This window comes from Nyctereutes procyonoides, unplaced genomic scaffold, assembly GCF_905146905.1.
Source record: "Nyctereutes procyonoides isolate TBG_1078 unplaced genomic scaffold, NYPRO_anot_genome, whole genome shotgun sequence".
Classification (NCBI taxonomy): Eukaryota; Metazoa; Chordata; class Mammalia; order Carnivora; family Canidae; genus Nyctereutes; species Nyctereutes procyonoides.
The window spans coordinates 71,613,398-71,685,486 of NW_026575051.1; positions in this window are offsets into that span (position 1 = coordinate 71,613,398).

A 72,089-nucleotide genomic window follows, 5' to 3' on the forward strand; every position below is an offset into this window, starting at 1 on the left:
GATCAGCATTAATTAAAAAACACAAGCATCTCAATGAAGCCCATACGCACTTCACAGAGGTCTTTAATCTCCTTCTAAACGATACACCCCTTAGTTATTTTATCAGGACACATGCTTCCTCAAAGGGCCACAGTCATCCAACAAACAGTTTTGTGAGAATACAAGAAAAACAAAGTTGTTTACAACAGAACGAAATTACTATAGTATGTGTCGTATTTATGATTTGCGCTTCTAGGAATATTTTTAAAACTATTTGAGGAAAAAATTTAAAAAAATAAATAAAACTATTTTGGAGATCCACATGTTCAATGTTCACACTTGAAGTATTCACCTTTCTCAGAAGTCATCCTTTAGAGCAATGCTATGACGCTTCTCGTCAAAAAGGAGTTGAGCCAAAAGGAATTCATGTGACAGCATATAACCCATGCGTTTTGCCCCCCTGTCCACCTTATTTGTTGAGTTTCTCCCATTTTACCAAGAGCTTATTCATCCAGCACTGGCAGAGAAATCACAGTGAAAAATCACAGATTTTTGACCGTGAGGTTCAAAATGCCTCAGTCCAGGCTTTAATCGGAAGGACTTGAATGAGATACTATCCAGCAGAAGCAACAAGACAGCCCCCTCCTCCAGTTCCCCCACTGCCCAAGCTGGGAGATGAGGGCGGGCTGCTGGGAGCCATCGGCCTCCCCCCGCCACAGGAGCGCGGGCCTGGCCAAACAGGGGTCTCAGGGCCAGTGGGGAGCTCCGTAGGGCACATGCTGCAGGTGGCCCCAGGCCGGAGCACGGCCCCTGGGCAAAGCCCTAAGGAGACAGAGCAAGATGAGAGGCTTGGATCCCCCGGTGCAGCCACAGGGGGCGGGGGGCACATGGGCCAGATGTGCCCGCTCAGCCCCAATGCGGCCCTCTGTGGTGCCTGTGCAGAGAGGGTGGAATTCTAATTGCCGGAGTTAAATTCGAGATGACTAAGACAAATCCCAAAATGTCGGGATTGCCTCAGGACATCACAGATCAAGGGTTCTTCCATTAAAGGGGAGGAAAACGCCCAGGAGTATCAAGTGCGGGCGCAGGAAACCCCAAAATTTGTGATTTTGCTCATGAACCTGGGCTGTGGACATTGTAGCCCAGCACGTACGTATGTAGGAGGAAGAACAAACATCATGCATTGGAAACCCACGATGTTTTAACTGTTTCACTATTTTGAGGTGCACTTGCTCTCTGTATGTCTACCTGTATATGTGCAGTATGACGTGTTGTCTATATGTATTGATCTATTTGTTGCTCCTGACAACATGGCAAGGTAATTAAAGAAGAGAATATTTAACTGTGCCCTAGCGTACAATGTAGGGCTAACAAGTGATTTCCCAAAGGTCGATCTGTTAATCAGTGGGGTGAGACAGACCTAGAACCTTGATCTTTGACCACAGGTCTGGTTCTCTTAATACTTTACCAAAATATCACCTGCATTTGAAAGCTTAAAAAAAATTCCCTGCACAAAATTGTAAAATAAATGGAGACATATGCCATCCCTAGAGGTGAATTATGCTTCTGACCAACTCCAGGGGGAGATGTCCTGGACACAGCTGTTCCAGGGCAGGCCGGATCTGATTAATCACTGCCCAACTAGGCGTTGAGATCCACTCATTCATGGACGGGCACAAGAGCAGATGTAGTATTTTACTCCTCTGGGTTTCCAAGGACAAAGAAGCTCACAGGAGAATTGATCAAACAAACCCGCAATGAATTATTCATTTTAAATAATACATTGTACACACATTAATAGAAAAGAATTAGCAAATATATGTCGCAACAATACTAAACATCGTCTCTAGAAACCCTACATTAGGCATGTAATTAAGTCACAGATTTGTTAAGATCGTCTAAAATTATGGTTATTCCCAAGCTCAGCAATTTTTCAAGCGCCGCAACCGTTTTTCAAGGTCAATGACTCCATGTGTCCAATTGTCAGAGTCGAATCAAGCTCTGCCAAGGTACGATCCACTCCATCGCCCCAAAGACCATCTCTGCCTTTCCAAACAGGAAAAATAAAAAGTATTTTCTCCTGGGAGTTGGTAAGGAACCACACTCCATAAAAACCACCACCAAAAAGAAGCAAATCTTCATGATCATAAAAGGCATCCAGAAGGCCTCCTCAGGAAGAAGCTCACTTGGTCACATTTGAAAATCCGATTTGAGGAGTTGGGGAGTCCCTACAGGCGTGGAAATGGCCATATTCAAACAAACTTCAAGAGCCAGAATATCACATTCTGGAGGTTAAGCTTCTCTTCCTGGCGTGGCATTGGCTAGCGCTGCCCATGTTCGACTCCATGATGCTATTTATGCTTCCATGGAAGACCAAGCCCCTGCTCCTGTAGGTGCTACCCTTTCACCTTATGTATGTCCACACATCCACTCAGGGTATAGTCAGTTTTATAGCTTCGGGGATCCTTGACACTTACACATTCTGCTCATCCTGCATTAAACTTCCAGCTAAATTCTCAGAAGTCCATTATGTCTTTCTTATTTCCAGCATCTCAGAAGAATCTCCCTGAAGCCCCCTACACCGATCACGGTGATACTAGTCAGGATCCTAGTTCTGGGAGTAAAAGGCCATCATGTATGTGAAGAAGACAGACAGGTGTGAAAGCAGGAAAAGACGTGGGGATGAACCCAATTTGGGGGCCTGAACAAGACAGTCAACAATGAAGATGGAGAAGATGATAGGAATAGACTCTCTCTCTCTCTCTCTCTCTCTCTCTCTCTCTCTCTCTTTTTCTCTCTCTCTCTTTCTCTCTCTCTCTCTCCATTTGGGCCCACAGAGACATGAAGCTCTCTGTTTGATCTTTTTCCTTACCACAGTTCACAAGACATTTGGGGACAAAACTCAGACCAAGGAAATCCACGATTATCTGGAGAAAAGACTAAGCCACGTAGACAAGGTCCTGAGATGAAGAAGGAGGAAAAAAAAAAAGTGAGTGAAAATATTTAAACCTTCTGGCAGTTAGTGATAAAAATAGAAAGACAAAATAATGAACGCACTTAAGTTGCCTCATCCCCTCCAATGCTGCGCCGTCAGTTGTGCCTTCATTATCTGTAGGCTACCGGGAGCCCCTGATGGGGCATTTCTTGAAGTCAAATCTAAAAACAGAGAAAACAACATCTTTTAAGGCTTTAATCAAATCTTAAACAATTGAGACTCCCTCCCCTGTATTGTTCTTTTGCAATGGAATAAAAGTGAAGGAAGTCATATTCTGAAGTCCACGGGGGAACATGAGGGAAATAACATCCTTTTATTCTTTCTCTGTCTTCCGGAAGTTAAGTAACAGTACCTCTGTCACTTAAGATTCTCTGAATGAACAAGCACCAAAACAGTGACTGCATAAAATCAGCAAAACATACACTGCTTAATTCCTGTCGGAGGCACCGTCCACGCAGGAATATATTACCATTCAATGGAGTTTCCACTGCCAGCCACCGAGATGACCAAGATAAATAGCCAGCATCATCTTAATCTTCAAAGGTACTTGTTCCTACCGTCATGAAAAATTCCTTCTCTCATCTGATGGAGTTTACCCTGTAAATTAAATCTCTCAAGTAATGGAAGAAATAACCCATGACACTAGTGAGGGAAATTAAATTAGAGTCACTAATAGCAGGTCAGCACAGTCTGAGCAGAGGTAATGGAAGTGACCACATGAATGATAAGCAGGTCCCCGCGAGGCTGTGACAAGTGTCTCCCGGAGAGTGTGACGAGCATTCATCTAGGTGGCAAGCAATTCACAGTCAAGACACTAACATGTTTATAGTGCGGCTCAGCCCCCGTCTACGCCAGAGCATGTCAACCTTTCTGAGGAGGATGTTCTAATTCCCTCGTGAAGGCCATTAGGAAGAGTTAAAAACGAGGCTCCTTGTTTTCCGGGTAAATCAATTTCTCATCGCCTGGAAACCTTTCTGGCCAGAGCGGATGACCTTTAGAGACAATAAGAATCCCAGAACTATACTTAAATAACTTTATTTTCCAAAGGGTTAGAGAGAAACGAAAGCAAAAGTGTTCCCCAGGTCACCGGTCGGAGGGCGGCTAAAACAAATGCAGTTATTGCCGCCGGGGCAGCGTGGTGAGGCCAATGGCAAAACAAGCTATTAGGTGGGAAAGGCAAAAAATAATAAATAAATAAATAAATAAATAAATAAATAAATAAATAAAGTACCTGGCACTTTATAGGTAGCCCTTCTTGGATCTCAGCTGTGATTTACTTTCTAATACCCCACCGACTTTTGATATACAGATAATAACCGAGGAAATACTGCACCTGCTAAAAATGCAAACATGAGCAGGAGGCCAGGGGGCGGCAGGGGCAAAGAGAACAGTAAAGAGTAACTTCTAGAAAGCCACTGATGATCCGATGCCTGCAATTTAATCTATGCGATCAAAATATTTTTTCCTAAGATCTGGGATTATAAATAATAGGATCATAATGAATGACCGTTTTCAAATAGAGAAACGCCTATGTTGCCTGAAAGATTGTTCTGAGAATGAACAAGCTGAAACATGCACTTAAATCATTACGTATCTGAGATGCCAGTGCTGTGTTTACTCGAGAACAGTGCTTTTCTTAAGTCCCTACAGTCACTGATTTACAAAAACAAGTCACCTTTGCATGCTCTCTAGGCATTGTTGGTTGTGATATTCAGCAGTTTTTATTATTTGCATTAAAAAGAGAACCTGTTTCTTTTAAATTAAAAAAGAGCAAGGATCCAAGCTGATTTTCTACTTTAAAAAGAGGAGTGTGTTTCTTGATACATAACACAATATAAAAACTCTTTTATTTTTATTTTTAATAACTTAATCTAAGCACAATGAATCAAGAAAAGTGTCAACTCCGGTCAGTGCTTTGCTGGTATATGAAGTCAAGTCAAACCCCACAGGTCTGGATTCAGAAAAAAGAAAATGAATGGCAAGGGAAAACAGTGCGCAATGGAAGAGAAAGCTTAACAGGATAGTATTTTGGAAAACACATGATCTGCACATTCCTCGAGATTTAATAAACCAGGCAACGTGAGCTTCTGGGAATATGGTGATTCCCAGGTTCCGTAATGGCTAAGCCGTGTAGGGGGCTAGGAGTTCTCCCTCACTCTCCTGCTAAATTCCCAGGTCTCTTGGTCAAAGTGTTTGTTTCTCTGGGTCTCTGCTCATCTGTAAAGTGAAATCATAAAAATTAAAAATTTACCGAATCTGTTGAGAAATGGATTTTTAGGGCAGCCCAGGGGGGCTCAGTGGTTCAGCGCCGCCTTCGGCCCAGGGTGTGATCCTGGAGACTTGGGATCGAGTCCTGCATTAGGCTCCCTGCATGGAGCCTGCTTCTCCCTCTGCCTGTGTCTCTGCCTCTGTATCTCTCATGAATAAATAAATAAAATCTTTAAAGAAAAAAAAAAAGGATTTTCACATAGGTTAGGCTGGATGCACTGAACAGAACCCCATCATTTCGGAGCTGACACGCTCATCAGCCGTGAATGTAAGTGCTGTGAGATGCGAAAGGGCCCCTCCTCGGCTGCAGACATGCACGGCCATTAAAAGTTCCCCCAAATCTTTCTACTGACTTGTTCTTCTGCTTAATCAAATGAAGGAAGAAAGGAGACCCTAGTTAGCAAAGGATGACATATTTTCTTTGAATTATTCATTTTCCATTGCTGTTCTGTTTTTATCCAAATAGAATACGGAAAAATGGAGATCTTTCGGATGTTAGTAGCAGTTTTCTTAAAATAGCATGTTTTGCCTTTCTTTCATATGGTAAAAATATCTCTAAGTCTTGCTTACGGTGCCAAATCAAATCAGAAACTAGTAAAGAATATAGGACGAAGAAAATAAATCTTTATTTCTTTGTGGGCAAATATTTATTTATTTACTTATTATGAATTTTGGCTTTTCTTTATAGTCGTTCCCCTTTCAAATGAACTGAGCAAGACTGGCCCTAACCACATTACTTTTAAAATTAAGTGAAATATTCTTAATTGTTATTTGTTATAAATAAAAAGAAAAAACTACACCTGTTTCCTCTCTCAGAAAGGTCGGCTAAATTTAGTGACATAGGAAATTATTGACAATGTATTGAAAGTAACCAAATACTATTGAACATCTTAATATTAAATTTTGCTTTAAAAAACTACACAGGGGATCCCTGGGTGGCGCAGCGGTTTGGCGCCTGCCTTTGGCCCAGGGCGCGATCCTGGAGACCCAGGATCGAATCCCACGTCGGGCTCCCGGTGCATGGAGCCTGCTTCTCCCTCTGCCTATGTCTCTGCCTCTCTCTCTTTCTCTGTGTGACTATCATAAATAAATAAAAATTAAAAAAAAATCCATATTAAAAAAAATAAAAATAAATAAATAAAAAACTACACAATATACATACATAATTTTATGCGCACTTGAATATGTATATTCACGCACAGCACACACAAACACATGACACACATACACATATGTACCCATTATCCTAACATACTCAGATTATGGGTAATTTTCTTTTTCTCTAAATTTTTCTGCATATAAGTTTTCCTACTGTAAATGTGTCACTTTTATAGTCAGAAAATGTAGCAAAATAAGTGTGAATTTTCATTCACTAATATGGAAGAGGTGTGCTAATATGTTCTGATAATACTCTTGCATCGATCATTTTTGCTAGGCAATCTTAAGTAAAAGAAATTACCAAGTTAATACCATTTAACATAGAATCAGGCCAGTTTTTTTAAAAAAATACAAAATCAATAATATTATCATGTATTATTGTATAGTTAAGTATCTCAAATTTTCAATTACCTTTTGATTTAATTCACAACTGTGCAATGTTTTATGCAAGAAACACATCATCTTTCTGCGATATTAAGACAGGTAAAACAATCTGCTATTTTCCCGGCATGAATTAGGTATTATTATTTAATTGACTATCATCCAGGAGAGTTCACAGATTTGACGACATAGTGTATACAGGGCACAGGCAGGAAAAACACATGAGTGAAGTGAGAGGCTATGTATTGAACAATAAGGGGTAATGAAAAGATCAGAAACTCCTCTGCTCAATTGATGTCACATGGCAACCAAGGCTCATTGAAAGGCGGATATTATAATTCCTCGAGAGAAGACGAAAATCCGGATTTTCAGTTACAATCCGCCAATTTTTAAAACACTGTATAAGTCAAGCAAAACAATAGTGCTGACCCAATACAACTTCCTGCAGACCTGATCTAATCAGTGCTGGACGTGAGTATTTCAGATATACTGTATTTCTGACCACTAATGTTTGTGGCCATGTCAATTAGTTGCCAGCTGAGATTTTATAAATCCTATCACCTATTCCGTAAAGACTGATTATATGATCAATTTACTTTTATAAAATCCTTTGATATTTGCCAGTATGTGAATTATTGTTATTTATTGAGAATCAGGATCAATTTCATTAGTCAGAAAGAGTAAATAAATCTCTAGGAGAACCTTCCTCAGTGATCCCCAAAGCGGAAACACAGAAATCTTAAAGATTTCTAAAATGAATTTGTCCAACCTGATTAAATGTTATGAGTCTTAGCTTCTTTTATCCTACTCTTTTTAAAATAGATACTTCTCATTAAGTGGTTTCATTCTTATTTGTTTCGATGTTCGAAATGCTACAGATAATGAATTAATATGGTATTCACATAAGCCTCAAGGCCTAACCCTAAAACACACGTCTGTCTAAGTAATGCATCATCAAGGAAAACCCCATCATCATAAAACCTTACAAGCAGGAACCTCTGTCACACGAAACAATCCATTGATCTGGCAATTCCTTTTGTTGGTGAATCACTTAGTCTTCTCTCTGAGTTAGTTAAAATATACTTATTTACTGTCAATCCAAAAAAAAAAAAGGGGGGGGGGTATCAGTTTGTCACATAGACTTCGCTGCAAGATCCAGACACAGCCAGACAATTTGAGTCTGCTTGAGTATGTAGCCTTCACTCCTCCAGTAGCATTAATTCAACTCATTTCTAAAGAGTGACTCATAAGCCAGCCCGCGTTCCAACTACAGCAAAGTGACGGAGCTGATCTCATGCTTCTAGCAGAATGAGACAGACGATGAAAACTAAACCAGAAAACGTGCTAGAACAAATGTTCCATAAACAACTAGAGTACTGGGGGCAGCGACAAGGACCACCTTAGATGGCGTGGTCAGGGAGGTCCGATCCTGGGACACCTGAGCGGAGACCTGAATTACCAAAAGAATGCTCACGACGAAAAGACCAGCCAGAGAGAGAATTTTAGGAACGGAGGGAGAGAAGACCAGAGTCACTGGGGACGAGGGGCCAGGGGAGGGTGTTGAGACGAAAAATCCAAGTCCGGGGCAGAGGTAAGTTCCTGGGGAGCTTTGTAGGGCATGGGAGGAATTTGGAGCTTGCTCTGAGTAAAGGTGGGAAGTTAAGTGATCTAATGTCTTTTAATAAAGATCCGCCTGCAGACTCCGTGGGGAATGAGTTCTATGGAGGCAGAAGTGCAAATAGGGACAAGTATTCCAGGGAGGGGGATGAAGGGTTGGATCAAGTCATGGTAGCAGTAGAAGAGATACGTTTTTGCAGGTAGAATCAATTTTACTTGCTAATGCTTTGGAGGTGGGAAGTGAGTGAAAAAGAGGAAGCCCAGACTCATAGATTTGGACTGGAGCAAGGAGGTGGGGAATACCGCCATTGGCCAAGATAGAGAAATGAGGGGGAAACAGGTTCAGGTTAAGGGAAGGGAAGGGCAGTCTGTTCCGGAACGGGTTCAATGTGTGGTGCCTGGTGTACGTCCCACGAGAAGCAGAGTCGGCTGGATATCTGATTCTGGAGTCATCGGTAGAAAACCGTCTAGACTGGGGCAGGGCCTTAGGAGTCATGAGCATGAGGATGGCGGGTAACAAGTGGAGCAGGACAATGTTACCTAGAGAGAATGTGTTGTCCAGCAGGGAAAAAAAAAAAAAGAAAAAAAAAAAAACAGGAGAAGCCCAGCCCAAACCCTGCGGTAGCCCAACTTTTAGACATCAGAGAGGAGAAACCAGCAAAAGAGAAGCAACAGCCAGTGAAGTGGATTAAAAGAAGAAGAAGAAGAAGAAGAAGAAGAAGAAGAAGAAGAAGAAGAAGAAGAAGAAGAAGAAGAAGAAGAAGAAGGAAGAAGAAGAAGAAGAAGAAGAAGAAGAAGAAGAAAGAAGAAGAAGAAGAAGAAGAAGAAGAAGAAGAAGAAGAAGAAGAAGAAGAAGAAGAAAGAAGAAGAAGAAGAAGAAGAAGAAGAAGAAGAAGAAGAAGAAGCAGCAGCCAAGGGAAGAAAGTTTCGAGAATGCTGTTGAGGTCGAGTGAGATACAGAGGGAGACACTAGCCACTGGGTTTGGCAGTAGGTTGACCAGTCCCAGGAGGGCATCGGATGTGGAGTGATAGAATGTCCTGGGGGGTGAGCGGGGCCGCCTGCCAGAAACACGCGGCGATAAGCAGCTCTTTCGAGAAGTTGCGCCTGGAAGACAAGCAGAGCAACGGGGCCATAGCAGCAGGAAAAAACGTTTTACTTCCTTTTATTTGTGTTCCTCCATGCCAGGCTCACGTTACTGGGTGACATCGGTGTTTCAAGCTCCCTTCAGCTCTGACTAGACTGCAGGCTTCTTCCTGACAGGCCCCTGATCTCCCCCTTCTGAGAGCATTTACTTCAGACAAAACACCAACTTGTCATTATAAGTTCTTGCTCTGACCCTTTGCGATGTAAACCTTTGGCAGTTCCAGAATGTGAGATGCCTGCCTCGAGGACCTGGGAGCCATCTCTTTAAACCGTAATCAAGAAAGACGGGATCCCAATCCCCTTCCCCTTTGTTTCGAGATGGGGGGGGTGGCAGTAATCAGCTCCAAGAAAGACAGGATCCCAATCCCCTTCGTTTCCGAGGTGGGGTAATCAGCTCGCTTCAGTGGGGGTCCTGCTCCCAGGGGTCCCATGGCCTCTTCCTAAAATCCTCCAGCACTTTTCCGGCTGCTCAGCCTAGACTTTAAAACCTCTGCTACCCTGGGGCACCTGGCTGGCTCCCTGGGTAGAGCCTGAGACCCTTGATCTCGGGGTTGTGAGTTTGAGCCCCCCATTACAGGTAGGGTCTACTTAAAAACAGCTTATGTATCAGTGAGCATCTCTACGGGAAGCAGGTGGCACATTTCAACTGGGTAATTCGAGAAAGTATTGATAAGGAGACTATTGATACAGGTCTGGATCCGTATCCATAGTATCTGTATCTGCATTAAAAAAACAAAACTCTACTATTCTTTTTTTTTTTTTTTTTTTTTTTTTTTGGTAGAGTTGAGTTCTAGTCTCACTCTCCTATCACAACGGTCTGGAATAAATTCTTCCTTATTTGTTTAACTTTATCCAGTACAGTCTTTGACACCGACTCACCCTCCAGATTTACCCCCCGCCTCCTTCACCTACTGAATGTGCTCTCTTGTCTGCCAGTGGGGAACACAGGCAGGACACTCTAGAGGGAAGGAGGAGAGAGAGGAGGAAGGATTTCTATCACCCCAACCCCATCCCTCCCCATGAGCGCACAGGGGTTGACCGTGCCCCATCCCGTAAACAGGAAACAGGTGTCCTTTCAGGCAACTTTTTCCACAAAGCTCTTTCTCTCTCACTCCAGCAAATGGCTCCCTCCCCTCGCCCTTCAGGCCGAGGGATTAAAAGAAGTAGATGTGGGGAGTTGGGAGAGTCTTGACTCACTGGTACCACACTGCCGGTCACGGCGTCCCTACTGCACCCTATCCAGACCTGTATCAATAGTCTCCTTATCAATACTTTCTCGAATTACCCAGTTGAAATGTGCCACCTGCTTCCTGTAGAGATGCTCACTGATACATAAGCTGATAAGAACGATCTCGTAATCTATAATGCTGGGCAGCTGCAAGCTAATTATAGGAACAAAGTCCTTGAGAAGATACTGTAGACCGGGGCACAGGTCACACGTGGAAGGATTGGCCTTTAATGGGAGGATTGCAACAGGAGAAAGGGCCGTCTGCAGGGTGAGATGAAGACTGGCCAGCAGGCTGAGTCTAAGGGTGGGAAGTGGAGGAGGTTCAAGTCTGTAGGCGTGTGAGGCAAGGTCACAAACCACGAGTGAGCCATGGCAAGGGTCTGGGAGCTTTTAAAGGAAGTCTAATGTGGTCTCCAGGAGGCACAGAAGGACCAAAGCATGTTAGGCAAACAAACTGGAAGTGCAGGAGAATACCCGGTGCCCTTTTAGATCGACCTTCACGATTTTTTGGGGGAAAAATCAGCAGAATTGGTAGTTCTCTCTGCTGCCGTGGGTTAGACAGACAGCTGGGCTCAGCTAGGCTTCTAGTTCGACTACAGGTGGTCTGATGTTAGGAAGGAGAAATAAGAAAGTTAAGTTGAGGCCAAGGTATCGAGAATAGCACAATATCACAGAATCTGCCCGAAGGCGAGGACTCAGTATCGTGTAGGGATATCTCAGAACAAGTCTAGAGGCTTGCGGTCAGAGACAGAAGGAAATGACGAAAGTGTGCCCCACAAAACAAATATTAATATGGATTTCCCTGTTTCAGAATTTTAAAAATGAACAAGTTGGCTTTGTCTTCTAACGTGGGAACGACGTGAAACCGGATAACCCCATATGTACTTATTGATCGTTTGTGTTTGAATAGGAATGTGCTAAGCATCAAAGCAGGGTACAAACTGCAGCAAAGGAAAAAGAACGTGGGTCTTTCAGTTTTCTGGCTCCGTCCAACTGCAAAGAAGCAAGGGTGAGTGGCTGGGCCTGAGGCTGCTGAGGATACAGAGTCCCGGCTGGGTCCTTAACACTCCTCGGCAGCCTGATTGCGTCACCGGGCCCTGCACCTGCTTGCAGGGAGGAGGCTGGGTGCACGGATGAGGCATTCTTCTACCTTAGAAAAACATGCCCTACGGGGAAAAAAAATCTACTTTTTACTGTATATGTGGGCATTGTCTACTTTAAATGTATTTTCATATATTCTGTGTGTGTCTGTGTATTTCCGTACACACATACGCTTACGTATGTTCGTGAAACAAGAGAAGGAACCACCAGAATCCGGACCTGCAGGTCTGCCTCCCCCCGCAGCAGTGCGCAGCCTCCAGCGCTCGGCTATGAGGAAGCAGAGCTCTGGTCTGCAGGTGACATCAGGGGAATGATGTCGGGCTCTCTCACGCCTTCACTTCCCTCGCCTGCAAAACGTAAGAAGCCAGTGGCTTAGATTATTGTGGGGATTTGCTTCCATGCCGCCGGCTTCAGTTCTCCGAGAGCTGATGTTGGAAATGAAGGACCACTGATGTGCATGACGGTGCCGGCGCTGGGCGCGGGGGCTGAGGCTCGGGCTGAAGGCGGCGCCTGGGACCCGAGGGCCACCTGCCCGCTTGTCGGTCGCCGGGCCTCGTCTCCACGCTCGGTCTCTTCAGCCCTATGGAGCCACAGTCGCTCACGGCCCCGGGAGCACGGAAGCAGGAGCTGGATGGTCACCACGACTAGGGTAAGTCGGGAGCAGCTCCCCGTTCCCCAGCGCTAAGCATTTAGGTGCCCCTAAAATCTTAGTGGCTGCTCGGGGTGGAAAAGGCGTGAATATTGTCAGAACGAATGCAGCCCCCGGCCCGCAGGCGACACTGTCTGGGGCACAAGGGCTAACCCGGCCCCTGTCTGGGCTCCGCAGGGCCCCAGGCCCGGCCCGGGGGGTGGGGTCGGGGGGAGCTTCTGTCCCAAGCATCCCTTCCCCGATTCCCATCCCCTCCCCTCGGTTGACTCTGGTCGCCTGGAAATGTTCACCCAGCCAGGATCACAGAGCTCCCGGCCAGAACTGGTTAGAGCGAGTTTATCGATGATTTCAGCTAGTGCCCAGGAGCCCCGCGGGCCTGAGACGGGCAGGGTGATGTCGTTCCACGACCCCGGAGAGCGGATGCACCTGCTTTCCCAGCTAGAGATTCAAAGGTGTTTCGTTGCCGAACGTCATCGTATCTCCTCGCAACTGGATGCTGAAGTCGGACCTTCCCTCGGTAAAGGTATCGGGTGCACGTGCTTCTCTTTTTCTTTAAATAAGCAGGTAATTCCTGAGAGCACGTCTGTGATCTGTTGAGCCAATAATTTTCATTTCTCCTGTGTCTTGTAGTCCCCTCGCATCAGAGGAATTAAAAGCAGCTTCGTAAGAACAGAGACAAAATTAGCCCGGGCAGAGATAAAGAAATCGCTGATGATAAGGGATCGCACAAGTCAAGCAAACAATATGGATATTTCTGATATTATGAGCCCACGGGGCTGCGGTTTATACAAAGGAAATAATGCGACCGGATTCTGATCTTGAAAAGCTCTCCCTGACCGCTCAGTTGTGCATCCCGCCTGCACTGGGGGATGCAGCTTCGTAGCTGCATGTGACTGTGAACCATTCAAACCCGGTGCAGGGGTCGTTTTCCTCCCATCTCCTTCCTATCACCGCCTCCTGTTGGCACCGAGCAGAGTATTTAGGAAGCGTTAACCCACCGGCTCCCCCTCATCTCTTAAAACTCACAGGATACCCGAGATAGCACCAAGGACACGACGAAACAGGAAATAGGACTCTTCCTCTGAAATCATTTCAAATGTTGCTGGACATAAAAGGGATTTATTGAACTATTGACCCCAAAACCATCCTATAAGAGAGACGCGAATAGGGAACCATCGCGCAAAGAAAGTTGAATAAAAGTAGCATGGGAGGGTCATCCAGAATCTGGAGTGTAGCCTCGACAGTCCCTCGTGTCCCTTCCTTACGTCCTGCTGCACAGCGGCAGGTCCCTTCATAGCTTATATTTGTGCGTTAGTTTGGACGGTATCACGCTAGAGCACAGAGATTCGCCCCAAGAAGACCAGCACGTGGACAAAGGCGATGACTGACAGAGAGACCACGGCCTCCCCAGCGCGCCCCGAGGCCACGGCTCGAAGGTCTGAGAGCGTAGGTTGGGGCCACTTACCCACCGATAACGGGAAGTTGCAGCCTCTGATCGATACACAGAGAGGGAAACAGAACCGAACCAGGGCCCGAGCGCTGAGGAACGGGTATCCACGAACAGCGATGGGGAGGAGGAAGAAGAACCACCCAGAGGAGCAGAGAAGGGCAACTTGATGCAAAATGCTAAAAAAAATAAAAATAAAAAATAAATTTAAAAAAAAAAAGGAAAGGAAAGGAAAATGACAGTGAGGGGGAGGAAGAAGAGCCACCCAGAGGAGTGGAGAAGGGCCGTTTTTTGACCTAAGGATGGAAAGGTAATAACCGATGATTTTGCATATTATTTGCTTCCTTTGGAGACCAATTTTGATGTCTTATTTTTGACAGACTCTATCTGGAACAGGTTTTTTTTTTTTTAAGATTTATTTATTTTTTCATGAGAGACCCAGAGAGAGAGGCAGAGACCCAGGCAGAGAGAGAAGCAGGCTCCATGCGGGGAGCCCGATGCGGGACTTGATCCCAGGACCCCGGGGTCACAGCCTGAGCCGAGGGCAGACGCCCAACCACGGAGCCACCCAGGGATCCCCGGAACGGTTTTATCCGGTCATCAATTATCCGGTCATCAATTGCTATCTCACAAGTTAATAGAATACGCGGCGACTCGATGCAAAATGCTAAAAAAAAAAAAAAAAAAAGGAAAATGACTTTTTATCTAACATTACAATGTTTGTTTCTCGATGTTTGTAGAACACTTCTTCTACATAAAAGCATATTGTGACTTTTCTCATCTGCACCCTTCACGGGCATTCTTGCAACCCATCTGGGACACCATGAGTATGGGAATCGTGTGCACAGATCCAGCCGTGATACTTGCTTAGCGTCACAACGTCTGCCCCTCGGGGAAGAAAGTGTACGCCCGCGCGCACACGACACACGCGGAATAGTGGGTGGGCGTCTTCCTAGCTGGCGTATCTAAAATGTTTTGTTGGACCCAAATCAAATTGCACCGTAAGCCGATACCTTGGGAAGCACTGTTTGAAATGCCAGCGTTGGTGTTGGAGAGATCATTCTAGAACAGCCACAGTAAATCTCACACTGCAGCATCCAGCCTCTTAGACCCCGGTCATTCAATCCTCCGGCGTGGCATTCTGTTCCTGGAGGGTGTCTATCCCTGTGCCCATTAAGCCCCTGCCTCCACCAGCCTGCCACTCTGCATGTCATTTACGGCCATCATTTGGGGGCTTTCCAACCATTACTTACACTAATTTCAAATATCCTGGGACTCAGTCCAATGTTAAAAATGTATTGTTTTCTAAAAGAACCTCTTAACGAGTCATCAGAAGACTAATTCTCTCTAAAAGAATAATTAGCTAGCCCAGGGGCACAGAGCAGAGGTTTGATTCCAAATAATAAAGCGAATTGAACTCCCTGAGCATGAACGCGGTTGCTGCTTTTGCATAAAAGCACAATTTTGGATCAGACTCCAGTTGCTAGACCTTTTTATTCGAACCAATTGCCGATCGGATCTGAGTTCCACTGGAGAGACATAATATGGACTCACTAAAGGATGAGCTTCACTTTTCTCCTTCCGGTTCAGGAGAAGAACGGCAGCACCGGGTGCCCTTCTGATAGCTTCCAGGCTTACTACGTGGGCATCTCGGGGTTTCCGCCTCTTGGGTAGGATCCTGGAAGCATTGATCTAGCCAGGAATAGACGTAAGAGCTCTGGATCTGTGACTGCTAACTCAGACATCAAAGCCACTCGACTGTCATTGCATTTCTCATGAACAGCTCAGTGTTCTGGGGGGAAGAAATTATATTCGGAGGCCCAGACATGGAGTGCACACATTTCAATCCCCGGACATGGAGCGCACACATTTCAATCCCAGACATGGAGCGCACACGTTTCAATCCCCAGACATGGAGCACACACGTTTCAATCCCCAGACATGGAGCACACACGTTTCAATCCCCGGACATGGAGCACACACGTTTCAATCCCCGGACATGGAGCACACACATTTCAATCCCCGGACATGGAGCGCACACATTTCAATCCCCGGGCCTCCTCTGCGCTCTGCTAATTATACGTGAAGTATTGATCTTGCAACGACTGGTGTTTTGTGGAGGGTGGAGTATTTACCTGCGTCCCCCGAGGGATGTGAGGTGTAGTCGCCACCTGTCAAGCCGGGCGCGTCACCTTCAGTCTCTGGAAAAGGATGGAGGCCTTTTCCCCACCTAAGATCCGTCTCTGACACTCACAGTTTGTAAAAGAGTTCCAGTTTTATTTTAGATATTATGTAATGTTTGCTCTCACAAGAATCACCTTACGAAAGAAAATTTGGAGAGGCAGAAAGGAGAAAAGGGTGACCTGTAGCTTTCCTTGTCAAATATAGTCACTCTCGTATACAGTGGAATATTCCTCAGCCATTAGGAACGACAAATACCCACCATTTGCTACGACGTGGATGGACCTGGAGGGTATGATGCTGAGTGAAGTAAGTCAGTCGGAGAAGGACACACATTATATGGTCTCATTCGTTTCGGGAATATAAAAATTAGTGAAAGGGAATAAAGGGGAATAAAGGGAGAAAAAATGAGTGGGAAATATCAGAAAGGGAGACAGAACATGGGAGACCCCTAACTCTGGGAACTGAACTAGGGGCGGTGGAAGGGGAGGAGGGCGGGGGGTGGGGGTGACTGGGTGACGGGCACTGAGGGGCGCACTTGACGGGATGAGCACTGGGGGTTATGCTATATGTTGGCAAATCGAACACCAATAAAAAATAAATTTATTAAAAAATAATAACAAAATAAAATAAATATAATCACTCTCGATGATCTGAGTTACGTCTTTCTGGCCTTTTATTTTCTAGGTATAGGGTATGTAACTGATGGTATCTAATAATTATACAATCAGTGAATGAAAATTTTTCATCTTGTCTTCTTCGTTTACTAGCTCTTAAGTATTTAATTGTCTGCTTTTCATCAGCAAAATTATAACAAACCATAGTTTTCATAAACACTGCTTTTTATTTGCTAGAAATACCACAGTTTCCTTCAGAAACAAACATTCGGTCTGTTTCCAATTCTTCAATACCTAAGCTATGTATCCCGCCACGCTTCTGAAAAACACATTTTTCCATATTTATGTCCTTAGTGTAAACATTCAGAAGATAGTGAACGACCATTTTAAGGTTTTTAATAACTACAGGTAGTCCCTGACTTACAATGGTTTGACTTAAATAATTTTTTTTTCTTTTTTTAGAGAGAGAGCGAGAGGGAGCACAAGCAGGGGGAGGGGCAGAGGGAGAGAGAGGATCTTAAGCAGACTCCACGCCCAGCACGGAGCCCACCTGGGGGTCAGTCTCATGACCCTGAGATCGTGACCTGGGCCGAAATCAGAAGTCAGATGCTGAACCTGCTGAGCCACCCAGGCGCCCCACGACTTAACAGTTTTCTGACTTTGCAGCAGTGAGAAAGCCATATACATTCGGTAGAAACCATGCTTTGTTTTTCCTTGTCTTTGTTTTTGTTTTTTCGATCAACAGTGTACTTTGAATTTTGATCTTTCCCCAGGCAAGCAATATGGGGTATGATTCTGTCTTGCGATGCTGGGCGGTGGCAGCAAGTCGCAGCTCCCAGACAGCTACTCGGTCTCCGGGGTAAACAACTGACACACTCCCAGCCATTCTGTACTCACACAGCCCTTCTGTTTTTCACTTTCAGTACAGCTGTCCATAAATTACATGAGCTGGGAAACGTTTTATTATAAAATAGGCTTTGAATTGGAAGATTTTGCCCAACTGTAAGCCAGGATGTGTGTTCCAAGCTCTTTTAAGGTGGGTTGGGCAAAGCTACGACATTTGTGGCAGGTTCGATGTGTGAAATGCATTTTTGACTTAACGATATTTTCAACTTACGATGGATTGATCCAGATGTGACGCCATCGTTAAGTCAAGGAAGATCTATTTCAACCCATTTCCATAAGCAGTGAACCCTTCTCGGTGGCATATTCAAGAGGTGCGTTCCGTACTTGCTAGATATGGCTACTACTGAATTCCAAACATCTTAAAATGTGGTGAGTATTTGGGCACCTGGGTGCACCTGGGGCACCCGGGCGGCTCAGTCAGTTGAGCATCTGCCTCCGTCATGATCCCAGGGTGCTGGGATTGAGCCCCACCCGGCCCCCTGCTCGGCGGGGACCCGCTTCTTCCTCTCCCTCGGCCCCTCCCCCCAGCTTGTGCTCTCTTGCTCGCTCTGCTATCTCTCTCTCTCTCTCTCTCTCAAATAAATAAATAAAATCCTTTTTTTAAAATGTGATAAGTAAGCAGAGTCGATGCTTAATGAGCTATTTTTTTTTATCTGAACTTCCTCTATTGTACCTGTTTCCAGAGGCTTTCCCTTAAATCACAAGGAAATTTTGTAATTGAGTGAAACTTCCAAAATCGTCTACTCTAACCCTTTTATTCAAAGATTTGGACATTGTAGGCTAAAAATATGAACTAACCTGTTGGATTTTGGCCCTGTTTGTCTTTATTTTTTAAATGTAGGTCATTAAGCTTCAAATAATGAGAAAGGAATGACAAGCATTTCTAGTTCCTAGGTTCCAGCTGATGGGATGGGTCAGTGGATCCGCTGATGGGAATGCCTTCCATCCGAAGCTACTGGCCAAGCCACGATAGGAACGTCACAATGAAATGAGCTATTTTTTTTTTCTTGACTCCAACCAGCTCAAATATTACTATTGGCGTCACCTTTTCCCAGCTGTTCTCAACAGCTTCATTTTCGCTCACCTCTCAGGCAACCACCTCCCTGGTTACTGGCCTGCTGAGTGTCTTCACTCTCTGCTTCTTCCTGAATCTCTTATTGTCTCTTTAGCGTCCCTCCCTGCACAATCTTGATGGACCCTCCTTCGGGTTTCAATACGTGACTCGGTCTTCTCTTCCATCCAACACCAACATCGTCACTGACCTAAAATGAGAACATACAATATACTGGTCTCTCCATTTCTCTACTGCCTAACTTCACGAACCTTCTTCCCCCTTTCCACTTACCAATTATTCTCATGACCATGACATATATCATCAGAAATTACGATACTAATTAAATTTAAATTTTAAAAAACTCACGTTCTTTGACCACTGCTCCATCTCCTTGTCTTCCCTCTGCCCCCAACCATGTCCTCCTTTAACTGTGATCTCCAGAGCATTGACCTTGCACATCCATCACTTGCCATCAACCTCCTCCCAGCTTCAATTCCCTCCCCGGTCAGTTTAGACCATAGGACTCATCATCATTATTCAGCCTTTGCAAACATCTTCGACTTGCCTCTCCCCATCCTTCCATCAGCCTCAAAAAACCCTAATCCTGTATAAAGCCATCTGCATCCTCCGTGCCTGCACCCGAATAGCCGAACACCACTGGCCAGAAGTCACGCAAGTAAGTAATTGATTTCACTTTCAATGTATGGACATAGTCTCCCCCGTCCAGACAACCACATGCTCTTATTACGTTTCTCTGAGGAACTCACATTCTCCCTCTTCCAAACATGTCTTACCTTATAGCTTTTCTTAAGTCTCAAAAATTCCCTCCTCTTAGTCCCAGTTTTAGCGGGTACTACAGACTCCACATAGACAATGAAAGCCATCTGAATCCACAATCACCAAGCCACCCACAGCTGAGCCCACTCTTTTATTCTTAGACTCTTTTTATTTTTTTTGTTATTTTTAAGGATTTTATTTATTTTCTCATGAGAGACCCAGAGAGAAGAGGCAGAGGCACAGGCAGAGGGAGAAGCAGGGTTCCTGCGGGGAGCCCGATGTGGACTCGATCCCGGGACCCCGGGGTCACGCCCTGGACCACCTGGCGCCCCTCCTAGGTTTTTTTAAAAACCAAATCCACGTTATCAAACATAATCTCCTCACAACTTCACGAAGACTTTGTTCCTGCAATTATCTCCTCTTTCTACCACCCTAACCATCCCTTCTAGGCTTCAAACACTTCCATCAACATGCAAGTATGTGGTTGTGTTTTACGCAAAACAAAGCAGACACTTCCTTCAGCCACACACCTTTCTCAGTTACTCTCCCAATTTTCCGCTTTGTGCAAGAAAGCGTATTTCATGTGCTTCAAACAAAACAGCACAATAGATTACCTTCAGAAGTCTTCCATTAAGCTCAACTTTAAAGAGACTTGCAAGAACGTAAAACAGCGTCACTGTTCTCGATATGTCATGCTTTGATAAGGTTATTTTACGTGAAAATGCGCTATTTGTGTTAATGTGAAATTGTTTCATTTTGCTTTTTTTAAATTAATAAGTATACATCCTAAATTCTCCTCAAATTTGAGTGCTGACACGGTAAACACTGATGGATAAAACTCACAGAAACAGAAGGCCCTTGAGGTTCTCCAAAGTTTTTAGGAGTGTAAAGAGATTCCTGAATCCAAAATGCCTGAAAATTTACCTTTGGTCTAACTCACCCTCAGCAACGGAACTGACACTTGCCTCCTTGCTTCTATAGCACCACACTCTACTACTTGTCTTTCTACTTCACTGATTTTCTCTTTTTTTTGTGTAGATCCTCCTTGGTCACCCATTCACTAAATTGCAGAGTTCCTTGGAGCTCAAGGCTAGATCCTCTGTCTTCTCTTTCTGTATTTTCCTTCCTTGCAAGATCTGATTTGTCATCACGGCCTTAAACTCTATCTCCGTAAGCGTAACTCCCACATTTACATCTTCGCTGTATTTTTCTCCAAGTTCCCTGAGCTCGAGATTTTATGAACAACCGCAAATGGCATTTCCAACTGAATGTCTCTAAACTATCGTGTTGGAAACTTAATGCTTGATTCCATCTCCCCAAACCTCTCCTCCTCCGATCTTCCCACATAATAACCTCAGGCTAAAGACCTAGGGATGATCCTTAAATTTTCTTTCCCTTTATCCTCCACACCCAATCTAATAGCAAATGCTGTTGTTTCTCCCTCTAAAATACAACAAAGAGCCTTCCGTTTCTTCCTATTTTCACTCCCATTAATTGGATCCCCGTCATCATCCTTTCTGACATGGGCCTCCAGCAGCAGCCTCCTTTCTGTTCACCGAATTTTGAATTTTGGCTCTTGCCCTGTCTACCTAATGCATCCTCCAGAACAAGCATTCCTCCCCTGCTCTGTACCACAGCACCCTCCCATCCTCTCTGTGCATTTCAAAATTATAACCATTTTGGGGTTCTTGTCTATGGTTCATTTGAAGCCAAGGGTCTTGTGTGTTTTGCCCGCTACCGTTTCCGGAGGCCTTGACACGGTGTCTGGCACGGAACCCACGGTATTTGTCGATCCCGACCGGCAGTCCACGGTGACTTGGGAACGTCCTGTGGTGGCTCGAAGTGTGGCAACTTAGATCAGCCGGAATTATATATTCTGGAATTCCATTCCCTGTGTGGGTCAGAGCTCGGGCTGACCGTCGGGAAATGGGAGATTTCCAAGGCAGAAGGAAGCCAGGGACCGTTGAGCTCCGCGATCGGCGAAGAGTGCAAGGCGCCACTCACATTGCCGTGACCTGACGGCTCACCTGGACACTGGCAGGTCGTCCGCTCCTGCCGACGCCTCAGTAGCTTTGAGTCCTGAGCGTGTAGCAGGTGGGCTCTCGCCTTTCCTGCTGGTTACCTGCACCGCTGAGTGTGTCCGCGCTCTGCTGCCGGCCCCCGGGATGCCCTTGCCGTCGCCCGCTTCCTGCCCGACCACAGCCCCATAGCCCCGCAGCTCCCCCGGGTCCCCACAGAATCCTCCCCACCCCAGACCATGCACGAGGGCCAGACCCTACGACAAATTCCTTTTGCGGCATCACTCATCGAGGTCCTGCTTCTTTAATTAAACCCTCGCCAATACTTGCCCCTTGGGAAAAACAGCCTCGGAGGACCCAATGGTGTAGCCTGCTACCACCGCTAAACCCAGGCAAACTGAAAATTGGCGAGAGGAAAAAGCCTCCAAACTCAGCCTTTATCAATTACTCATGTTCTCAGGCCCTTGGAGGTTTGTGTCGAATCCCAGAATAGGAGCGATGAGAGATCAGAGCCCAAAACTCAAGCGTACGGGAAACACTCCTTCACAGACCGAATCCAGAGGATTTGTAAATGTTTTTTTTTTTTGTTTTTGTTTTTGTTTTTTTTTTTTTTGGACAAGCTGATGATCCAGGAATATCTGTTTACTTGTTGGTTGATTTGTTTTTACTCAATCCGCCACGCTGGCCCCGTTCCCACGCGGGTAAGCATAGCGGGAGTGCGAGTCCCATGAGGAGCCGGTGAGGGAAGGCCGCACCCCTGCATCATTTTACTAGTTTTCTCAACCTTAAGCTCAGCATCGAAAAAAAGAACTATGAAATCAGATGTAGAACCAGATAGCTTTTAAAGCCCACTGGAGGGCAGCCCGGGGCTCAGCGGGTTAGGGCCGCCTTCAGCCCAGGGCGTGACCCCGGGTCCCGGGATCGAGTCCCGCGTCGGACTCCCTGCATGGAGCCTGCTTCTCCCTCTGCCTGTGTCTCTGCCTCTCTCTCTGGGTCCCTCGTGAGTAAATAAATAAAATCTTTAAAAAAAAAAAAAAAAGTAAAGCCCACCGGAGTCCAGCTGTGCAGTGCCCAGCTCCACGGCGTGTGAGAGCCGACCAGCCGCCGGAGGAGGCAAGCCCGCAGCCTTCGCCCGCCGCCCTGAGAAGGGCTGGTCTCCGAGGTCGGATTTGCTGCCAACGACTCACAACAGCACCAATTATTTTCCTTCCATATTCAGTCGGGGTGCGTGGAGGAGCCTCGGCCTCCCTGACAGAGCTATAAATTTGTGGGTCATAAAGATTTAGTGGAGGGGCCCGTAGGGGCGGCTCCGACCGCGACCCAGATGCCCCTCGGGAGGGCCGGAGGCCTGGGGCTCGGGGGGGTGGGGCCCCTGCGCTCCCTTGAGATCTTCCCAGCAGCTTCCTCAGGCGGCTCACTGTGAACTCAGGGAAGATTTAATCACAGTATTTCCAGAAATAAGATCGAGCTTCACATTTTCCTGATATTCCATCAGTGTGGACTTCTCTTTAGAAATAGGACTATTACTCTGCAATTCGCAGCACTTTTCGGCTAAGAGGCATTCTTACTTATTTCCCCCTCCTCTGAAAGCAGTAAAGAGGGAGTATCTCAGTTCAGAGATGAACACCCTGACACCCGAGGGATTAAACACTCTGCCCGGCATCCGGAGGCCGCGGGGGGACCAGCCCCAAACGCTCCTCTCTTGGTCCCAGGCCTCTCGCACCCTGTGTCGTTGTGGGTGCGTGCGTGTGTCCGTGTGTTAATCGTCCTCAGTCTTCTTTAGTCAGAATATAGTGTCGTCATCCTGGGCACCAGCGTCTGCAGAGCGCTTGGCAGCGGGCACTGCCCTCCCGACTGCGCCCTCGTGCAGCAGCCGGCTGACGTCTGAATGCTGTTTCGCTGTGTGCGCTGGGGCCGTGGAGCGGGGGCATCGGGGCGGAGGGCCGGCGTAACCTGCTCTTGCAGGGTTTCCGTGCACGTTGGAATCTGTCTGTGGTCCCCCAGGCGGGCAGATGCAGGTCTATGATAGAGTCGGGGAGGCCTCCCATCACTTACCGTCACTTAGCGTCACTTAGCATCACTTGCCATCACTGCCCACGGCCTACGCTCCAGCTCAGTGCCCCGCACAGGTGGCGCCAACAGCAGAGAACAGGCCCCTGACGGGGGCGAGCGGAGCCGCGAGCTCACCCGCGCAGGCCCTCGGCGTCCTGGGTGCAGGGGCTCATCGGCGTTGCTGGCAGGTGCCAGAGGTGACTTCAGACGGCAGCCCAAGAAGACAGCAGTTAATGCGGCCACGGGCCACGAGGTGCCCGGAGCCTCCCAGCACAACCCCAAGGAGCAGAGCCGCGGCGGGCTTCCGAGGGCCGCCGGGGGCCGGGACCCCTGTGTGGGCCTCCTGCACCAGCCCAGCCACCTGTGGCCACGGTCCAGGGGTCCCCGCAGGTGGGAGCGCCGGCCCCCCTGGGTCGAGGAGGGGCAGAGGGGGGACCCAGGCAGATGGGCCGACCTCAGGGCAGGGCGAGTCCGTGGTCTGCACCCCCCATCACCTGGCAGGGGAGCCCAGGAGGGTCCGCGGGAGCCGGCTCACCACGGAGGTCACCAACAGAAGGCAGGAGCCACGAGGGGGAAGCGGAGCCCGAAGGAGTCGTGAGGGTGCCCTTTCCAGCTCTGCAGCCTCGGAGGCAGCTCCAGTGCCCCGGGGCGCCCCAGAGGGGCCAGGCGGCCCGCGGGACCCCAGCCCACGGGGAGCGCTGTCCTGAGCCTCCTGCCACCACTGTGACACCCCGGGCGGTCTTACGGTAGCGAGTGGCCCCTCAGGACACGACCCTGAGACTTGGATAGGGAAGGTTCGCAGAGCCCGGCGCGGCGACCCAGCGGGCACAGGGCAGCCTCCGCTAGGCCTAGGGCAGTGGGGGCTGGACAGGGAGCACCTCGAGAGCACTGTGGACAGGGAGCCGTCTGCCCGTGAGCACTGTGGACCGGGAGCACCTGTCCAAGAGCACCAGGGACCGGGAGCACCTGCCCATGAGCACCTTGGCCCCGGGGAGCACCTGCCCGAGAGCACCGTGGACAGGGAGCACCTGCCCAAGAGCACTGTGGACGGGGAGCCGCCTGCCCGTGAGCACTGTGGACCGGGAGCACCTGCCATGAGCACCTTGGCCAGGGTGCCGCCCACCCGTGAGCACTCTGGACCGGGAGCCGCCTGCCCGTGAGCACGCTCCCATTTGCCGCGATTCAGGGCAGTCGGCCTGACGCCGGGGGGGGTCCCTGCTCCTGCACTTCCAGGGTGCGAGTGCCACGAGCACCCAACGGGACCCGGGATGGAGCTGCGTGGCCGCAGGCGGGGACCATCCAACAGCCCGGATCTGCTCGCACAGCTGCACTACAGCGTGTCGTGTGCCCGTGCCACAGTCCTCGGTGTGCCCTCAGGGTCACTATGCCGACCTCCCGTCACACCCACCACACGGAGTGACTGCAGCCCCCCTTTCTGCATCTGTGGAAACTGAGGCTCAAGAGGTGGACTCCCGGGACGCCCCCAGCCAGCCCGCAGCAGCCCGGGTGTTAGCCGCGGGTAGTCTGCTGCAGGGGTCCTGCAGCCCCTTCCCTCCACCCTGTCCCTTGGCCGTCACCTACAGCCCCGGCCTCCGTCTGCCTGTTCCTAACCCTCTGTGTCCCAGCTGTCGCGGTCCAGGAGCTGGAACGTGAGCCCTGCTCCTGACTCGAGGGTCGCCACGGCCCTGGGCCAGAAGCCCCGCAGACTCCTGCCCAGAGCCACCTGGTGGCCCTGCCGTGCACCTGGGCCCCAAGCCGAGCCCCAGGCAGGCCCCTCACTGTCAGGGCCAGAGCCCTGGCTCTTCGAAGGGAGGTGGTGGGCGCCTTCCCTGAGTAGCCGGGGTCCCGCCCCAGCGCCCGCTGCCAAGCCCCGCCGTGTGCCCTGTGGCCCCGCCGGGTGACACAATGTGCCAGTGGGCTAGGACTTGTTGCTGTTGCCATGATCCTGCCGTCCAGTGGCAGAAACACCGAAGCAGGTGACGATCATGTCCCAGAGTGCATGAGCCTTTAGAGCAAAAGTACAAGGGGCGACGCGCAGACTGTGGGGCCCCAAAAGTCCCAGGAACCACGCCCGATGCTCCATCAGGTGGTTGTGTTGCCCAGAGACGGCGACGCGGGGGACACTGATGAGTGACCGGACACCGCGCAGGCCGAGAATCGCCGCCCGAGCATCAGCATCTCCGGTTCCAAGGCCGAAGCGACGGTCTCTGACTGGCCGGACTCGAGGCAGGTGGTGGGACTCGAGGAAGCAGCGCCGCCGGCTCAGGGCTGCTCTGGCCTCGCCGAGCGCGGGGCATTTCCCCGGCGATCACTGTGTGACTCATCCCACACTTGGGACGCACAAGATGTGCATCCGACACTCTAATGCACAAGATGAATCTTCCACTTTTAAACTCACTAACAGAATCCGCGATTCCGGGCTCTGCAAGGCCCTTCGGAGGCCGTCGGGTCCATCGCCGGCGACAGGCAGAGCCGGGCGCTCGGGCCCTCACCCCGCTACTCTGTCCCGGGGCCCAGGCTCCTGGTGAGGAGCCCTTCCAGGGGCTTGCAGCAAATTCGCCCCGTGCCTGTGAAATGTTAGCAGCTCTCACCGCCAGGAATTTTTTTTTTTTTTTTTTTTTTGCCTTTAACTTAAAGGCCTTATGCTGCCCTTTCAGCGCACGGCGACGAGATTGCATGTCCTGTGACCTTACGGCTCTCAGATTCCTTCTTCTCTCATCAGCGTCTGCTTGTGTCCTGGTGTCCGCGTCCCTCCTTGTGCTGCGGTGGCGCTCGTCCCCCTCATCTGGGCTAAGGCCCTGTCCCCTGGCTCCCGTCACACCCACCTGCAGTCCAGACCCACGAGCGGGCTCCCTGTCTTCCCGAAGGAGCTATGCTTAGGCCTCCGGAGCTGAGCGCAGCGGGGGACGTACCCACACCGCGGAAAGCGCGAAGCCGCTTGATAGGTACCTGCGTTATTCCCCATCTGAACACTAGAAGCTTTCCCAAGCAATTTTTAGGAGATATTGAGACCTTCTTTCTGACTATGATAAGCCAAAAGACTGAACTGCTTCCAAATTCCTGATCCTTTTCCGCTGCCCAGAAACAAACTCAATTTTCTCTATGTGAGAGAAAATAAATAAAACTCTCCCTGTGCCCCAATATCTCCCTCAATTCACTTTCTTATCTCCCTTAATTTATTTACTAAGACCCGTCTTGAAGGCGTAGGCCACTTTCCTGTGTCTACGTCCTCAATCCCCTTTATTCCCCACCCCGTTTGATCGGTCATTCTCCCCCGTTCAGGCAAACTGCTTCACAAATACTTACCCTAGTGGCCCCTTGACTAAAAACTCCGGTGGCACCTGGGGGCTCAGCGAAGCGTCCGACTCTTGATCTCAGCTCAGGTCTTGATCTCAGTGTTGCGAGTTCAAGACCAGCACTGGGCTCCAAGCTGGGTGTGGAGCCTACTTTTAAAAAAAACAGAAACAGGGATCCCTGGGTGACGCAGCGGTTTAGCGCCTGCCTTTGGCCCAGGGCGCGATCCTGGAGACCCGGGATCGAATCCCACGTCGGGCTCCCGGTGCATGGAGCCTGCTTCTCCCTCTGCCTGTGTCTCTGCCTCTCTCTCTTTCTCACTGTGTGCCTATCATAAATAAATAAAAATTCAAAAAAAATTAAAAAAAAAACAGAAACAATAAAATAAAATAAAATAAAATAAAATAAAAAAAGAAAACAGACACAAAAGCAAAAAAAAAACAAACATCCAGTGGCCTGTTTCAGACTCCCTTCAGACTCCGACCTCTGCTACTATTATTTTCCTGTCATCTGTGAATTTTTTTCCTTTTCTGGCTTCTAGAATACTATTTTATTCTCTTTTTTCCTATTTCTCCAAATTTTCATGTTTGGTCTTTTTCATTAATTCCTCTTCCTCTTCACATAATTTAAATGCTGCCTATCAGGTTTCCTCCATTGGTCACCTTGATCTTTTTCATGCACGTGAGCCTTCTGGGTTAGCTCGCACACTTCACTTGACCAATACCAACCTTATCCACTCCACCACTTCCAAAACCACTCAACGATAAAAACATAAAGGGGGAAAAAAATCTCCGCTCCTCCTCCTCATATCTTCATTCACAGTATGGGTCAATATTATCATGTTTGCCTAAAATAGAAATGTGTGAAGGCTGCTTTTTTTTTTTTACGTTTATCTCTTCCACAACCATCACACACAGCCATCAAGCCCTATTTCAGAATCCCCTGTTCCCTTCTTCTCAGTTGCATTGCCTTGACCGATTTCTTCCATCTCTTGCCTAGGCCATGGCAGCGGTCTTCTCACTTACCACTCAGCCATCCCACCGTCCTTCTAAATTGAAGGTGACCTTGTGAGTTACCTACACATCGTCCTTTGACTTCCTGTGACCGGGGCCAGAACTTTCATCACACTACACAAGGGTCTTTTACGATCAGCTCCAGTCGATGCCGCCCTTCAATCTCACACCGCAGTGCTCCCGACCATGCAACCCATGCAACCCCACCCTGCGATCAGGCTCTGGTCACATTCTGTTCCCTCGATTTGAAGTGACCTTCCTTTACTTTCTTTTTCAGGAAAATGTCTCCTTTTAAGAACTCAAACGTTAACTACTCTACAAATAGTGTCCTTTTCCCTACAAAGCCTTAGTTGTTCTCCTCTGTGCTTCCACCGCACCCTCCCGGACCTCTTTGTAGGGTAAGCATCGTCACTGTGTTTACTGGTTGCTCTCTCCCAACAGAATGGGAGGTCCTTGAAGCGTATGTCTTCTTTCACTTTGACTCTTTCTGCCTCATGTGATCTCTGATAGCGCTCTTCCCCTCAATAAATTCTTGCTGAAACATAAATAGTAGCATTTATAATTATAATTAATATATTGAAAATGTAACCAACTTCTTTAGTCACCTGTTTAAGATATAACCTAGGACAAAGTCATCTCTTACTCTCTTCACACTGGAGGCCCCTCCCAGCCATACAAATGCTATCAGTAACTGAGGATAGTGAGGAACGGAGTCAAAATAAATTTATAATTTATTCTACAACAAGCTCATAGGCTCTGGAACATAGGCAAGTCCTTTCTGTGGAATCAGCTGTACATACTGGATCAATAAAATGCAGAAAAATTCTTACTTGTTTTTAACTGACCGCTCAGAAAAATAAAATGATGTGACAGTGTCATCCGGAGACCTGATGTACTTAAAATGTTCTTTTGCATAAAGGATATGAGACTGAGTCTTATAAACTGCTAAGATTTTAAGATGTCTAAGCAAATAAGGGGTTCCTAATTTTGATCAAAAGTTTCTCCTTTTTGAAAATGTGATAAAGTCTCCTTCAACATCTCATCCCTCACAGATAGACGCTTTGTTTAATTAACCTTGAAAAGTCAGGACTGACCAAAGTACATGGAAAATAGGAGGGGCTTAGTGAGTTAAGCCCATATTGAGTCCGTATCAAAAGAAAAAGAAGTGCTTACACTGTGTATGTAAATAAATATGCATCCTTCAGATTAAGGTATCAGTATTTTTGGTCCCCAAAGATCCTGTCAGGTAGCTTTTTTCACTTTTACTTTATTTTTCAATAATTCATAATGAGTCCACATTATGGTAGGTGAAACAAGTCAATTACCAAAAAAAAAAGGAAATACTGTATGATTCTACTTGTGTGAGGTAACTAAAATAGTCAAAAACATGGTGACAAAAAGTAGAATGCTGATGGGCAGGGGCCGGCCGGAGGGATGGCGAATTATTGCTTAATGATATAGATTTCCAGTTTTACAAGATGAAGAGTTCCGGAGAAGGATGGTGGTGATGGTTGCACATTACAAGTGTAGTTATTGCCACTAAACTGACACTTAAAAATGGTCACAATGGCAAATTTAATGTTTGTGTATTTTACCATTAAAAAAAAAACTGGAAAAAAAGCACTGGTCCTTCTACATTTAGGTACCTGTGTGCGGCTTTGGCAAAACAAATATGAACGGGACATAATCCCGGTCTTCAAAAAACTCACACAAACTAGTAAGGGAAAGAAAGGATCGATGCCTGGAATGCGGAGCATTTTCCAATGTGCTGTAGAGAACATTCGCATCTACGATGTTGCACCCCCCCCCCAAAAAAAAATGCTCACGCCCTGAGAACAAGAGCAGAAAACATCTGTATGTAACCCCAAAATTCCCAGGCTTCTTTGATGGAGACTCTTCTTTGCACGATGGCTATAACTATACCAGCTTCACAGAGAACACTTTGGAAAGCGGCAAGATAGCCTTTGAGAGTTCGATAAGGCAGGGGAGCTCATAAAAGTAGAGACGAGAAAAATGAAGGAGGTTCCTCTAACTCGGCCTGGTGGGGGGTGGAAGCAGAGGGAGTGGGGTGTTGGACAACGCACCCCCTCGTGGGAAAGCATCCGTATGGAATCCCTGGACGAGAAAAACCCACATCCATTAAGTCTGAGGCAATAACTCATAGTCATCAGGACCAATTACTCTTCTGTAATTCCTAGTTTACGTTCCTTTCAGGCCCCGGGGACACTTTCAAGCTTTTGAAACTAAGAAATATCGCTTTGTTTGAGAATATGAGAGCATCTGGAATTCAGTGCCGACTCCACCTAGAGCTGGTCTAGCTATTCTCTGATGACCCTCACAGACCAGCTCTTGTAACTGTACCTTCACCCTGTTTCTGAGAAGTGAACCCTCATAAGCCAAGTTTAGGGACTTAAATCCTATTTTATTCTTGTGTCTCTGAACCTGGAACAGTGGCTTTCCTTGTTTCTGAAAAGGATTTTGACTTGCTTTCAATGGTGATGCCTTGACTCCAGCAGTTTCTCACAAATTCTGCCCTGGGCCGGGCCGGTCAGCCCCAAGAGAGCGCAAGCCCTGCCACTGCCCATGGATCACTCTACCTGCCTGGACGGATGTTTAGTTCCCATTTGCACACAGACTCCTGCTTTGCTTTGTTCCACTCGTGGACGATGGTGCTCTGATGCGTGTGGGTCTCTCTGAAACACACATGTGGCGTCTTACTTTATGACATGGCACAGGCAGGTTGAAAATAACTCAGAGCCTGTGTTACTCATGCCCACACTGGCTCCCACGTCCCTCATCCCTACCCACTGGGCAGGCTCACGAATGCAGCTTGCTTTCCCTATTTTTCCAGGATTTTTATTGCAAACTGCTATGAGGAACTGATAGACAAGAAGAAAAGAAGAAGCAGGGGATGGAGGCAATGTTTCAAAAATTGTTTCGGAATTCGTAAAGTCATAGTATTGACTGTGTAGGTGATGATACCACGTATTCATAGTTTGCAGAGATCATCTGCACGCATCCTCAGAGAGAAGCACGTGCCTTACCCTGAAGCCAAATCTATGTATGTTAGCGTAAATGACTGGACGTTTTCAATGACTGAGCCAACGGCGATAGAAGAAAACAGGTTATCAAGAAACTATGCCAAATAAAAAGTGGCTTAATGTTAAATATTTTACTCCAATGGAAGTTTGTAAAGTCTGAGTGCTCAGAAAGACCACAACACACTTCTTAGAAAAGTTAAAAGAAAAAAAAAATTGAACCAAGCTACCATAACGTGTTCGGGCATGTCTCATGAGTAGGTGTCTATCTCTCCATGTATGAGTCTATACTTTATTGTGAAGCCAGATTGAGATCTGGAGAAAAACATCTTATCACACATGGTACAAAGTTCAAGATTTATCCCTCTGTTACCATCTAAAATCAGAAGAGCATGTTCGTGTTGGTTTCCTGTGAGATTGGATTTTCGTAAAGGATGGAATCACCTAAAAGCCTTGGATGTAAGAGAAACTCTTCTCTAAAAGTCAGGACTTTAGTAAACCAATGGTCTTAAATCTCCTTTTCCAAGAAAATACCTCAGTTATTAAGAGGCATGTCCCAGAATGTTCTGTGTCCTTAGGTTAAATCCCTTCATTTGCCTTTGGTCACTGAGGGTTAAAAGACTCTGTAATTGCTGATTTTCTAATATCACCAGTGCTGAGCAGAACTAATTTATCTAGACCAGTTCCACTTAGGAACAGCATTTATGGGTTTTCTATACCAGGCCATCTGATGAAAGGATGAATTTGATAAGGAATCAGCCCATGACAAAGAATTATAAAAACCGATGGCTGTAATGAGTAAGATTGGATGGGGCGAAGGTCGTCAAGACCATCTTCAAGGTCTGGGACATCAAAGAGGAGAGCTATGCAATGAAAGAGGAGGTGGGAAAGCGATCACAGGGACAGGCTAGATCGTATATGTAATTATCAAGCAATTTTATGAGGCAGGAATGTCTCTTGTTCTCAAACAGATAAATGCTAGATTGAAAATTAAATTCAGGAACAGATTATTTAATAACATTTATTACTTAAAATGCTTTCAAGTAGAGAGAATTCATGTCAAAATTAATTTGCAGATGCAAATCAGTATGTGAAAGCTGTAGGAGACCTTCTCCCCAGGGTCCATATAATCCATAAGATTCCTACAGGGAGCCAGGGTGTGGCCCAGATGGGATCCAAGGACCCCTGGGGGTTCCCTGTGGTCCATGTGGTTGGCTGGCACATGTCATACGTACCTCAGTCCAAAATTGTATGTTAGCACAGTTCCCAAATTTAGATAATTTCTCTATTATTCTTGAAAATAGAATGAAGATGGGGAGAACACCCCGAAAAGGATGCATCTTAAGCTCTGAACTGAGAATGTAAATCCTTCTGATCATTTTATCCTATAGACGGGCTAACGCACAATTTTCACAGCTCAGCATGGATTCCCTAAGGCTCTACCCCTCAAGGAGTTTTACCTGAAGCAACAAAAGTACCTCTTCATCTGAACATCCCCTAGAATCAGCCTGTAAGAGGGGCACCTGGTGGCTCAGTCACTCAAGCATCCAGCTCTTGATTCGGGTGAGGTCCCAATCTCAGGGTTGTGAGATCCAGCCCCGTGTCGGGCTCTGCACTCAGCGTGAGTCCCCATGACTCCCTCCCTCCCCCTCTGCCCCTCCCCGAGCTCACACTTAAATAAATAAATAAATAAATAAATAAATAAATAAATAAATAAATAAAATCTTTTTTAAAAAGTCAACCTATGAGATCCCCTTTCACCTGTTTCTTTCGAAGTCCATAAAGGAAGATGTTTGGCCATTTACAAGAAGATCTATGAAGATCAGGCCTTTCAGTTTGCTAATTTCTCGTCTCTGTAATACTAGAAACGTGTGGCAATAGCATCATTACAGTAATTTTGCAAAGATGTCTTTCAAGTGACGGCATTTCTTCCTAGGATGAGGGTAGAAGACAATAGTTTAGGGAAAGCAAAGTCGTAAAAGGTATCATTATTCATGTGTCAAATGAGACAGCTTCTTAAGGTTTGTAAATGATTGAGAGATAACCATATAATTTTGCAAAGAAAACTATGTACGGTGTCGCCTAAAAAGAGAGAAAGGCAATTACTTTATTGTCAACCAGAGTTATAGGTTGGTGGAGTGAGTAGCAGTGTCGATTATCATGTGCTAACACAGCTGTTTAGGGGATGCCTCTCATCCACCGTGCCATTTTATGAAGGTTATTTAAGAAATTAATAGGATTAACTCAGCTAAGCCAGTAGCAAATAGTAAATAGTAATGGTAATAATCATCGTAATGACCGATTAAAGGATCAAAACAAAACTCCTATGCGTGGAAATTCAGCTCCGCCCCTGTCCCCGTCTGACCACACCTGACCATAGCTGTGCTTCTATCACCTGACTCCCCTTCTGCTTTATGGCCTCTGCACCCACTTGCTCACTTGCTGTGGCCCCATGTGCCTTCCTACTGCCCAGCACCCTCAGGACCAGCTCTCTCCTTGAATCCTCCCTGACCCCCACACAGAGGGAGCTGCACTCCCTGCACGCTCCCATAGCCTGATACACTGCAAACCCCCGTGTAACTGTGCACGGTGATCGCATTGTCAACCTCTCAATCATTCCAGCTAAAAACTCCTCATTTGCTTTATTCCCATTCCTCCCTTTTATTTGTCTCCCGTACTCCATTTTCTCATGCAGCCCTGCATTCGGCCAAAGCACACTGACCATGATGCCTAGATGCTCTGACACCTGTGGTCCTCTGCGCGGTCCCCCCCCATCCCGCCCAGCGACGGCTCCCCCTCTGTCTGCACTACCTGCAACTCCCTGCTCACTTCCCGAGAACCCACGAGCCCAGTCAACACCTCCTTAAAGGACAGTTGCTGTCGTTTCAATTTTCAAAATGGCTTCTTAGTTCTTTCTTCTCTAAAGAAAAAAAAAAAACAATCAGAACTCCCAGCCTAGTGTAGAAGGCTGTTGATGATCTGGTCCCGAATTTTACACCTCTTAAACCCAGTCTAGTCCACTCACTTGTCCCTAAACGCCGTGCCCAAGTCCACACCTTTCGTTCCTGCTCGCGGCCACCTCCACCTGGGCTGGCCTGCTCTGCCCGTGCCCCGGCCTCGTTGCTCCTCGAGACCCACCTCCTCGCTGCCGCTTCATAAAGCCTTTCTCTTCATCCACAGTCAAAATGGACCTTTCCTTCTTCTGTGTCCACAGTGCTTTATCACTCCCTTTCCCAAATACGCTTTCCCAACCTTGCATCATGATACTTGATAAATAAAATAAATGGGTCTATACACTATACCGCCTTCCTCTTTCCAAGTAACTGTTGTGTTAAAAAAAAAAATAGTGTTAAAATAGTGACTGTGATGATAAGATGTTGAATCAGATTCTGCAATAATTTCAATATGCAGAAGGGATTACAAAGGTTTTCGATACTAAAATTATGCTGAGTGAAATAAGTCAATTGGAGAAGGACAAACATTATATGGTCTCATTCATTTGGGGAATCTAAAAAGTAGTGAAAGGAAATAAAGGGGAAAGGAGAAAAAATGTGTGGGAAATATCAGAAAGGGAGACAGAACATGAGAGACTCCTAACTCTGGGAAACGAACTAGGGGTGGTAGAAAGGGAAGAGGGCGGGGGGTGGGGGTGACTGGGTGGTGGGCGCTGAGGGGCACTTGACGGGATGAGCACTGGGTGTCATTCTATATGTTGGCAAATTGAACACCAATAAAAAAATAAATGTATAAAAATAAATAAATATAATAAATAAATAAATAAAATAATGTGTTTTGACTAAGAATCGTCTTTTTTTTTTGAGAGAGAGAGAGAGAGAGCGAGCAAGCAGGAGGGGAGGGGAGAGGCAGAGGGGGAGGCAGAGGGAGAAGCTCGAGCAGGGTCCATGCTCAGTCAGAGGCCAACATGGGATGGATTTCAGGACTCGGAGAGCACGACCTGAGCCGAAATCAAGAGGCAGAGGCTTAACCACCTCAAGAATTGGGATCTAATTTACAGGAGCGTCCTTGTTTCAACAGGGCAGAGAGCCTTCTTCCTAAGAGAGATCCTTAACTCCCGGCATTCCCCTCAAAGACACCTAGACAAAGACAAAACGTGGGTCACACGTGCGCACCACCCCCATCCACGCGTGTGCTTTGTGCACGTCCGTCATCTACATCTTCAGATCCAGGACATAGAATGCACCACCTCTGGGAAATCCACAAGCCGCCTCATCTCACGCCTGTTAACGGAAGCACCCCAGAGCCGGGAGGATGGAAAGCCAGATGGTTGACGGCAGGGCCGCCTCCCTACGTATCTCACCCCGGTGATTGGGACGGGACCTGACCATTCCCTGCAGCTTGACTGAAGTTTAGACAGACGTCTTCCTGACTCTAGACCCCCAGCCTCACTGTCCTTAGATCATTCACCTCGGAAAGCTTGCGTTTGTGAATTCTTCCTCTGTCGCTTTGAGATAAAATCTTCTCAGGCCTTTGCCACTTCTACGCCCCACCCCGGAAGGACCTTCTCCAGGCCCTAGAAGCCATCCCTTTGAAACGTCATCATTAGGAAAGGCAGCACCACTCCCTCCGGCCGCCGTGGGAGGATAGGAGCCTAACTTAGAGGAGTGCTAACTACCACGTGGACCGCCTCCCCGAACACCCCCAGCACCTCCCCTCAGCTCTCCCCTCTGTGTCAGCCTCTGCCCCTACTACTATGAAGACTCAAGTCTTCCTGGCCTGCTCAACCGGCCCGGTGCACTTCCCGTGAGCAAGCTAGCGCATTGCCGGCGACCGTGTAAGTGAGGCGGGTCTCAAGGTGTCACCCTCCATCGTCTTTTGATGAGATTTAAACCAGGATGACGGGTCGTTAATGTTCCCCACCTTTAGGATCCCGTGGCCGTAGGCACGGGGTAATTGGGAGCACTGGCATCCTACCTCCACTTCGGGGCATTAAATTCGGTGGAAAAAATAGTCTTAAATGCGCAAAATGGACGTTTTTAACGAAAGAACTGGTCGTGCTCGTCTCCTCCCCTCTGTCTTTTCACAGGAGCACCCCGCTGTTGCTATAAGCACCCGTTTCTTACGATGATACAGTAATAATTACTCACATCCAGATGCTTTGATTAAACTAAGTTTGATGTACTCCCGACTGGTTTTTGCAGTGTAGGGAAGAGAATGACACCATTAACATATCCAGACAGGGCAGCCCGGGTGGCTCAGCGGTTTAGCGCCGCCTTCAGCCCAGGGTGTGACCCTAGAGACCCGGGATCCAGTCCCACGTCGGGCTCCCGGCACGGAGCCTGCTTCTCCCTCTGCTTGTGTCTCTGCCTCTCTCTCTGTCTCTTTCTCTCTCTCTGTGTCTCTCATGAATAAATAAATAAATATATTTAAAAAAAATATCCAGGCAGCATAGGCGTGTGACTTTGTGGCCTGTCCATGTATCCACAAATTAAGACAAGTACAAAAACCATCTGTAGCTTCCCTTGAACCCGTAGTGTATTCATGCTTCTAAAATGTTTTTTTTTCCCCAAACATGACATTAGAATATTCCAGCCCATTCTCTTCTGTCTACTGTGTCAAACAAAGAGCGAATAGTGAGTCATGAGAACGGGCGTGTCGATACTAATCACCAACGATTTGTAGGAGTGCAGGGGTAAAACCGACAAAGACGACGGAGACAAAGTATATTCAGAGCGACATTCAAGAACTCACAAAAGACACGTTCTGTGAATCACGTTATGAAATGTGTTTCGTTCAGACACGCTCTCCTCTTTTCTAAATCATTCCTTGAATGGCTCTCCCTTTGGACGCTTCAGAATAATTTGTCCACAAAGCACGATGTGCAGAGGTGACAATTTGTGATTTATTGCTTGTGGTGCAAATAAGGTAAGATATAAAGAGGAGCTGGTTATTTCGGTTCGGGGAAGAAATCCGCAGATTTCCCATACGTCTCACCTGAGTTGTATGTTTAAGTGGGGCCACCAAGGTAATCCTGCATTAGATAAAGATTTTTTAAATTTTAATTATATTTCTTTTGAATTTAAAATGAAGTTCTCACGACTGGTGTTTTATCTCCGCAGAGTTCAGTGCTAAAAACATATGCCCAATTCAAAATCAAAAATTTTAACCAAAAAAAAAAAAAACAACTATATGCCAACATATTAACGATGCTTGTCTCTGGGTAGTGAGGTAATGGGATATTGTATATTTCTTTCTCTCTGCTAATTTTCCTTTCTAATTTTCCTGTATGAGTATGGATCAATTGTGCAATGAATACCTACACACGCTCAGATAAATTAGCTGAGGTTTCTCCATCAAAAAATTCATGAACGCCTTCTAAAAATTCCTAAGAGGACTCCCTTAAAATGTCAGCTTCCATTTACTATTTAGTTACACAGATCATCTTGGCTAAATTTGCTTTTTATACTAGATTCACCAGGCCATATTTTATTTAAAAAAAATTTTTTTTTATTTATTTGAGAGAATGAGTGAGAGAGACGAGGAGCGAGGACAGAGGCAGAGGGAAGGGGTGAAGCAGACTCCGTGCTGAGCAGGAGCCCGACATGGGGCTCGCTCCCGGGATTCCAGGATCATGGCCCGAGCTGACGGTAGACACCCAACCAAGCGACCGAGCCACCCAGGTGCCCAAGGCCACCTTTTCTGTAGAAAACAAGGCATAGGAGCCAGTGGAGACACGGTGCTCGGACATGACCTTGAGGTATGCAAAATGAGGGTGATTTTCAAGATATGGACTGCTGACCCCAAAGTGGCTTAAAACCCCACAGTGGTTGTCCACTGCACCCGGGGTGAAACTGAACGGTCTTCGCAGGAGCCCATCTATTATGGGCATCGAACGCTGAACTCAGGCGCTGACGTTCACCCACTACCCAGCTCCACCTCGTGGGCTAAGTCCTCGGCGGCGTGAGCCACTCGGAGCCGTAAGCTGCCCTCCTTGTGGGTACTGTGGTCTCCCTCGCGCCCGTGTCATCTGTCTGCCTTGATGAGACCACCACGGCTCCTAGCGACTTTTATTCTCCGCGTGATTCGCAAACGCTGGGCCATAGTTATGGAGGGAGGAAGGAGGGTGGCACCCAGGAAAGGTCTCCAGGTGGAGAAGCTCCACTAACAGAGACCAATGTTGCCCCCACTCAGTCCTTGCACTGCCCATGTCTACACCCGTGTCATACGGACGCTGCGGCCAGAGGCTAACGGGGCTGGGTCTTGTCGGTTGACCAAGAGGAATGAGTTAAACCATCAGGATTCGCCGCCCCGAGCACCGGGGCTGCACTGGCTCAGCCGCGCCTCGCACCACCTGCGGACCCAGTACTCACCTCTCAGGCGGGAAAGCTCGGGGTACAGAGGAGGCGGTGTCCCGGCGGTGACACAGCAGGTCAGACCACGTGCTCCCCACGGCATTTCCCCTGCTTCTCTGTGTCACTGTCAGTAGCCATGGCACTTTTAGATCACTCCTGCCTTCTCTGTTCACACTAGTCATTCGTCCCTCTTCTTATCTTCTCACGGAGTCCGCGCTGACACAGGACAAGCCAGGGGCCCAGACACGCACCCAGGGCGGGCCTCCTGGAACCCTGAGCCCCCCCCCCCACCCGTAGCGCCCATGGTGGGAGAATCCTGTCATCGTCCCGAGCCGAGCTCGGTCTAGGAACCCCGACTGGGACCTCATGAGGCCGACGCCCCGACGGTGCATTTCAATCACACGCTGTGGGTCCCGAGGCTCCGCGGGCAGCCAAGCACCCGGGGAGGCGGGCGGCGTGGACGCGGAGAGCGGGCCTGCAGTCCCTGCCTCGGGTCACGGCCTGCTCCAGCCCGGGTCCCCAGAGCCCCCGGTGCCAGCCTCACTGCGACACTCGCCACGGCCACGTGCGGCCACAGGGTGGCTTCCCCAGGGCTGCCAACCGCATGTGGGGCCCCCAGCGACCCCAGAGGTGTCGACGGGGAGTGAAGACGTGAGAGCTGCAGCACCTGCCGGAGGAGTCATCAAAGCGTCACCGAGGACAAGCCTCTCAGCTGCTCACGGGCCCGACGACCTGTTACTGCGCTGCCCCCGCTTCCCGCCGGCCGCTGCCCTCCTCCCCCCACGCTCGGCCAAACGCTTGTTCTTTAGGATTCACTTTCCGTCCTGTCCCTTCCCTCGCACAACTTGGGCCCCACAAGTCACCTTAGGGCCTGGCCTCCCCCGTGGCTCTGGGTTAGGGAGCTACCGTGTTCCCTCCCACAGAGAGGCACCCCCGTGCCCTGTGGCTGCGGCCTCACCCGGGCCTGCACTTGCACATCTGTGAAGGGCACCGCCGTGTGACCCCGCAGAGGCCTGCCACGTGGCCGGGCCCCTGCAGCTTCTCGGCCGTCACTGCAGTCCCCAGCACCACCGCCCAGCCCTGAAATGCCAGGGGCCCAAATCCAAGAGACGCGGCTCCACCCTCCGGTTATGCATCCCTGGGCACTGGCCCGCCTCTCTCCCCTGCTTTCTAGAAAAGGGACAGTAGTACTGCCTGCCTCCCAGCCCCCCGCATCCTCCCGACCAATCCACGCCCGTGACCAGCCGAGTCTGGCTCGTGCTAATCACTCCCGGAAGCTGAGCCCCTCCTCAGGTGAGGCTGGGGGTGTTTGCGGGTTTGTTCGATCGGAAATCAGTGCATGAAGCACCCGTGGGTGCTGCCCCCGGATGGGCTCCCTCACCTGCCTGGCCCTCGGGTTCCTGCCTCGCTGGCCGGAGAGCGCAGGACAAGGGCACCCGAGAAGGACACAAGGGGGCACATGCGGACCAGAAAACGACACCCGCTACCACCGCGGCCAAGTTGTCCGCCCGAGGGCTGTGCCGTCTCTGCAGCGAGTGGGTCGGAACACGGTGGGTGTCACGCCCTGCCCTGCGCGGTGCCACCTGAGGGGGGCGAGGGGACACCTGCTGGGTGGGGGCAGGCACGGCCCGAGGGGAGGGGAAGAGGAGGGGAAGAGGAGGGGGAGCCACCCAGGGATCCCCCCCAGGGACCCGCAGACTTATGTGTCCCCCCTTCTGGGCTCCAGTCCCCCCACAGGCTTCAGTCTCCCTCCCCCCCGTCCTCCCAGCCCTGCAGCCCTACATGTCCCTCCTTTGGGGCTTTGGTCCCTGGCTGCGTCCTCCCGGCCCACAGCCCTCGGTCTCCCTCCTCTGGGCTCCAGCCCCCCCCCACCCCCTGAGCCCCCACAGCCTCCATCTCCCTCCTCTGGGCTCCAGCCTCCCCCCGTACCCCCTGAGCCCCCGCAGCCCTCCATCTCCCTCCTTCTGGGCTCCAGCCCCCCCATACCCCCTGAGCCCCCATAGCCCGCAGGGGCTGCGGGACACCCCCCGGAGCAGCAGGCGGACACCCCCCACCGGAAGAGTCCTCAGGTCCCAGTGTCCTTGGTCACTTAAGCCCCTGAGGCCGCGACGCCCCGCCACCCACCCCCCGCAGGCCTGCTGAGCACCTGCTCCCCCCACGCTGTGCACGGGGACCCTGAGCCCCGGCCACAGTCGGAAGCCGCGGCACCCGACTCACCCACGGAGCCGCAGCCCCCTGAATGTCACCGCGAGGTCCCTGTTCCCACGCACGCCCAGCAAAGGGGCCTCGCCCATGAAAACACCATGAGCTCTCGGCTACCGAGCCCTGTGTTGAGTATTTTTTTTAATTCTCCCTCTTGATTTTCCCAGCCAGCCTGTGAAGCGAATGATACATTTGTCACAAAATCTTTTTATTTATTTACTTATTTATTGATATATTTAGAGAGAGTGCGGGGGCGGGGTGCAAAGGGAGAGGGAGAGAGCAAGTCAAGCAGAGCCGGGGAGCCCGAGCCCCGGGCAGGGCTCCACCCCAGGACCCCGAGGTCACCTGAGCAGAAACCGGGGTCGAGGCTCAACCGGCTGCACCACCCAGTTGCCCCCACAAAAGGCCTTTTTATTAAAAGGATTGTGGCCCCATGTGTTCTACTGGATTGTTTATAACATTTGCCTTCACAAGGGGGGGGCCTGTGCTGACTAGTTGGCTGTCAACCCCACTGCTCTTCCCTGTTGCATACTGCCTGGTCCGCTGTCACCTCCCCCGTGGTGTCACCCGGACGGGCCGTGGCTGGGCACCCCCCTCGGCCGAGCACCACAGCGGGCGGCCTGACGTGACCCTCAGGCTCCTCAGGGGTTGAATGGGGAAGCTGAGCTCACGGAAAGCTCCTTTCCCGCCGTACAAGTGTGTTCAGTCATTTGTCTTCAACACTCAGGTCACAGGGTCACACGCTGGCTCTTTAGGGAGAAAAAAAATCACACAAGTGCAACAAAAGTCTCCATCCAGGCCTGGTTCTTCCAACACGCAGGCCCTAATAAATAAAAGTGAAGCATGGGATGCTGCGAGGCCCATGCTCCAGCCTCCTAATCCCGTTAAAATATGTGTGAGCGTCTCTGAGAGGTGACAAAGGACAAATCTGTCATAAACAGAACCCAGTGTCTGCTGCTCTCGTTCCGACAATCTGGGGTGAGAACGTACCCCGTGTTGCAGAGACCGAGCTCCAAAACAACCCCGGGATTTCTGCTCTGCATGTTGCGGGGAAGTGAAAAAATATATAAACCTCGTCCCCCTTCCGAAAACAATAGCTGGAGGAGGCGTGGGCACCTATACGCACCTGCGTGGGGGGAAACGTTGAATTTTTTTTTTTTAATAATAAGCTTAGCTTTAGAAGGAAAAGCCTCGGGGAAGCCGTGCCTTTATTGGTTGAAGACTCCAAAAACAGCTGCTGCCAGATGCCCCGGAGCCTCCCGGCCCGAGTCCCGCGGGCACCCCCGGCCTGGGTGTCCCACCTCCCCGTGCACTGCCAGGGGGTGCCCCCTGCGCCAGCGTCGGTGGGAGAGGGCATGACCTGATTCCGCCGTCCTTGCAGCCTGCACCTCACCCCCTCTTCTCATGAAGTGGGAGATGGGAAGGTCGCGGAGGTGAAACCCTGACTCTGACAACCTGCAGCAAATGCCACGGATGTCCTTCCCCAGGCACCATGTCCCCAGGGGCCCTTCACCCTGCTGGCACTGGCCCGCGCAGCTGGGCCCAGGGGAGAGCGAGCATCCGGATCCCAGCAGGGACACGGAGATGGTCACAGGTGGGGGCACGCGTTCACTTTTTTTGTGTTGTGCTAAAGAGCTCAGCGTGACCTGTCACCTTATGAAGCCTAAGACCCTCCTCCGACTGCTCTTTCTTCTCTTTCTTCTCGGGTCCTCGTCCTTCGCCGGCCTCCTCCGGATGTAAAGATGAAGGTCGATACCAAGCATCCCGTCAACAGTTGTCAAATCAATCCTGATTTGCTCCGAGTTGTGTTACGCAGAGCAACGCTCTTTGGAGGACCGTCAGGTGCGCCCCGGGCCGCAGCCCCGGCGTCTCTAACGCGGTCACCAGGTCACTAACCGAAGAAAGCGGCTCCCAGAGCTGGACCCCCTGAGCCAGCCCCGCCGGCGCCCCATCCTTTACATGGTCACCTGAACAGGCTCCCCAAGCAAGGAACGCCGGCATCGGTGCCTTGTCTTCGTTGCAGCTTTACTGTTGCATAAGATACAATGTCCACGACCCCACACTTGCTCTATTGCATTCTCTTTCTTCCATCACATACTATCTTCTTAGGTGCACATTTCCAGGGTTTCTGAGACTTGTGCTCCCCCAAAGAAATCAATGACTGTATTTTCATGCCCGTCAAACACCTCCATCTCTACCACCACACTTTCTTTCTTTTTTTACGAGTTAAAACCTTGGAGGGGGGAAAACTTTTAAACCCTTTTGCCCTGTGGAGTTTTTAAAACCTTCCCCCATGAACAGAAGTGATTTGTTAATCTGGGCAGAAGCTCCAGGGAGGCCGACCGTCCAGGACTTGAGCAGGAGATTGGGACCTCCAGAGACAGAGTGCTGAGACCACTGGCCCAGTGAAGTAGTGCCCAGGCCTTACACCTACAAGATACTTTTTAATCAAAGACAATTTTTTTCATCTAGGTTTTTAAATTAAGTTGCCTAAAGAACAATTTTACTTCCTATAAATCCATTTGACTGAGTACACCAACTCGGATAATAAGCAACTATTCATATCTACTTTTGGTTGAAATCCCCCAAATATCTCTTAAGGAGAAAAAGTTCTGTGCTGGTTCATCCGGGTTTCCGAAAATAAATTAATCGGAAAGAGCCTATAGTTACAAATAAAGACTTTTTCATTAGGAAGAAAAAATAGGATACTGTCAGTTCTGGTGAAACTCCGTAGTAGAATTGGCTTCCACCCGTCCTAAAAGCTTCTCCGGAAGAACACAAGGAAAGAAGCGGCAAGAACTTATTTGCCAAAGTCTCCTTTAAGGTTCTTATTAGGGCAGCCCAGGTGGCTCCGCGGTTTAGCGCCGCCTTCAGCCCAGGGTGTGATCCTGGAGACCCGGGATCCAGTCCCACGTCGGGCTCCCTGCATGGAGCCTGCTTCTCCCTCTGCCTGTGTCTCTGCCTCTCTCCTCTCTCTGTATTCTCATGAATAAATAAATAAAATATTTTTAATAAAATAAAGTTCTTATTAGTCGAGCTGTTTGCACTTCACTTTGTCTCTTTGAAGAATTCAGACCACTGTTAAAGATGAGAAGTGGCAAGGCCATCTAGTAGGAAGGAAAACTTTAATGCATTCATTGCATTACCACAAGCATCAAAATATTATATACAAGGTTTGACCTAGATTTTCCACTTCTGGAAATTTATCCTAAAGAAAAAAAAATGAATAACACAAAGTCACCCATAAAAAGATGTTTATTATAGCTTTGGTTATAATGATGAAATACTGTGAGACCGATAAGTAAATAAATATTATATTTATATATGTTGAATTTATATATATATAAAATTCATATATATATGAATATTTGAGGACACACTGCATATGCTATTCTCTGGACCCGGAATGGTCTTTGCTTGATCTTAGCCAAAAGGCCAAGAATCGATTGGGCCCAGAATGGTCTTCAAACTGCCTCCCAACCTTCTTTCTCACCCAACACATTCCTGACTCGGCCAGTTGATTCACATCACAGAACCCCAGAAGGGATAAAGGCAGTGGTTACTTCCGATGGTGGCTACAGAATGGGCTCTGAACTAAACTGGTTGGAAGTCTACAATTAGAAGTACTTAGACCCTTAGAATCCTCCACATTTCTTTTTTTTTTAATGTATAAATTTATTTTTTATCGGTGTTCAATTTGCCAACATATGGAATAACACCCAGTGCTCTTTTCATATGTACAGGACAAGTTTTCTTCCTGCCCCGATTGAAGACTCTGGGTTTCTCTCTTAGAGACAGGTGTTTGGCTAAGGATTATTAGGTTTGCCAGACTCAGCTGTAGTGAGGACACGGTCCTGAAAGGCGGCGGATCAAAGAAAGAGAGGGGTGGATGAAGCACCCAAAAGGGGGGGGGTGCTCATTCACCCCGGCAGGTGATTGAAGGATTTCTATCATAGAGATTGGGGACACACAGTAAACCAACACTGAGCATTTTGTAAGTGGAAGGTAATTCTTAACTCCCAGAACACCGAAAGTATTGTGCAAGATAGGAAACATGACCCTCGTTTAACATACGCCTCAGTCGCACAAAATATTCACATTGTCGCCGTAAAGTAGCTGCTGAATATGAATCAGTAAGAGTTGTGATACATCTCTACCTCAGGGGAGAGAAGGGGAGTGGATACCTGTATGTAGTTGGGGGGCAAGGTCATAAAGCTCAGTCCTTACCTTAAATCAAACATTAAAAATTACAAAATAGGGATCCCTGGGTGGCACAGCGGTTTGGCGCCTGCCTTTGGCCCAGGGCGCGATCCTGGAGACCCGGGATCGAATCCCACATCGGGCTCCCGGTCCATGGAGCCTGCTTCTCCCTCTGCCTGTGTCTCTGCCTCTCTCTCTCTCTGTGTGTGTGTGTGACTATCATAAATAAATAAGTAATTAAAAAATAAAAATAACTTAAATCATAAAAAAATAAAATAAAAAATAAATAAAAACTTAAAAAAAATTACAAAATAAGCATAGTTTTTTTTATATAGTAAATCTGAAATAAGTTCCAGAAACAGCAGACAAAAATATTAAAATTGTCTCTGAAATTCATCATTAGGGACGATAGGGAAGAGGACAAATACTTCTCTTTAATGATATGCCTTGTAAAACTACTTGAACTTTTAGGCTCGATACATAAGTAACCATACTATAAATACAAATTTAATTTAATTTTTTCAACATTTTATTTATGTATCTGCAAGAGAGAGAGAGAGAGAGGGGAGACCATGAGTGGGGTGAGGGGCAGAGGGAGAAGCAGACACCTCGCTGAGCAGGGAGCCCGGTGGAGAGCTCAGTCCCGAGATTCCAGGACCATGACCTGAGCCGAAGGCAGTCACTTAGCTGACCGAGCCACCCAAGTATCCCAAATTTAATCTAATTTTAAATACAAATAAATATATCTGTTCGTTCAACAAACATTTACTGAGGCACTAGTGTATGAGACCCCAAACGTGTATGGCGGGACAAGCACAATGTGATGCTGGGAAGGCAAAGATAACCTATCCTGGGTCCCCTCTCTTTATCCCTTTATAGCTAGTTGTCCTGGGGAACGTAACCTAACCATGCAGGTGCTTCGGTCTCCATATTAGAAAAAAAGAATCGGATATTCCTCAGCCATTAGAAACGACAAATACCCACCATTTGCTTCGACGGGGATGGACCTGGGGGGGTATGATGATGAGTGAAATAAGTCAATCGGAGAAGGAAAAACAAATGGTCTCATTCATTTGGTGAATATAAAAAATAGTGAAAGGGAAAAAAAGGGAAAGGAGAAAAAATGAGTGGGAAATATCAGAAAGGGAGACAGAACATAAGAGACACCCAACTCTAGGAAAAGAACTAGGGGGGGTGGAAGGGGAGGAGGGCGGGGGTTGGGGGTGACTGGGTGACGGGCACTGAGGGGGGCACTGGATGGGATGAGCACTGGGTGTTATTCTATATGTCGGCAAATTGAACACCAATAAAAAATAAATTCATTAAAAAAAAAGAATCGGAAGGTTAAGCATGATAACGTAAATAAATCATGGCAAGCTAGAAAAATAATAGTAGTGTACTAAGGAGACAGAATGTTAACAACTTCAATATAACTTGATCCTTATTATTCTGAAATTACATATCCAGTGAAATCGGAATAAAGAGAAAGAATCCCTTCAAACCCACAGGGATTCAATTACCTTCCGTGAAAGCGAGGCTTCCAGCAAATGCCAGGCCCTGGTGACAGCGGGACTAGACTAGACAAATTTCCGAGTTCCTTTTCAAGTCTCCAGGCCTATGGACGTACTGTGAAGATACATCTCAGCAGATGCGCAAACAACTAATTGCTTCAGACAATTCGTTGATTTGGAAAGTTAACAATTCTATTTTAGCAATACTCTTTTCATCCTTTCTTTAAAAAAAAAAAAAGTATTTATCCTAAAGTCACTTATGCGTAAAAGACACAACCCATGCTAGACCCTCAAACGAATTTCAAGAAGACAAGACGTGGGGACTCTCCGGGGAGCTACACTGAGAATTAGAGTAGGTAAGTGCTCTCCGGCCACATAGGAAAGGATTAGTGGGTCTGAGAGCAACCTTATGAACATTGAGAAAGGAACCTGGATTTTTGTAGATTTGTAAACTACAAAGTGGGAAGAATGGTCGTAGGTTACTGGTATCCTCACTGAAAATGAGCCTAAATAGGGCTAATTTCAAATCTCAGAAATAGCTGTCGCGCGGGAGATGGAATGAGCGAGCTCAGCGTGTGTCAGGGTGCCAAGCTGGGAGCAGCGGGGTGGGGGGGAAGCAATCAGGGGAGAGGGCTGGGCTCATAATAAGAAGGAATGTGTAACCATGAAATTCACTGCCCCTGAAGAGAGGAGAGTCACCACGCGGGAGGCGATCGGTGGGGCCCCGAGAACACTTCCCAAAACGCAGAGGGAATTCTCGCTCAGGACGTGAGGTTCCGAACTAAGTGACCCCTGAGCCTGCTCTCTTCTCTAGGGCTCCGCTCGCATCGCAGGTCGCAGGCACAGGCTAAAGGTCGAAGAGCAAGAGAACTCCACGGAGCCCGCTCAACCAGGCCCCGGCTGCGTCGGTGAGGCCGCGGGGCCCGGCCGGACCGCGAGTGACCCGCACACACCTGCCGCGCCCGGACATGTCCCTCTGCACCTAACGTGGCGGGCCGGCACGATGCTGGCACAGTCACAACGGAAGCAGGCTGTCTTCCCACCCTGGGGGGACACAGCAGGGACAAGATGCGTCACCTAAAAATGCTGGCCTGGAGCGCCGGCTACAGAGAGCGAGCTGTAGGAGGACGAGCCACCTGCTGAATTAACGACAACAGTGTCGCTGGGACCCGGAGGAGGTTGGCTGCCGCGGTGACTGGCTGCTTCCCTTCCCTCCAGCCGAGGCAGCTACCAGGACAGACCGGGCCAATTACGATCCGCTTCATTCAGGGTGTGCATTGAGCCCTGCAGCCAGGGAGGCCCCAGGACAGTCTCAGCGCCGAGCTGGTCCCCTGAGGGGGCGCCATGTACTTGGGCTTCATCCGTCCTCGGACCCTGGGTCCTCTCCCCCGCGGCTCCTGACCCCGGCTGGCCCCAGGCGGAGTACACAATGTGGGGACACCGAGTTAGAAACGACTTTTGAGCCCCCCAAACTATCAATGCATTCAGCCGGTGCTTGATGGGCTGGCGGGGAAGGGAAGCTCGGGCACAGACTCCCTCCCCTTGTGAAGGACGGTGTGCAAGCCCGGGTAAGGGGTCCTGCACCAACAGAAATACTTGTGAAATGATCCTTTTAAAAAAGGACTCTGGGGAGAGCGACTGGCCGGTAAGTGGTAAGGCCAACACTAACAGAAAGGCGCGAGTGGGGATCGCCTTGCCCGTAGGCAGAGGAGTCCTGGTAACAGTGACACGGGGTCCCTGACGGGAGGGCCCTTGGGGGTGAAATCTGGCCGAGACAGCAGACCACGGGGTTAACCACGCCGGCCTGGTGGATCTGAGCTCACTCCCTAAGTCGCACCAGCGTCTCCCGCTTGCGGGGCCTTCACAGCAGCTCAGCATCATCACCAGCCCCGCCGCGGCCAGGGGCCCAGGAGCAAGGCCTCCGAGTGGCCTCCGCACGCTGTGTGGGCCAAGCGGGGCAGCCCATCCTGCCGCTAAGCAAGCAGCCGTATATTTAAGTAGAAATAAAGTGAAAAAAGAAATAAGAGAGAAGGAAGCCTGGGTGGCTCAGTGGTGGAGCTTCTCCCTTCGGCCCAGGGCCTGACCCCGAGGTCCCAGGATCAAGTCCCCCACTGGGCTCCCTGCAAGGAGCCTGCTTCTCCCTCTGCCTGTGTCTCTGCCTCTCTCTGTGTCTCTCATGAATAAATAAATAGAACCTAAAAAAAATAAGCTATAGAAATAAAAGACAAAATAAAAAATAGATCCTTGAGATACTAGATTTTTCATAACATCCAGGAATCTAAAGTCATAGACAACGTCAACATTTTATAAGTTAAAGCTGCTTTCAATATTGTTCAGTCCTCCTTTTGTTTCAAGCTAATTTTTTTCCCCCTGTGGAGAAACACAAACCCATCGTGGTAGAAAAAAACCAAAGGAGGGATCCCTGGGTGGCGCAGCGGTTTGGCGCCTGCCTTTGGCCCAGGGCGCGATCCTGGAGACCCGGATCGAATCCCACATCAGGCTCCCGGGGCATGGAGCCTGCTTCTCCCTCTGCCTATGTCTCTGCGCCCCTCTCTCTCTCTCTCTCTGTGTGTGACTATCATAAATAAATAAAAATTTAAAAAAATTAAAAAAAAAAACAAAGGAAACAAATCCCTAATAATCATAGTGTAAACACACATGCTAGTTCTTCAGAGATGCCAAGCAGTATTGGGTTCGCTGGCGCCGTGGGGTAAGCAAGACATCGGCCAATCCTGTGTTTCAGGGTTTACATCACAGGTTGAAGGCACACACGATCTGCAGAGAACCCGCAGACCCAATAGTTCTCACAAAAGAAAGATGTTTTCATACGTGAGAGGGATCCTTTCCCTAAAACTAACGCTACAGCTTTTCCCAGGTATTTGCTTGTTTTGTGGTTTACTCTTGCATCGAAAATACAACCCAAGGGAGAAAAGAAAAAAAGCAGTTCATGCTCATAGATGACATTTACCTTATATTAACGTGCTCTTCCCACCAAGATCCCCGACTGCCTCCATAGCACTAGAGTCAACACAAAAATGAATCCAAATGTTTTTGAGGCTGAAGTCAAGATCTGGTCTAGTGACACCGACAACACAGTACGCTCTGATTCTGTGCAAAGAGGAAAATGTGTGCTAATGAGAGCACGTGCCGTTTTATGATACGTTGTACGTGTAATTCACACCATCGCGTGCACCATCAAACCACTTTCACTCGTTCACGTACGTACTCACACTGTCCCTGGTTCAAAGTTATCCGTGGGTCCCGGAGAATAAAGATGCGATAAACCGCTCATTGCTCTGGCCTCCCAGTGGGGAGGGACACTTGCATCCTCAGCCACGGAGCCAGCTCCGGAGAGAGAAGCTTGGGTGCAGAGGACCTTGTCCCAGAGGCCGTGGAGGAAATTCTGTCATCCTTGTTCTCCAGCCAGGGATGCAAAGGGCGTGTAGGGCACGGAGATGAGAGCTTTTGTTCAGTCCATCCAGGGAACCACGAGCCGTGGAGGAAAGCTAGATTCCTGCAAGATCACAACAACGTGTCTTCAGCGAATGAGCTCGACACAGTCGTTGGCGTTGGAGACGATCAAGGGCCATGATCGTCCTCTACCTGGAGCTGCGGTTCGCCCACGGCTGCAGTCGTGGTAGCAGGGGCGAGCTGAGCTGAGAGGCGCCCAGCCCCGGAGGCCACGCCGGGGAAACGGAAAGGAGCGTGAGGAAATCGTGGGCTTTTTGTCGCTGGCATGTCGGTAGTAGCCCCCCAGCCCCAAGAAGTGGAAACTTCCCTCCTGTCAGCCTCTCTCTGCTGATCCATCCCCCGCGATGCCTGCTGTTCGCCTTACTGTTCAGCCCTGCGGCGGGCCCGGGGCACTAAGTGACCCAACAGACATCTGATCCTCCGGGTGGCTGCAGGCACACACCACTGTCTCCTGGCCCTACCCCGGGCCCCCCTCAGCTCCTACTCCTCCAGCCCATTGTCGATCAGCCCACACTCCGCTCTTCATTCTCCATCCTGGGTGCTGCATGCTCTCTGTGGACAATCTCGGTCGTATCTGTGCCGTCTGACGGCGCCCGCGTGGAAATGATGGAAACCTCGGCTCCATGCTCTGCTCCTCAGGAGTCTCTTCTGAGTTCCAGGCTATACATGCAAGTGTCCACTACACATCTGTACCTGAGAAGGTGACCCAAGGGGCCCCTGCCTGGCTCAATTGGTTGAGCCTCTGGCTCCTAATGTTGATGCTTACTTTTGGCTTGGGTCACAATCTCAGGGTCGTGGGATCCAGCTCCGCATTGGGCTTCACACTTGGGATGGAGTCTGCCTGGGACTCTCTCTCTCTCTCTCTCTCCCTCTGCCTCTCTCTCTTTCTCTCTCAAATAAATAAATAAATCTTTAAAAATGAAGGAAAGAAAAGAAAAAGCAACTCATACCCCCAAAAGCCCTATATATATATACAAATAAAAAAATCATACATTTTCCTCCCAAGCCAGCCCCTTCTTCTATGTTTTCTGTCTCAAATAGGGGTAGCACATCCCCCAAAGCACCGGTGAGTGCCTGTCAGTCTCATCCAATCAGAAATAATAATACATCACAGTCACTTTTCTAAATGCTTTCCACATCAGTTTTCGATATAAGCGACATTTAACATTGCATTCATTTCCGATGTACAGCATAATAATTCAGTATTTGTGTGTATGGTGAAATGATCACTGTAACATTCCTCACCATACATAGTCATGAAATGATTGTGTCGAGAACCTTTAAGATCCACTCTCTTAGCAGCTTCTAAATCTATAATACAGTGTGATGAACCCACCCTCGTGCCCATGCTGCGCATCACAACCTCGGGCTTATTTATTCTAATAGCTGGGAGTTGGTATCTTTTCGGCCATGTCCCCCTCCCACCACCCCCTCGTCCCACCAATCGGTTCTCCATATCCATGAGCCCGTTGTTTTCCATTTAGTGCTGTTGTGGTGGCTTCGATTCTCACTGTAAGTGACATCTGCCAGTATTTGCCTTTGGCTGATTTACTTCACTTCGTATAATGCCATCAAGGCCCATCTTTGTAGCCTCAAAGAACAAGACTTCCTTCTTTTTACAGCTGAATAATATTCTGTTGTAGACACACACACACACACACACACACACACACACACATACATTTAATCCTCACAGCAACCCAATGAAGTAGGTTCTGCTATCACCCACATTTGACAGGTAAGAAACTGAATCTCAAAGTTCAGCAGCCGCCCAGGTCACATAACCAACATGCATGATAACCACGTGTTGAGCCCAGCCCGTCTGACACTATGATATCAAACTGCCCCCTTGTAAAGCTCATCAGTTCTACCTCTTAAATATCTTTCAATTCCTGCCTCCGTGCCCTCGTCACCACTGTCCCTTCTTAATCAAATATGTGCCATTTAGACAATAGCAGGCATCTCCTAACTGGTTCCCTTGCCTCAAAGTTTACCTCAAACCCATCTTCTTCACTGCATTTTCCAAAATGAGCATGTGAAGGTATGGCTTCTGGGGGGCTGGGGGTGCTCAATCGGTTAAGTGTCCAACTCTTGATCTCAAGTCTTGACTTCAGGGTTGTGAGTTCAAGCCTTGCATTGGACTCATTGCTGGGCATGGTGTCTACAGAAGAAGAAGAAGAAGAAGAAGAAGAAGAAGAAGAAGAAGAAGAAGAAGAAGAGAGAAGGAGAGAAGAAAGAAAGAAAGAAAGAAAGAAAGAAAGAAAGAAGAAAGAAGAAAGAAGAAGAGAAGGAGGAGAAGGAGAGGAAGAAGAGGAAGAAGAGGAAGAAAGAAGAAGAAGAAGAGGGAGAAGAAGAAGAAGGTCTTAAAAAAAATAGAAACATAACTTCCTGGCGTTTAAACCATTGCTGACTCCCCTTCACTGATAACGGTGTTTCTTACTGTTTTTGGCAGAAATCAGAGCCATTGCAAATTAGGTTCCTAATTTACTAAACCATTCCTGGTGCTCTACTGCAGACACTCCAGAAATGTTTTCATTTCAGTACCTTTCCTTAGGCTCTTTCATCTGCACCAAAGCCCTTCTCCCACCTTCACTAAGGTTCATTCCCAATTATTCTAAGAGGTCAATCCAGGAAACAACAGGAAAGCTTTCCCTGACTCCTGACTGCATAGTCTCTGAGCGTGTGCCCTGCCCTGTGCTTCCACGCCCTCCCTTCTAAATGTCTCAGTACCTGTTCTCCTCGACTATCACAGAGGCTAAGAGGATGGACGTCAGTGCCTGGTGCCCCGGGTTTGACTCCTGTCACCCACCCGCTTTGTGACCCTGGGCGTTCACCCACTTAGTCACGATCCTTACTTCCCTCGTCCCACTTATTCCTGGCTTATCTCTTAGCTTTGTCTGTCTTTCCTGCCAGGCTGGGAACCAAAATCCAGGGATATCTTCTACATGTTGCCATCTCCAGCTTCTGGCACAAGGCCTAGCCTGTATCAAATGCTCAAATAATATTCAGCTAAACTGAAAATAAAACAGAGGCCTACGTTACACAGAGAATGATAAATATACATGACTTTGTATAGGAAGTTTTCAAGTATTTCTAAAAGAGTTTGAATTGATCTAGGAATGTAAGACATAACCAACTACAGAAAGATGATGGGATTGGCCTCGCCTTTACCAGTGCCATCGGGGGGAGCGTATCAAACCCTCTTGCTCAGCTGATAACGGAATAGAATATACTTGACTTAGTAGAGCAGCTCTGGGCTCAGTGTTTGATGGTGCATGAACGTCCCAGAGAGAAGCAACCAGACTGAAGAATAAATTTAGAAATGGCATAGAGCAAGCTGGTGGTTCCTTTGCAAGGGAATGGGTTATCTGGACTTTTACTTTATATTTTGCATCCGACTATTTTTTTTTCTACTATTTTCCTAACAAGCTCTGTTTGGGGCTGTTTTTCTCCATCTTTCCTTATAACGACCCTCCAAATGTGTTTGGTCGCATGTTAGTGTTAGCAAAGTGGGTAGACATTTAGCTTTCCTCTTAATCAGTTGGAAACCAGGGATCCAGAAATACATTGTAACGAGTTATACTTTATCCCACTATCATCGCATTTTAAAGAAATTGGTTTAATTATGGCTCTGGAGCAAATGTTTAAAATTTCATTAATCTAAGACTTTGTCTCACAAGTGGTAATCATTATTTAATTTTTAATCAAATAAATATTGGTTTGAATTTAATACAAATGTTCTAAATCCAGCCCAGAAAAATAATAGCAGCCACTCATTCTGAGCCCCAAGTCATAAAAACAATTCGTCTTGAAAAAATTCTGTCAATATATCTAATGAAATGTGGTGAGCTCCTTCCCTTGCTTTAAACACTAGATGGGCACCCAGGTGGCTCGGTCGGTTAAGTGTCCAACTCTTGATATCAGCACAGGCCTTGATCTCTGTGTTGTGAGTTCAAGCCCTGTGTTGGGCTCCATGCTGGGGGTGGAGCCCACTTAAAAAACAACAACAACAACCTATAGTTGGGGCACCTGGGTGGCTCACTCGGTTAAGCATCTGCCTTAGGCTCTGATCATGATCCCAGGGTCCTGGGATGGAGCCCCACATCAAGGTCCCTGCTCAGCGGGAAGCCTGCTTCTCCTTCTCCCTCTGCCTACCTCTCCCCCTGCTTGTGCTCTCTCTGTTTGTCAAATAATAAAAACATTTTTCAAAAAAAAAAAAAAAACCCTGTACTTAGATATTTTTCAAAATTTTTTTGTCGTAGTGGAAGGCTGCTGGCTGTCTGAGTTTGAAAATGCTCTGTTTTCACTTAACCTAATTGTCCAGGGCACACCAGAAGGCTGCCACGAAGAGCCCTTCAGCTATTAAAAGGAATTGGAACCAAAGGGCCGTCTCTGGGGTGCCATTGATGTGGGAAACAAAGGCAGAAGGAAATGTAGATAAAATTAAATATCCTGACAACCTACAGCCCGTTGATAAGTACTTGAGGCAGGAAGAGTACAAAGTTCCGTCAGGAAGCGCCTGTCTTGATGTTAATGCCTTGCTAGAGGGGAAAACAACCTTAGTTTGGTACTAAAGGTTTGAAGACCTTAAGTATCCCATAAGTCTTCTTTAGCATAAGAAAATCCTTTTGGAACCCCCCTTATTTTAGTGCCCCCACTCCCAAAGCATATAATCAGCCACCCCTCACAATCCTGGGGGAGGACAGCAGCTCTTCCTGCCCATAGAGCCTGTCTCTGTGCTTCAATAAAACCACCTCTTTGCATCAAAGAAGTCTCGAGAATTCTTCCTTGGCCATCAGCTCTGGACCCCAACAACAGTTCTCCAGAAACACGGTACCGTTACCAGGAGTGGATCATTCCAAATCCTTTCCTACCTTTGTGTTATGTGTCTCCACAAAATGATTTAGATGACTAAAAGGAAAGAAACTGGTTGGCTGAGCTGAGTTGTGAGCCCTCTCTTTGACCAGCGGGCAATCTGGTGATTTGGGGTGTGTGCGGATCTGCGTGTGTGCGCGTTTATCTATCACCCAGGCCACAGATGTGTGACGCAGGCTAGACCAATGAGATGTGTGTCCTAAACTGTTATAGGAACTTGTGAGAAGGACATCTTTTCTTTCCACTGGAATCACTAGGTTGATACCATACAAACCTGGAACCACTACTGGCCATTTTGTCACTTTGTCATCTCTTGGGAAGAACCTCCCTTTCCTGAAAATGGAGACAGAACGAAGGAGCCAAGGGAGGGAAAGCTTCTATTGTGAAAATCTGAGAGTTGGATCCATGTTTTCTACCAAGCAAAACACTGACCTTTTAGGGCTTGGCACTTGGCTTCCACCGGAAGAGTCGGGGGGCGGGGGCTGTGGGGTGGGGCGGACTTTCAATGTCTCTGAAGCATCTGCACAAGTAGAATGTCACCCTAAGATTCCTCTCTGTACAAACTATTTTGGAAGGTTGTTACCACCTAATACTTCAATCAGAAGAGAATCTCAGTGAGACCTCTAAACATAAAATAGACCCTAAAATAAAGACCCTAAAATAGACCCTAAAATAACTAGCTTTCTGGTGAATCATTCAAATAGTAATGGCTCTAAAATGTATCCTGGCACCAAGTAAGTAATCATAGATATTTATTTGATTAATATTTATCACAAGGAAAGAAGATGCAGAAAGGATATTAAACTACAATGACCAAAGTGCAAGAGGGATATTTTGGGGATTGAACTAAGGTGCAGGAGAGGGGAGGATTGAGCTTCTTTAAAAAAAAAAAAAAAAAAAAGACATTACACAGTGAAGGTCACCAGTGTCGGCTGTGCCTACTGGGAGGTGTGTATATGTCCAAAGAAACAGCCTGCTAGGTAATGCCCCAGACAAACACATTCTAAAATTGTATATAGGAGCATCTGGGTGGCTCAGGGGTTGAGCGTTTGCCTTTGGCTTAAGTCGTGATCCCAGGGTCCTGGGATCGAGTCCCAAATTGAGCTCCCCACAGAGAGCCTGCTTCTCCTTCTGCCTGTCTCTCTCTCTCTCTCTGTCTCTCATGAATAAATAAATAAAATCTTTTTTAAAAATCTTAAAAAATGCTATGTAGTTCTAAATGATAAAGGTTTTAAGAGAAGAGAAAAGATGAGGGAGTGATTAAGCCCTTGACAGATGAAATAACGTATATTGAGCTCTTTAAAAAAACATGAATAACTAAGGCAGAAAAGCAACAGGTGCAAAAGTGGTGCAAAAAAAGGCATACATTGGGGGGAAGCACAAATCGCTCTTTGCTGATGATGACACCTCATAATGTCAGCACGAGGCCAGCGTGTTGAGCTGTCTGCACCAGGACCCTGTGAACACACAGTTCGATCAAGGGAGATGACTGTGCTGAAGGCTCTGGGATGCGCTGATAAGTGGCTGTGGGAGCTGAGGGCCAAGGGAGTTTGCCACTGACCAGGAAGCATCCCATCTCCAGGGGTGATGACTCTGGGTTGGGAGAGTTGGTTGTGGCTCTGGAATCCAGCTGGATCCAGTCATGGCCTTCATACTCCTGCCTCGCTGGACGCCTCTGCCTCCTTCCTTGCTTATCCACCATTCCTGTCTTCCCCTGTCTTCTCCTGTCTTCTCCTGTCTTCTCCTGCCTTCTCCTGTTTTCCCCTGTCTTCCCTGTCTTCTCCTGTCTTCTCCTGTCTTCCCTGTCTTCCCCTGTCTTCTCCTGTCTTCTCTTGTCTTCTCCTGTCTTCTGCTGTCTTCCCTGTCTTCTCGTGTCTTCCCTGTCTTCCGCTGTCTTCTCCTGTCTTCTCCTATCTTCTCCTGTCTTCCCCTGTCTTCTCCTGTCTTCTCCTATCTTCTGCTGTCTTCTCCTGTCTTCTCCTGTCTTCTTCTGTCTTCTCCTGTCTTCCCTGTCTTCCGCTGTCTTCTCCTGTCTTCTCTTCTCTGTCTTCTCCTGTCTTCTCCTGTCTTCTCCTGTCTTCCCCTGTCTTCCGCTGTCTTCTCCTGTCTTCTCCTATCTTCTGCTGTCTTCCCCTGTCTTCCCTGTCTTCTCCTGTCTTCTCCTATCTTCTGCTGTCTTCTCCTGTCTTCTCCTGTCTTCTTCTGTCTTCTCCTGTCTTCTCCTGTCTTCCGCTGTCTTCTCCTGTCTTCTCCTGTCTTCTCCTGTCTTCTCCTGTCTTCCCCTGTCTTCTCCTGTCTTCTCCTGTCTTCCGCTGTCTTCTCCTGTCTTCTCCTATCTTCTCCTGTCTTCCCCTGTCTTCTCCTGTCTTCTCCTGTCTTCTCCTATCTTCTGCTGTCTTCTCCTGTCTTCTCCTGTCTTCTTCTGTCTTCTCCTGTCTTCCCCTGTCTTCGCTGTCTTCTCCTGTCTTCTCCTATCTTCTGCTGTCTTCTCCTGTCTTCTCCTGTCTTCCCCTGTCTTCCGCTGTCTTCTCCTGTCTTCCCCTGTCTTCTTCTGTCTTCTCCTGTTTTCTTCTGCACCCCAGAACTCTAGAAATGGTGCTCGCATACCCAAGGTTACACAAGTAGTCCACAGAAGGGCCAGAATTCAAAGCTGGGCTGCTCCCAAAGCCTCTTCTCTTTCCACAACATACAAACCCATGTTGTGGACTGAAAAAATGGTAGTGAAATAGTGTGCCACTGATATGGGACAGCCTGGTGCTGGTGTCACCGAGTCAGAGAACAAATCTGGCGGACGAAGGGGAGTGAGTAAAGGGATAGGAGTTTGTGAAGCGAGGATACAGAGAGAGCTCTCAGGGTGAGAAGGGCCCCAACAGGTTTGCCCCTGGGGCCTTGTAGGGTTGGTCTTTTCTGGAAAACTGCCTGGGAAGCTTGTGGCCTCGAGATTCTTGTGTCCTCTTGGTTTGAGCAAGGACTGGTGAGAACATCTTTAATGGCCACTTACTCTTTGGTGCCAGGTTATTCGTTGGTCACAGGAGCCTGTTATAACAAAGCTCCCTCCCCGCCCACACCGCAGACAGGTGGTCTGGCCTGCCCCCTTATCTCTGGTTTCCTTACACCTCAGCATTTGGGGATCGCCATGAGCCTGACTCCGTGGCCCCTGACCTAGCCCTGCTGGCCCTGTTTGTGCCTCACTCACCACCATTGCAACTGATCCTGCCCATATCACATTTAAAATGGGAAAAGTCAGGTTATATAACTATATGTGTGTGTACATATACATAATAATTCATTTTTTATAATTATAATCTCTTTTTATATTACACACATAAGAAAACCTTGGAAAGAAATACGTTAAATGTCTAATGGTGATTTTCTCTGGGTAATTGAATTGTGAGTGATTTTTATTGTCTTTACTGTACAATTTACATACGCCAATTATTTTTGCTGTGAATATTCCTTATAGTTACTATTTTAAGATACTCTATCCATTTAATCCAACAAATTTTTATTTTATTGAATACCTAGTAGGCACCCCCGGAGGCATAAGGGCTACAAGGGCTACTGAACTGGCATATTAAAAAAAAAAATGTCCCTGACATCTTGGGACTTTGTTTTTCACTTTACTTCTACTTAACTTGGGTGGGAAAGGAAAACACAAACAACAAATACACAAGATAAATATATAATATCCAGGTAGTGATAAAGTCTGTGGAGATACCAAAAACTCTGTGGCTCACATTAGCTCAAGTACACAGATAGTTTTCATAAAAGTGCTCTAGATTGCCAAAATTCTAAAAAGTAATTCAAATGCTTCAAATCATCCATTAAATTATAAAACAACTATTTTTTCCTATATACCTTGTACCCTCCATAAGAGTCTTGAAAGTAAAAGTAAATAAAATAATTATTGGCCTGAAGGAGATAAAAGTCCAGGCAATAGCAAGTTGTATAAGAAGGAAAATTGATAGTCCTCAAAACATATTATTGTGGCACCATCTTTGGCAAAAAGATGCATTTAAACTATTCACAAAAGAAGTCATTGCTGGGTTATCCTTCTCCCCCGACCCTACCTAAAGCCCTGAGTAGTGATATGGTTGACAAAATATGAAGATGACAGCATGTGACCCACACTGTACTGCAGATACAGTACTGTATATACACCTGTCAATCAATTTTGTTTCTTAAATTTCTTAGATTTATAAAAGTATTTCTTTTATAATTGTAGAGCAGCATCTTTCATAGAGGCAAAAATTTGGACCCGAAAGAAATATTTCTAAAAGCAACAAAACTACCCATAATTTTACCATCCAGAGGTAATCACTGCTAATACTTAACTTTCTGTCTTCTGGGTGGATGGACCCTACTTCGGACTGAACTCTATGACTTTATTGTATGAAGTGGCCATTAGACACAGTAATTTTTATGAAACGGAAGTTGGGGGTCACGTTTCCTCTATCCAGGTTGGTTTTAATCATCTTCGAGCTTAGCATTTTAATGGCAAAATGTTATTTCCACTTATCTCCATTTTCCCTGGTTCCTAATCTCTTAATTCACTTTTTTTCTACCTGGTCCATAAAGTGACACTCTTACATGGTTTAAAGCAAAAGGGAAATGTTAACCAATTTCCAAAAGCGTCTATCAAGGAGGTGACAAGTGTAATGTTGATAGGTACAGGGGAGTGACAAGGCTGACAAGATGTGAATGCCCATGGCACTGCACATAAAGATGACGAGCAAGTGACAACGGCAACAGACTGTGTGTTGACCAGCACAGAGGGGGCCCGGCAGCCTCCAGCAACAAAGACGACAGGAAGTTCAAGATGAAATTGTCAAAAGCACATAAAAGGAGTGAGCATCCGAAGGCAGGAAGCAATGTGTCAAGGGCTCCCAGATTCTTTGCCACACTATCTACAAGGAAGGGCACCTTGCTTTTTGGGGGTTTGCTTTCCCCCATATCTCTGTTCATCCCTATTTCTCTCCCTGATGTCTCCGTTCTTCAATATTTACTCCTGTTTCTTCTTTGCGCTCTCTGGGTGCTCCTCACCCAGCTTCGGGGAAGTCCACACGGCCTCCTCTCAACAGCACCCAGGAAAGCAGAGCAGAAATGGAGATCAACCGTCTCCCTCTTCCAGGGCACACAGACTAGCAGTTTCTGGAATCTAGTTTGGCAATCCCTTTGGTGGTCTTTGCCAAGTCCTGATTGTCTGTATCTCCTGGAAGGAACCAACTTACCACATGTTATCTGTCATGAAAACTTGCTTCTCTGTTCAAAAAAAAAAAAGAGAAAGGAAAAAACCCAGATGTCTATTGGCTTAAATTTTCATAACAAGTCCTAGATATAACAGAAGAGATTAATTAGGGATGTTTTGCATTATGCCAACCACAATAGATGAGAATGCAGTCTGGCTCAAGCCGGGGCTAGGAAAAAAGTTCTGCTGCAATGGAGCTGCTAAATTTGGTGATTTGTATTATGTTCTTCACAACAGCGAGTGATAGAGAATTGTAAGAGCATTGTAGGGTGACAGGTGGTGGCCGCACTCATGGCGAGCACAGCATGACGCATAGACTTGTCGAATCCCTATATTGTACCCTTGAAACTGCAGTAACATTGTGTGTCAACTATACTTCAATAAGAATAAACCAGTCAATACATTTAAAGAGTGACTAGAGAGATAAGCACTAGTGTTATACTATATGTTGGCAAATTTAATTTAAATTGAAAAAAATTGAAAAAAAAAAAGATTAAAACAAATGCATTGGAAGTGGTGGTGGAGCAGTGACAGGGAAGAGACAAATGGAAGAAAATCCTAATTACTAAGAATGCATTTAAATAATGAATGTTACTGTGTGCTCGTTAAAACTATTGATAGTGAAAAAAAAATAAAATAAATAGATAAATAAGAAGTGACTAGAAGTTCGACTAGAAGTTCTCCATTACTCTTGAGCAGAAGTGGATGTAATTGAATGTTGGATTTACTCCCTGGTGTTTAGGTCTCAGAGCTTTACCCTTAGAGCTCTTTAGAAGCCCCTCATTACTGAAATTTCTGAAAGAAAACAGTAACTTCATTACTGTGGGTCTAAAGCATATGGCCCTCTCCCTCTTTTTTTTATCGAAATTAATATTTTTTTAGAATGCAATTTGCAATAATTTGTGTTCTCCTGGGAATACTACAATGGTTTTGTATGAGAAGACAGTGATGCCTGCAGGCTGGGTCACAGAACCCAAGGGAAGGTCCCACAGGAGCAGCCAGGAGGGTCCTTGGCTTCATGCAGGATAGCAATCAAACATGAGCCAGGGAGGTGGAGGCGGTCTATTGAATAGGGTGAGTGACAGACAAAGATTAGCAGATGGAATGTCTGGGAAAGCCAGAAAGGAAAGGAGAATGAGTCTTGTCGTTGCTTGGGGTTAAGTGTTCTCTGGGAATTTAGGGTAGGGTCCGATCGAAGGTCGGTGTCAGGTCAATAGATGTTCTTTTACAAATTACCAAAGGTAGGGGTACTGATGCCAGTGCCAGACAAGGTTTGTGAGAAGCTAATGTCCTGGGACATGTTGGGGATCTGGCTCTTCTTGGGTGTTTTCAGGCGTTCGGGGCCTAGGACGCAGTTCAGAGAGTGATTAGCTCTTTTGCTTTCCCCTTGAAGTGGGAACATGGCTCCTTTGGCTTAGTCAGAGGCAAAATATGGAACACGAGTGAATGGGGCCGAGCAGAGAAACAGCAGAGAAGGCGTTTTTCTAAACGGGAGTCTGCTTGGCTTCCCCACGTCGGCAGTATCTCCAGATATTGCTTGATTGACGTTTTTGAAGAATTAGAATTTTTTTAAGCAATAACTGCCCAGTTAACCAAAAAGATTTCAATATGTTTATCAAATATTTTTGTGAGCTTCCAAGGGGAAAGGAGTCTTATTTTTTAAATACTACAAAAGTGTGCACAGAACGAGGACATGGAGTAGGTTGTGCATGCTAACAGGTAGGAGAAGGGGCCACTCCCTGCCCTCCACAATAGGATCTGATTGAGCGTGTCCCGTGCGCGTGCACGAGCAGGGGCCCATGCGTGGGGTGGGGTGTGTGTGTGTGTGCGTTGATTCAATCCTCTTACCTAAGCATTGTCTTCTTTTCGTTCCCCTTTAACAATCAAAATCATCTCAGTCTCTTACTTCCTATCACTCCCTTTGGGATTAATGTCCTTGTCAGATTCCTTTCTGTGACATTTAGCGCCAAGATGGTGCAAAAGCAAAAGACATTCAATAGCAAAAGAAATCCAAGGTGAAAAGGTTTACTCTCTTGGCTTTGGCTGTCCCGAAAAAGCCGACCTCTCAGGACTCCTTACCTGTCTCAGCCTAGGACTTGATGGGATGAGCACTGGGTGTTATACTAATGCGTTGGCAAATCGAACTTTAATTAAAAAAATAAATAAATAGGGCAGCGGTTTAGTGCCACCTGCAGCCCAGGGCATAATCCTGGAGACCCTGGATCGAGTCCCACGTCAGGCTCCCTGCATGGAGCCTGCTTCTCCCTCGGCCTGTGTCTCTGCCTCTCTCTCAAATCTTTAAAAATAAATAAATAAATAAATAAATAAATAAATAAATAAATAAATAAATAAATCAGATTCTGACATGAAAAAAAAATAAAACGTATTTGAGGCTCACTCTCAAAATAAGTAAACACATATACACGTACATAAATCTCAGCCTATGGGAAACATCACACTCATTTTACCTGAAATACCGCGTTTTGCTGCGGAATTTGTTTAGAGCTTGGTGACTACTGCTTTATTTGAACAATGCATCAGACATTCCTGCAATAAAATACTTACTAGGCCTTTTAAAAATGTGTGATTTTAACATAGCGTCAGCCAGATTTTAAGCACATCTGTGTCACTTCCTTGCCGTTAGAGCACAAACCATTTCCTAGAAGAATCTACACCCGGTGTTCTGGGGTGACGGGGTGGGGAATGTGATCCAAACCCCGGATCCCACTGTAGAAAGGCGGTCTCCCAAGGGCATCTCTGAAGCGCATGTTGCTGAACAGGAGAGCGTAAAAGAAGGAAAACACACAAAGATAAAAGAAGGAAGAGGCGATGCGTTCGTTTCTACCGCAGGCCACGGCCCTCGGGCAAGGAGCAGGCCAGCTCCGGGGGCTTCGGCGGCACATGGGAAAAGGAGAAGGTTGGAAAGTGGCTGTTGTTTCCACATCAGGACAAAGCGCTCATTTTGCAATCCCACCGGCGCGGGGCTCAGCGGCCCCTGTGCCTCCGTCAGCACCTCGCTGGCCCAGCAGCTCAGCCAGACGACGCCTGTCCTTCCTGCGCCCCCTTGGTGACCTGCACCCACTGACACCATAGCAGCTAATTCGCCTTCACGACCTGTCAGCCTCCACTCGGGTCACTTTACCTCTGCCCCCTTGGTGACATGGATCTGCTTTAAAAGCGGGGACAGTCCAGGACGCATCCCTCCCGGGGTTCAGCCGGGATCATACAAGCTGCCCCAGACCCCGAGCACTTCTAGACACAGGAGGACACCGGGGAGCTCGCGGGCACGAGCCCTGAAGCCCTGGTGTCGGACGGGCTCCTGGCCTCCCCTTCGAAGAAACCCTGGGATCTCATTCACGGACAAGGGCCCCCACGAGGGCGGCGCGGTGGGCTAAAGGACCGCAGCTCCTCGCCACTGGCCAAACAGCACTTTCCACGTTGCCCTGAGACCTCAGGACGCGCCGGCGTAAATGGTCACTAGAACACCAGGTGACCTGAACAGCCGCGATGGTGTCCTTGCCCAAAGGAAGGACACGGAATCCCTAGACGGGGATGGCTGTGCGTGCCTGTGACACGTGCACACACGGTCGTGCAGTACACGCAGAGGCACTCGCACTTACACAACCGCACCTGCTCTCCATCAATAGGACGAGCTCGGCACTTCCCGAACCCTCTACCAAGGGCCACTGTCCTCATGGAATATTCAAAGACAAAGAAATATCCCATGGACGAGGTTCCCCGGGCAGGTGTAGGGAAGCCTGGGTAGCATCCCTCCACCTCTTAGAATTCCTCGAGGCGCATCGACCAGTCTCCATTAAGGGCACACCCGTAAGTCAGGATCATTCGCTATTTCCCCCGCGTGACTCGTTCTTTTCCTGAAACGCCGAGCGTGCGAGGACAACGCTAAGTCACGGGCTTTACAGCATCACGCGTGGTGCAGAGTGAGCAAGTGGAGCTAACGCAAAAGAGAAGAAAGGAATATGCTCCCGGCTGCCGGTGGGATGCGAAGCGTGCACACAAAACCCCAAGAGAACAAAGTCATTTATTGGGAAATGGCATTCGGTCTGTTCAAACCCCCTATTTAAATCAAACAACTTTAAACGCTATTTATTTTTAATAACCTGACCCTATACCAGGAGCTCTGTGTCAGCTCATTTCTGAAAAGTCTGGGACTAAGATTTATTGCAAAAAATCTAAATTTCGGTGTATGTGAACTGCAGTGACAGTCGGTCACGCGCACGCGCACACGCACAGAGTCTAGAGATCTTTCTTCAAGAAGAAGAAGGAGGAGGAGGAGGAGGGAGGAAAACTTGCAGTGACATTTTGAGACATCGAGTTCCATGGAAATGAACTATCAGCTTGGTTTCTAGTTTCAAGGGGGGGGGGATCCACAAAAAGTGGGTCTTAGAGCGAGTTTCGAGCAGAGGAGGAGCCCATCCTTCTCAGTCCCCTCGCTGTCCGCCTCGTGTGGCGGGAGAGGTGGGGGGACAGGTGCAGTCACGGGGGGGAGGCCATGGAGGACACGGAGGACACTCAGGCCCCAGGCCACACGGACGCCCGCGGGTTCAGCAGGTGAGCAACCCAGAAAGGGAAGAGCCCAACGCGTGTCCCCTTGAAGCCCTGAGTGGAGAAGAAGGCGCTGACCACCGCACCTGCTCTCAGTGGCCGGCGGCAAGGCCTGCGTCATTTCTGAAGAGTCTGGCGATACTTCCGTTTTGGGGATATTTTAATAAAGGAGTCTGCTTTTTATCTACAAGGGCTACAAACAGGATATGACGGAAAACCAGTTGAAACCCGCCCCTTATCAGTGACACGGCCCAGGACACCGGAGGGCACGTGCAGCCCCACGGCCCGGCCGCGCCTTCGTGCACTCACACCCCACGGTCATGGGAAAGGTCATGCAGTGGCCGCTGAGGGGTTCCTCCAGTTTCCGTGGGCAGCATCTTGATCAGGACCTGGGGCGCAGACCACGGGCCAGGGGCTGGCCCCCAGCACACGCGGAGCCACGAGGTCGGGCTGCCCGGCTGCGGCCTCGTGTCTCCCACGACCCGCAGGATCGCCCGGCAATGGGGTCTCGGGCCTTTCCCCAGGCCAGCAAGGAAGCATGAGGCCACCTCGGTATCTCCCCTTGGGCTTCAGCCCCAAAGTCCCTAATTCCAGGGGCAGCAGGAGACTCCCACCCCGTCAGTGACAGGGAGCGTAAAAGAAGGCGACAGGATCGCAGGGCACGTGGTATAAATGGGGATGGTCCTGGGCAAATGGAGACACAGGGCGACCCGAGAGGGGGCCCAGATCCCAGGTGCCGGCCAGCCAGCCCCCTCCAAACCTCGCATATGGAGTCCAAGGCACTCGGAGAGACCCCCCTCGGGTAGGTGGGCCGTGCCCCGAATGTTCCCAGGCTTCCTACACGCGCCTCGGATCTCACAGGAAGACGCTATATGTCATCCAAGTGAATCTTACAGGGTTTCGCTAAGTTTTAGGTAAACTGTCCACAGAGTCAAATCCAACGTTCAAAAGGAACATCATAAAAAAAAAAACCCTGGTAACAAACATGTTTTCAAAAGATGTCACAAGGTCGAAGAACAGCTCTTTTTTTTTTTTTTTCAAGTCAGGCTTTGTAAAAAATGGGAAGCCACCACGGTCCGTGTTTAGATCTATTCTGATTCCTAGTCTAAAAATAAAGAGTAAAAGGCGTCACACTGAGAACATGTGAAGAATGAAAGGAAAAAGTCAGGAGACTTACACCAAAGAAATGAAAGGAAGGTTATGATCGTGACCCAAGGGACGACCCAAGGGACGCTCTGCAGAAGCATGAATAGAATCAGGACTGTGACTTAATGATTTTATTTATTGGCTCTTGTTCAGGGGTCAGGTACTTGAGTTCAAGGTCACGGACTTCAGATAATTTATTTTCAAAGCCCGGTCCTAAGTATAGGGCGATTGCCTTCGTTGTGTGATTTGACATCTTCCGAAAACGTCCCCGGCTGGAAGATACATCCCTGTAGTTTTTGACGGAACCCGGTGACCTGGCACTGTGAGGCCTACCATCTTCTGTAACTGGTTATTACCTGTCGGGGCCACAGATCTCTTTTGAGAATCCGGCAAAAGCAATGGATCCTCTCCTCCTCACACTTACTATCAAAAAAAAAAAAAAAAAAGAAAGAAAGAAAAAAGAAAAGAAATGAAAGAAAGAAAGAAAGAAAGAAAGAAAGAAAGAAAGAAAGAAAGAAAGAAAGAAAAAGGCACAGACTAAATATGGTGACTAATTTCAGGATTCTTCAGGGACTCTGCCCACCCCTCCTCACGTCCACCCAGAGGCAGGCCAAGACTTCTGCTCCTGTAGGACTTCAGAAGAAATATGTTATTTAAAATGAACTAGGGATTTTGCCAACTTGAGGCCAATATGTCCACAGGTTAGTCCCTTTTTACAGTTTAGGTAATATATTTTCGAGTACTAAGGTGTAACTTCATCTGGGAATTAGTAGCATCTTCAAGAATTAAGACACTGAAAAAGAAATTTTTTTAAATAAAAATAAATAAAATAACAAAAAAATAAAGAATTAAGACACTGAAAATGTGAAAGGCGATACAACTAGGAAAGTCTACATTTGTAGATAATTCAGGTTGAACTTTTCTTCATTAAGCCAATAATTATGAATCATCAGCTGTGCTTTAGACGTCATGCTACACCCTGCGAGTAAAACAAAGACTAAGGTAAAGACTTAAGTAAAATCTTGAGGGCTTTGGAAGGAGAATCGATTTTTTTTTAAAGTTATTAAGAACTTGCTATATGGGGGTCCCGAGTGGCCCAGTGGGTCAAACATCTGCCTTAGGCTCAGGCCATGATCCCGGTGTCTTGGGACCGAGCCCCACGACCGCTCCCTGCTCAGCGGGGAGCCTGTCCCTCCCTCTGCCTCTGCCCCTCCCCCGTTCATGCTCTTTCTCTCACTCTCTCTCAAATAAATAAAATCTTTTTAAAAAAGAGAACTTGCTACGTGCCGGGCTAGTGATCCAACTATCCTCACAGCCAAATGTAGTAGTTTTATGCAAAAATTGTTTTACAGATGCTTTATTCTAACCCAGAGGGCCAAGGTCTTGTTTGCATTTTCTAGCATTACTTTTGTTGAAGCTGAGTCTAGAAGGCATGTGGAGGGGGGACAGGAGGGGCAGACCTGGAGTGGGGCATACCAGCTACAGGCAGTTGTGTGTCTCTCAAGGCTCCAGCTACCACCATCTCCATAGGGTTGGGCGGGAAGCGTATTTGAGAAATTGGGCTCGGTGACTAATTAGCACAAAGAAGATAAAGGGAAATAAAGACCAAGGATGCTTCCTAGGTTTGGAGAATGAAAGAGAAGCCGCTTGGAGGAAGGGGAGGGGATGTGGTCACCATCCAGTTAAGACTCTTGAGTTCACAGAGCCTACAGGATACCTACTAGACCACTCAACATACGGGTCGAGGCCTCAAAAAAGGGTTTTGAATCCGTGCAAGCCTTCCCAAAGGGTGGTGCCCGGACCCAGGGTGTTCTCTGAGACGCATTCAGGAAGCTCACAAGGTCTGTCTAAATAACACCACGAAGGCGTGACGCTGCCTGCCTCCTGCCTGTATGGGCATTTGCACGACGATGCCGACGCAGCGGTGGGCAAAAATGACACCTTAGCCGAGGACAACAGCTGACCTCACTTTACTTGAAAACCTGAGGAAAGGGAGCGGAGTACGACGCGAAGGGCCGGGCGGGCGTCTACACAACCGCACCAGCACCGAAGCACTGGAACGTCCAGCAGCCCCTGAGCATCAAGAGTTAAATAACCGGCCGGCATCTTGACCGTGAGCCATCTCAGATGTTGGTGCTGGTGACGGGCACCTCGGGGTCTCCCCGGACACTGCTGCTCGTCTGGACTGGAGCTGCCACGGTCAGAGCCGGTGAGGTGGGGCAACGGGAGCAGCACCAGGAGGCCCCGGCCAGCACTGGGCTCCGTGGGTCTCCCCGGGAAAACATGCACCAGGCCGCGCGTGACCCAAAGCAGCTCTTGAGGTCGTTAAGCTCCAGGGGAAGCATTAGCTCTACCAAAACCAAGTATCTTTAGGTTTGGGTAACGTTTTGTCTTAGGGCGTGTGTCTCTGTGCATGTGCATGTGTGTGTGTGTGTGTGTGTGTGTGTGTGTGTGCTTGTTGGTAAACAATGATTTATCTTCTGAGCTTGTTCATCAAATTTAAAATATATGCAAAACCTCCCCCCTTGTTTCCCGTTTTGGACACTTAGAAGCTTAGAAATATCTATGAAGCATCACTGCTTCCGCCCTCGTAAACCCCACTATCCACGTCAGCCATTCCAGAGGCCAGAGGGAGCGGGTCCCCTCGCGCATTACAGCTCAATGCCACCCTCTAGTGGGTGCTCTCCGGCCGTCGTTTTGAGGAGGGGGGGAAATGTAGGTCTTGGTTTCTACTTCATCTTTAACTGTAATGCGTGGCATTATGGAAATTTTGAAATTTCTTAAGAACAAAAAAGGTTCTTGAATGGCGAATACATTCTTAGTGGACGACCGAATAAAAAATAGAAATTGAGTGTCTAAAGGTGGACTTAGAATCCTATGAAATCTATTAAAAAGCAAACCGACTTCAGAATGGCAAAGGGAACTTCTTCCTCGGCTGTCATGACCCACTTAGAGCCCCCGGAGATCTTTTTTTTTTTTTTTTTTCAGTACCGCCTGACTGCAATGACCAGAAACATCCTTCCCGCAGAGATGTATTCAAAGCAAAAGCAAGGAAAAGTCTATTAGAAGCACAACTAAGCCAAAAAGACTATGTGAAAAAGAGAGAGAAGAGAAGAAAGGAAGGTATTTTTGTCTGTCAATACGTCTTTCCTAGGGCAAAAATCCCAGGTGAGCTTTCTTTGGTTAGGATATAAGAGAATAGACAGGCTGAGAAGAGAAGAGGGTCTGCAAGCCATTCTGTCTTGGCTGAAGGGTTGAAGGACTTTTGTGAACCACACAATCCAGGGCATGATGGGGAACACGTGCACGTTGCCATCGTGTATGTCACCAGTGGGAGAGGCCATTGATCAAGACCTAGTACTCAATGCTCTGGAGTTGGGTCCATTGCAAAGGCCAATACTGAAGCCTAGTCCAATGCCCTGGGGCAGCGCCAGCCACACTGCCAGGGGTGGGATGCCCTGGGGTTCACTGCGGAGGGCCCACAGGACCAGCGGCAGACAGATCTCGGCTGCGAGTCACAAATTATCAGAAACCCCTTTTTGAGCAAAATCTGAAGACTGATACCAGAACCTACGGCATGTTTGTTCATTTTACATGTCTGTTGATTGTTCCCGTTTCTCCTTGGTGCGTGTAAGTCTGGACACTCACAAAGGACCCTTCTGTAAAGGACGTAAATGTCGGCGTCACATGTCGGAATTGATCCGACTCTGCAGAGTTAAACTTCTGGTCTCCAGGTAAGAAACCATTTCTACCCTCTTTTCACCGAGTTCTCCTTCAGTCTGGATGTGTCGTGTAACGGGTTTTATATTCTAGATTAGTGGACGGAAGTTCATCTCGATGCAGCGTAGTGTGTGAGAGGCAACTGGTCAAAACACTTGGATTCTGATCCTGCGAATGACAAGCCGTGCGGCCTGAGTCAAGTCACTCAATGTCTCCAATGCTGTTTCCTTGACCAAAAAAATTGAGGAAATTGTCCATGACCTTTATATCTAATGAGGTTTACTGAAGGATTAACAAGATCACGTATGCGGAAGCACCAAGTATAGGTGGTATTCTATTAGTGTTTGGTTTCCCAAATGATTTTTATGACTTTTTTCTTTTTAATAGTATCTAGAGTTTTGTTCATAGTTGTTTTTTATTTGCCAAAGAGATATTAAAGTGGAGCGTCTTTTTCCCAGTTATAAATGGAAAACTATGAGCAAAGCTGGCTAAGTGCAGGGACATAAAATCTTAGAAATAAGTCTGTCTCCTGCTAGTTTGTGCCCACCACCTCTTTTCCCAACAAATTCCTGTCTTCCCAGAGGTAGGACCACACATCGGTTCATCATAGTAATACATCTACTGCATCTTACTCTGCAGATGTTCAGGGATGCCCGAGAATCAACGTAAATGCTTTGATTCCTTTTATCTTGAAACAGGAAATAATCTTCCTTTGCCATTCCTAAATAAAACTATGACGTAACAGCATGGCGACTATGGTTAATAATACTGTATTGCATATTTCAAATTTGCCGAAAAAGCAAATCTTAAAAGTTCTCATCACAGGAAAAAAAAAAATTTGGGAACTATATAAAAGAATGTATTTTAGATGGCCTCAGAACCACAAAGTCGGACACGCTCTCACACTTGGAAATGTTTTGACTTTAAAAAAAAAAAAATGTTTAAGACTACGTGTACCTCGTGCTTCCTTTCCAGCCAGGGCCGAGCAGAACGGCTCCCGCAAAGAAGGGTGGCAAGAAGAAGGGTCATTCTGCCACAGGCTAGTGACCAGAGACAAGCACATCCACTGGGACGTGGGTTTCGAGAAGCGTGCCCCTCGGGCACTCAGAGAGATCCGGAAATTTGCCGCGAAGGAAATGGGAACTCCAGACGTGTGCATGGACACCAGGGTCAGCAAAGCTGTCTGGGCCAAAGGAATAAGGAATGTTCCACACCGTGTCCGTGTGCGGTTGTCCAGAAAACGTAATGAGGATGAATATTCACCAAACAAGCTCTATACGTTGGTTACCCATGTACCTGTCACCACCTTCAAAGACCTACAGGCAGTTAATGTGGAGGGGAACTAATCACTGATTGTCGAAAAAAAAGATATAAAACTGGAAAGCATAGGGAGAGAGAGATGTATTGCTTGGTTATTCTTAATTAGGAGTCTATCAATATCTATCGGGAAAAACTGTAAGCTAGAAAAAGAAAATAACTACCAGTGGGGGAAGATGTACTTTTTTATTTAAAAAAATAATAATAAATAAATAAGCCAAGTAAATAAGCCATAAATAAGCCAATCTTTTTTTTTTTAAGGATTTTACTTACATATTTGAGAGACAGAGACAAAATACACGAGAGAAAGAGCAGGAGCAGGGGGAGGGGCCGAGGACGAGGGAGAAGCAGGTCCCTGCTGAGTGGGGAGCCCTACGAGGGGCTTGATCCCAGGACCCCGGGATCAAGACCTGAGCCTAAGGCAGACGCTCAACCCACTGAGCCACCCCGGCGTCCCAAGAAAGATGTACTTTACGTTGTTGTTGACTTCTAGATCTCTATTACTAAGGGCTTCCAGAACCAAGGACCACAATCTGGGTGGCATTAACACCACAGAAATTCACTCCCCCACAGTTCTGAGGCTGAAAGTCTGAAATCAGGGCGTCAGCAAGTCTGGTTTCTCCTGGAGGCTCTGAGGGAGAATCTGTGCGGTGCTTCTCTCCCAGATCCGGATAGTTACTGGCAATCCTTGATGTCTTCTGGCTGTAGACTCATCCGTCTCATCTCTGCCCCCCTCTTTACCTTGCCTTCTCCCCTGGGTCTCTTTATGTGTCTGTGCCCAAATTTTCCTTTTCTAATACGAATAATCATCTTGGATCAGGGTCTGTCATAATCCAGCATGACCCCATCTTAATTTGAGTCCATGTGCAATAATGTCACATTCACAAGCACTAGGAGTCACGACACGAAAATATATTCCAAGACGACACAATTCAGCCCACAACCATATCTGACACAAATATACTAGATAGACTCAAAATTCAAACTCTTCTGTAATCTTTCTGAGGAAGTACTTTTCCATAAATTTTTCAGAAGTCGTAGTAGATGGGAACAGCAGCTCATTTAAAAAGGATAATCTCGGGCAGCCCCGGTGGCGCAGTGGTTTAGCACTGCCTGCAGCCCGGGGTGTGATCCTGGAGTCCCGGGATCGAGTCTCACGTCAGGCTCCCTGCATGGAGCCTGCTTCTCCCTCTGCCTGTGTCTCTGCCTCTCTCTCTCTCTCTGTGTGTCTCATGAATAAATAAATAAAATTTAAAAATAAAAAATAAAATAAAAAGGATAATCTCAACATAAGTTGAAGCCTTTCTCTTCAGTAGTAAAGATATGGAAGCAGCACCTGGTGGCTCAGTCAGTTAAGTATCTGCCTTTGGCTCAGGTCGTGACCCCAGGGCCTGGGATGGAGTCTCACGGGAGGGGATCCCTGCTTGGAGGAAAGCCTGTTTCTCCCTCTCTCTGCCTCTCCCCCTGCTCAAGTGTTCTCTCATTCTCATTCTCTCATAAGTAAATAAATTCTTTAAACAAAAAGATATGGAAGCAACCTGAGTGTTCATCGGTAGTTGAACAGATAAAGATGTAAGTATATGCACGTGCATGTGCGTGTGCATGA